Source organism: Homo sapiens, chromosome 20 (assembly GCF_000001405.40).
Source record: "Homo sapiens chromosome 20, GRCh38.p14 Primary Assembly".
NCBI classification, from domain to species: domain Eukaryota; kingdom Metazoa; phylum Chordata; class Mammalia; order Primates; family Hominidae; genus Homo; species Homo sapiens.
The window spans coordinates 22,553,697-22,621,779 of NC_000020.11; the positions used below are offsets into that span (position 1 = coordinate 22,553,697).

Consider the following 68,083-nt stretch of genomic DNA (forward strand, 5'->3'; position numbering starts at 1 on the left):
TCGGAAGATGGCCACTCCAGACTCCAGTCTATCTCTAACATTAAACTCCTGAGAGATTTGGGGCAAATATCTTCATGAAGGTGAGCCTCTATTTTCTCATTTGTTTATTTTGGAAAAATTAAAGAGAATAGTATATCACATCACACAGTTCCCACAATACCAGCCCATGCCAATCCTGATTCATCACTACTCAACACGCTTTGTCCTCCCACTGGTTTATTTGCAAGTTCATTCGAGATATGAAATCATTTCTTCCTTAAATAATCTTTTGAATTTTTCTCCAACAGATACAGTCATTTAAAAGTATAATTTGGGAGGCTGAGGTGGGTGGATCACGAGGTCAGGAGATTGAGACCACCCTGGCCAACATGGTGAAACCCCATCTCTATTAAAAATACAAAAATTAGCTGGGTGTGCTGGTGTGTGCCTGTAATCCCAGCCACTTGGGAGGCTGAGGCAGGAGAATAGCTTGAACCCGGGAGGCAGAGATTGCAGTGAGCAGAGATCATGCCACTGCACTCCAGCCTGGTGACAGAATGAGACTCCATCTCAAAAAAAAAAAATAAAAGTATAGCCACATAGCATTACTACATCTAAAAAGTTAACAGGAATTTCTGAATAGCACCTAAGTGTTCAAAGTTCCCCCTTTTTCTCACACTATTTGAGGGTAAGGCAGAGTTGCTTTATTAAAATCAAGATCCAAAGGTCTACACATGATCCACACATGACCTTTGGCTAACATGTGTTTCTCTCTTTTACATCTGTAAATTTTCTCTCTCTGTGTCTTTCTTCTTGATGCTTATTTGTTGAAGAAACAAGGTAATATGTCCTGTAGAGTTTCCCACCATGTGGATCTCACTGGTGCCATCTACATGGTGCCATTTAATAGGTTCCTCTGTTCCCTGTATGTTCTGTCAGCTGGAAGTTAGACCTGAGGATTGCTGCAGTCCATATTTGATTTTTGTCGAAAAATGTTGTGTATTTTCTAATGCATCACGTATGTACAAGTTTCTCATGGTCTCTTTTTTTTGTGATGTTCAGATGGATGTGTGGGTTCAGAGACCATCTACTCAATCAATCCACAGTAAATTCCCAATACTTTTACTATGTTGTCAAGAAACTTTAAGTTCTTACTATCTTACAAACCATCTAATCCATTTTGACTAGCAGAAAATTCAAGACTCTACATTAAGTAGATCAAGACATACAAAATACCAATGTCTTAAATATAAAAATTATATCATTTCCATGATGAACTATGGTCAATTTTTCAAAAATGGAAGCAATGTTCAGAATGTGGTCTGTCAATGAAATGGAAATAATAAGTATGGAATATCTCAAACAAGCAAACAAACAAAAAAACGGATATTCAGCCAGGCATGGCGGCAAGTGCCTGTAGTCCCAGCTATTCAGGAGGCCCAAGCTGGAGGATGGCTTGAGTCTCAGAATTGGAGGCTGCAGTGAGCTATGATCACATGACTGTACTTCAGCCTGGGTGACAGAGAGAAATGCTATCTCTGGAAAAAAAAAAAGTATGAATGATTGTTGTGGGGGGAGCAGCTTGCACAAACTATCCGTCTAGGAGGATATTAGCAGATCCCTGTAGACGCAAACTATTTCTAACAACACAGGAGGTGCTAGAAGCTGATGCTGGAGGTTACTGACAGTAACTAATGTGGAGATTTTCCTTATCATAAAGGGCCTGCACTAGATGCTGGCAGAGAGAATGGAAAACTAGGTGTATTTTTTTTAGATATTCCATACCTATTATTTCCATTTCATTGACAGACCACATTCTGAACATTGCTTTCATTTTTGAAAAATTGAAGGAAGAACTGAAAGGATTTGGTAAATAATTTTAAAAAGAGAGAGTGGAGATATCACCAATACCTTGACCAACTAACTCTTAAGTAACAAAAGAATGTGAATTGGGAGTTTCATAAAAATATGAAAAATATCCTGCAGATTTAGGCCAACGGACACCCCACCTTGTATTCCTCTACCTTGTGGATAACTATCATGGTCTGTTATATAACCCCAGAAATTTCCCTAAGCCATCAGAATCCACCCCTCATCTCTAAATATTTTTTATAACACTGCTCATAAATAAGAAGTAGAGCCATTGCTTGGAGGTAGTCTATAAAGCAGAGGCATGGGGCAAATGGCATTTTGAAGCAAAACAAAAAGTTTTCAATTTATCAGGAAAGAAAAAAAAAACAAATCAGACCCTGCATAACAAATTGGTTATATAAATACTCTGCGGTTGGGAGAGCTGCCAATACCCCTGCACATACAGATAATTTTGTAGGAGAAAGTAAAAATTTTGATCAACACCAGCAGAGCCTAATAGGCTGGAAGCCTGAGGCCTGACAAAGAGGCAGGAGGCACACCAGAAAACCCCTCTAACCTTGGAGGTGAGAAAGAAGGCAAAGGGAGGGAGGAGGCGAAACCTAGAAATAAAGATCTGGGAGAAACAACCCAATCTTGGAGCGAGCCCCAAAAATGCTTGTTAGAAGACCCACATTGAACAAAAGATCTAAATCTCATCATTTTGGTCTAAGATTTCAATGGAGAATTTCCCCACCCTCACCCAGTCCCTGCCAACCTGTTGTTACCCATCCAGCAGGACAAGGGGCTTACCGCTGCCAGCTGCCTCTCTAAGAGGAATTTCAACCACAAATGCTGGCATTTGACCAGAGACGGCCCACATGGGCATGCAGAATTAGGTCTTCATTGGAATAACTGAGCAGAAGAGCTGGGGCCTGGAAAGAGACTTCCTGGACATCCCAGGGCCCTTGTAGTGGCCAGGCCACTGTCTTGAGACCTCAGGTTCTGTCCAGGAGGGTACTGTGGTCTGGTGTGGAAGGGGTCAATATTTCCTATAAAGAAGGAGTGTTTTAAGGGTGATAAGAACTCAGCCATCTCTTCCCTATTTAAGAGGAAGTCGGTGTGAGTCCTTGGGCCCAGAGTTACATGGAAAAAGATATCGGTTCTTGTAAGAAAGTAGGCTTTGCACCACAGAAGGAGGCATTTGCAATGCAGAGACCGGAAAGGAGAAAAGAGGGTGACGTGTGCTCCATAGAGAGCAGCAGGGGAGCAGATCAGGATCCCCACCCCTTCTCCTGAGAGTACTCGAGCCTCACTTGAGACAAATTCTTAAGATAATCATAAAAATCCATAGCAACTTTGTTGATGTTGGGGTTTGCACTGAGATTCCAAATCAAGAGGCTGGGCAAGCGAAACAGGTTCGGATTTCTTTCACACAGCAGGTGAAAGAATGTAAGAACTCCTGGTCAAAGTCAAGAGCCCGGCACTGCCTGCTCTGGTCACATCTATTCTGCCCCACATTTCTATAACAGGAAATTAGGCCAAAATGCATCTCCAGCATCATTCACTTCCAAAATGCTCTCCATAACAAACTTTTTCACAATGGTCTGTGAAATTGTTTGTTCTGTTTATCCTCCGATGGAGGAGAGAAACTGAGTCCAATAGATGAGTTGGCATTTCCAAGCCTTTCACCCATGTCTGGGGCCATGAGGATGAAAATGCACCCACACCTCAAGTAAATGCTGTATCAGTGTTTCAGCACAAAAAAGAATAAGATGCTTTTGAGAGTGTGTGGCAAGTGATCTGAGTCATGAGGTCTCCAGAACCCTGATTTGAACAGTAAAATGAAGGAAATAGCCAAAGGCCTCTCCTATGCTGCTCCTCCGGTATTGACTGCCTGGACAGCACTACAGCCTTGGGGAGACAGATGCTCACAAGACAATTCTCTGCTGGAAACCGGAAGGCTGTGTGTGTGTGTGTGTGTGTGTGTGCGTGTGCAGCCTCAGACAGGTGACCTCGGAAAGCAGGAGTGAGGCCTTGGGGAAGTTGAGGCTGGCAAGAAGGAAAAGTCAACTCTGGGAAGCATCATTAGGCTGGTCATGGCCACAAGCAGCAGGGGCTCCAGCCAGCCAGCACCCTGTGAGGAGCCAAGTGGAATGCCGGCCAGAAGCATCCCCAGGGGAGCACAGGTGAGGGAAGCACGTACCCCACCCCCAGGGCTTGGGGCTTGCCCTGAGCGTTGACTTTGTGTCACTCTGGCCTGCACACACACAGGCCAGGCACATGGTGCCTCCCAAGAGCAGAAATCAAAATTCTATGTCAATGCCAAGTGCTTCTTGGCCGAGGGTACCGTTCCCCATGGCCACAGCAGGGATGCCAGGTGAGACTAGAGGAACCTAAGCCTGGGGGGTCCCCAAAGTCGGGTCCCCAAAGTCGGGTCCCCAAAGTCATCACCCAACAAATCTTTTCTTTCTTCTTAAAAACACATGTACTCATCATTCTGGAAGATGCCCTGACATTCCAAGTTTGGCCTGCACACTCTGTTCTCACACCGGCCCTGCCATCCCTACTACGCTCCATCCTCTTTGCTCCTTCTTGTCTAGCAGAAGGGAGCAGGAGCCTGCCTGCCAGCTGTGTCTCCTAAGGCAGCCCTGGCTGGGCTTCTCTCCCCTCTGCCTGTAAGGCCCAATGTTCAGATGTCAAGGGTCTGTCTTTTTATAGAAACAAAGAGCCATGCAGAATCACTGTTTTTGGGATTGCTGTCCTTGCAGCTGTGATGAAAGTCGATGACTTTCCAATCATTTCCTCTAACTTCTGAAGGGCTGGAGTAGCAAATGCCCCTTCCCCTCTTTTGCATGTTTGCAGGATGGGAGTTTCAGATGTTGTTTACCTGCCAGACGTGGAGTGGAGGCTTCCCAAAGCAGCATGATGTACCCACTTCGGGGCCACATGGTAACGGGGACTGAGAGAACAGGGCATCTTTTCTAAGACGGACCGAGCCAATCTGAGCAGTCTGGCCCTGCCTGCAAAGTCTGTGTGGCCTTAGGAACGTAATTTAACCTCCATGGGCTCCATTTGTTTCTGTTTGAGACCCTCTTCCTAATTGTGCCCGTGGTGCCTAGTTCATAATCAGTTCTCAGTTCATGGTGGCCCCCCTTCATCCCCCAAATGTCAAAGTCTCCAGCTTCCCATTTCCCTTCCATTCCTGACTCTAAGTCCTTAAATTGGGTGACCATTAATATTACTGCTAGGAGCATTTTCAGAGCACTTTACATTTACAGCGTTTTTTCCTTCCCAAATTGTTCTCGGTCCTTTCTTCGGAATAGGTATTAAAAACACCTCATTGGACAAATTCCTTTCCTTAGAAGATACATCATGAATATGGTTGGAGAAGGCAGGATCATAATTCGGAGAATTCAGGGTTGATTTCCCTTACCTTCCTGCTCTTTTGCTGTAAAGTCCGGAGCCCCAGGAAGTGCCGCCAAACTACCCCTTATTTTCCCTCCAAGAGCAGGGCAGAATAAATTGCTATTTTGTTTGGTTTTGTTTCTCATATACAAGGCCTCCCAGGCCCTGGAACCTAGGCTACTGGCATTTTAATTAATGTTAATGACTGGGATGACCTCCTCCCCATTGAATCTGAGTAAGGGAAATAAACAGGCAAACCCGAACAAAGCCATGTGCGGATGTGGTACCCTCTAGAAAAGCTGACCTCTCCGATGGCTGGCCAGGGTCTCTAACCAGGCCCATACTCCTTCCTCATATACCCCCAATTTTGAATTTTTTTAGTTCAAATAGAAATTGGTTGCAGGGGGAAGCAGGTAGATTTCCTCCTTTAATACATAAATGATTCTGGGTCCTCGGAATCAGAATCCCCACTTTCTTATTACTAGGAGCATTTTTACTCTGAGATCAATACAACCAGAATGTGTCCAACCATAACTTTACAACAACAGAAAAGATACATAGCAAATGCCTTCAAATACCTGGAATCTGGCCTTGAAATCGACCTGGCATTTAAATCGACATGTATATCCCAGTTGGGTCAAAACATAGTCAAGGTTTCCCCCAGAGATACTCTGTTTCATTTTCCTTTTCAAGTAAATTTCTATTTTTCCCCCCAACCTTTACAGCTTAAGCGTTTTATCCAGTTTAAACGTTAGGGATTTAAATTGCTATTTTAGTGGAAGAGGCTTGATTAAAACCTGTGTCCTCATCAAATTATTGGACAGTGGTTCTTGGGCTCTGTTTACATTAGTGTCAACCTTAATTTAAATTCCGCATAACTATATTTGCTTCGCTAAATGCATTCACCAGGAACACACCACAAATTACTTTGCATTATGAGCCGAGTCTCTTTGTCTATTGCAAAGTGTTTTGAAATTAGCACCATAAGTAACTAGCTGTAAGTGTCACTCCATCTCCTTAATGCCTCATTAATCAAACTCCATGGCAGCTGATGTGATGTCCAAGCCCCTAACATATAAGATCAGTATCATTTACTCCTTGCATTTGACCACGGTCTTTAAACTTGATTTGTTATTTGTGCATTTGCCCTCGCTGGAGCTCTGCTCCTCCCTCAGTGGCCTCCCAACACGTGGGGCTTTGTATGGATACCAGTTGCATGTGTACTCTTTGCAGAAATTGGAAATAAAAACCCATTTCCCATGTTGTGGAAATGCATAGCCTCAAAGTCAGGAAATTCTTTTAATGGAAGAAGAGTTCCACTTATTCCCCTGAGTTATCCACAGTGATTCCCCATGATTTTCAGATTAATGCTAAAATGCCATAATGGAAAAATTTCCCTGGGCAAGTTTTTCTCTATGTCAAGAATTAGAGAAAGGAATTACGTTCACCCAGGCAGACTACAATTTCCATCTTGGCCTCAGTTCCCCAAAAAACCAGATACATTTAGTCTAAGCACTTAATCAGGAAAAAAAAATGTATTTTTCCCTTATTATGTGATACGAATTATTCTGTACTAAATACAAAATTTTAGAATTTATGCTTGCAAAGAAATACAGAACAATTTATACTTAATAATTTTATTACATGTACACACAAAATCATAGCAAAATATGATATATTTTATAGGATTTTTTTGTCTTTTCATGATGCCATCGAATATTTGCAAATGCCTAAATGGAACCCTTTCTTCATTCTCCACACAAGTCCAAAAACACAAACACACACGCACACACATACACCTATACACATGCATCCTTTTAACCAAAGGTAATACTCACTGGTGTTAAAACTAACAGCTCTACTGGACAATGGCTTCATGGACATTTTAGAGGCAGTCTTAAGTCTGCTGTGGGCACAGGCATGTCGGATATGATTTCCCTGCAGGGATGCCCTCTCGGTGGCTGTGGGGGATGCTTGCGGCCCCTCGCCTGCCAGCGCTGAGCTCAGCCTCACAGTGAGCCGAGATGAACAGGTGCTCTCTTCTCTGGCGGCGGCGGCACGTGAGGTCGGCTCCTTGCAGAACAGCGTCTCAGTGGGAGACCTTTAGCTTCACGGCCTTTCCTTCTGACCACCCAGCAGGAAAAATATACGAAAGCGTTTTTTTCTGCCAGTTTTGTCGATGAGACAAAATACAAAAACAAAAAAACACACAGCATTAAAACTTTGTATTTCCCACAGGTGGGCTTTGGAAATGTTTACCACAGTCATAGTAAAACACTAGTTTTCTTCGGAATTAAATTTTTTGCCTTTCCACCTTATAAAACCATTCAGGCTAAATAACCACATTACAATAGAATTAAACATTGAAGCCTGGCTCCCGAAATCAACATCAGTGGGAAAACCCACTGATTCGGAACACACACCCAACAGTGCAAATCTATGTTAGATTTTGAATTTAATATCAACTTAATGTGACTGTAGTTTATATTATTATCACATCTACTTTCTTTTATATTTAAAATAGGCTCTGATTTTAGAAGAGCAAATGTAAAAAATATTTTGATTATTTGTTGATGACATTTACTCTGATTATAGGTGTAATCTATGGCAATTCCAAAAGTACCTTGTATGTCCCATCTCCAGTTCATCCTGCTTTTACCCTGAGTCCAGCAACCTCTATTCATTAGGATTCTGAACAAAATAAGCATGAAAGGGGAAATCCAAAATAATATTCAGAAGTGGCAAATCATAACTGAACATAGTTTTAAACTTGACAATTTAAAACTTTTGCCTCTTTTCAGCAGCCAGAAGAAGTCTGGTTATTTTAAGTCAAAATCTCTGCCCCAAAACCTCCTTTCCCTGCACTCCATGAACACCTCTCTCCCTTTTCCCCAAAGGCAACATTTTGGCTTGGCAAGCAATACACATCAATGAACCCTTCCATTTAAATGTCCCACAAAGATTGCATCCGATCACAGCTTGCAAGAAAGAAAGAAAGGAAAGAAAGAAAGAAAGAAAGAAAGAAAGAAAGAAAGAAAGAAAGAGAAATCAGACATAGGCAGTGTCAAATGTCTTATACGTCCGCCCCCTCTGTTCTTCCATTCTCTCCCTCACCATCCTCTTGTAAAATAAAAGAGAGCCGAGCATAACTTGTTACAGTAAAGGCACCCCGAGATTTAGGGGGATAAGTACGGCCTACTTGTTATCTGCAATGCTGCAGCTGTGCTTTTATCTGGCCAAAGGAGACAGGGGACAACAAAAGATCCCAAAGAAGGGACAGTGGACGCATGGGAAAACCACTACCCCAGCATTGTGGTGCCCTTCTGCTGAGCAAATAGTTCAAACTGTTCATTCCCATCTTCTATTCTCTCCCTGGTACATTGTTTGTGCCCTTGCATTTCATTCTGCAAGGAAGGTTGCTCTCTGGGCCTATAAGCAAACAGTCCAGAAAAGGGCTAGCCATCCTCTTCTCTTCCCCGGAGAACTAGCATTTTTATTTCGGCTCCAAGCTGTCAAAGATCTGGAGAGTTTATGTCAGTGTCCTGAATTAATTGCTTTAAGCTGGAGCAAGCTCCACGGGCTACCAAATGTCCAAAAGATGTTTATTAATAACATTTCCTCCAGGATCATGGCTCCAAGCTGTCTCTGGGTGGTGGCTTTTCTATGCTGCCACCCTCTCACCCCTGGCCTCTTAATGCTCAGGAGGGGATTGCCTCTTTCAGTCATCATGACAAAATTTAGAATTGCCCGGGATGAAATAAATATCCACCTATGTCACAGGGTGTGCACGGCGGATATCTTTGTCCTGACTCAGAAAGAGTTATAGAAGCCCTGTGTGCAACCTACAAGTGGTCTGGGGGAGAGCAAAAAGCAGCCAGGACCCCCCTCTGTGAAAGCTCATTTAGCCAATACAATTAGCAAAAGGAGCAGGAGAAATCGGGGCTTTGGCTTCCCCTCCCTACCTCCTCCTCCAAAAGAAAATTCAGTGAGGCTGACAACACAATGCATTTTGAAGTTTTCCTGGTACCAAAAAAAAGCCTCTTTAATAGAATGAAATAATAAACCAATTTATATACTGATATAAGACTAGGATCGTGAATGCCATTGTGTAATTTTCCACTTGACTTTTCATTATCTACCTGAACAAAATCAATCTATATGTATGGGATCAACATACAATTCCAGAGATAAAAGCTGAAAATAAATGCGCTTTGCATATCCTGGAGATAAAAGACACAATCCTTGGTACTGCCTTTTCTTCTCCAGCAGATGCATTTATAAAATAAATTGTTGTGTCAAGGAAAAAGTGAGACGTAGCAGTGTATCTTGAGTGTGGACTCCTTTGCTGGAAATATTGATCCTGCAAATGAACAGTGGTTAATAAGTACCCTGCAGACGATATCAGGTCTTTTGCCCTAGTTTACCCAGAGTGCAGTCTGGGTCAATGTTTCTCCCAACCAAAGCTCCTCACCTCCAAAAAAAAAAAAAAAAGACTTCCCCTATTAGCATGGATTTAAAGCTGAGGACTTCAAGGGCTTTTTAAAGCCACTCTACAGAGACAAAGCACATTGAAAATTCACATTACATTAGAAAACCCCATGCAGCAAACGCCCAGCTTGTGAAGCACACAGTCCTCAAAAGGGAAGGAGAGATGGTTCCATGCACTTTAGGGTTGACATTTATTACTTTAAACAGGTTGGGTTCCATTCCTTGTATGCCTTTCTTTGCTCCAATAATTAGCAATGGTGCTAAAAGTAGTAAAGCTCTCTCCCCATTAGCCATGCCATGGGTCCTCCTTAATTCCCTTTTTTTGGAATGTGTCACTGAATCTGCGTGAATCTGTGTGCCCTGGTGGGCAGATGGTGGGGCATTGTTGAGGGTGCTGTGGCTGTTTGTGTGCCCTGTTGTGTTCAGGGCTCTTCGAGGAAAGTACACCCACTCTGCCCTCCCAGGGTGGGCTCACCTTGGTTGCTGTTCACTTTCCTGTAAGGGAGGGGTTCATTTCCAACGTTGTATAGATAGCAAAGAGAGGCCCACAAGGCATGGGACCATCTTTCACCCCAAACAATCACTCTGAGTTTGTGAATATTTTCCGGTCATAGAAAGAGATTTCCAAAAATTAGCTACTCTTCATTGTTTATTCATTGTTAGATTCAGTAACCTCAGGGGAGCTTAAATATCTACCATGGCAGCGTGATTGTCACAGCTTCAGCTCTTAGGGCAGGACAACTCCACACTTGTATATTTTAGGATCTTTGCATTGACAAATGTTAATGGCTGTTGGTCTATTGGTTCAGCAAGATTTTGCAATTCCTGATGTTCACAGACCTCCTTCCCTTCTCCTGGGCTCTGTATTCACACACAGCACCCATTTGGACTGGGACCATTGCCTCTTGATTAGCAAATCTGGTGCTGTGCTCCACTCCTCAGTTTATATTTGTTGAAAACTCTGAGGAAAGTGTCCAGGAGCAATCTGATGCAGTGTCATGGCCTTTGGGGAAATGCTTGGGAGGGTCAAAGCTCAGCCTGGGGAGAAGCTCATGTGCTTTTAGTCACAGAAGACTCTTAGGACAATCAGTGTGCTTTATTCATTTCATCTTTTTGTTCCAGTAGCTGTAAATAAGCAAGTCTAGAGAAAGTGTAAGATGTGGTCAAGAAGAGTTATGCAGTCATTAGACTTTTGTTTGAAAAGAGAACACCTTCCTGAAGGCATGTTTTGAAAAGGTCCTATATTTTCATGACAGAAATGATGCCTTGAATGGCTACAGCTTTCAGCCTTGGTGAGCCCCAGCCTTATTTGATCCATATTTTAATTACTCTGTGATTCAAATCTGCATCGTAGGGAATCAGTACAGCGACATAAGAGCTTCAACCAGCATAAAGAACATTTTCAGGAGCTTTGTACCCCTTAAGTTCCCTGAGGAAAGACAACACACCAGAACAGGTGTCACTATTTCCACAGAGAAACCTGCTCATGCTGGAAAATGTCTTGCTAAGTGGCCTCAGAACCATCTTCTCAGGCTGGAACAGTGCTCCACCCACATGCAGAATCCTGACACAGTGGAACGCAGCCCATGTTGATGAAATAAATATTTAGTAAACAGGAGAAACTGAGTTTTTCAAAAAGGTATTATTATAATGTTTTTAGTGATCATGTCTTAGTTGAACCATCTTGATGCCATTTCCTAGAGGAAGAAAAATGTACAGTAAGAAGTCCAGTAAATATATGTAGATGCACATGTTTCAATAAATACAATCAGATGGAAAGTTGTCAACTTTTGCTAGCTCTAGCATTTTAAAAACTGTACATCAACAGTTCAAATCTTTAAAAAAAATAGATGAAGGGTATAAAACAACTTAAAGTCCAATGCGTCCCTTCACACCAGGCTTGATCGAGAAATGAGAAACCCATTTTACAGGTGAACTAAAATGAGATAGGTATTTCATTTACCCTTTTACAAAGGCCAAATGGGAATGCTTTCCAAAGTTGTTTTTATATTGGAGGTAAAGAGGGGGAACAGGAATTGGGTGAAACATAGTACTCAATCAGAATCTCCTGCAAGTCTTCTAGAAGCATTCACTGGAACTCAGTGACAATAAAATCCCTCCCCATGGTGTTCCAGATTACCAACACAGATATCCATTCAGAAGAGGATGAGATCTCAGAATGGGGCCAGAAGAGGACTTTGCTCTACCCTAAAGACACCGAGATCTCCACAGTACTTAACGTGTCCTTCAAGTGCTCCCTGATCAAGATAGTTGTTTTTTAAAATGAAAAGAAACATGACTTGATGACAACTTGAACAGTGAATTAAAATTTCATTTTGAAAGTATACTGTCACTGTGAAAAAATTCCTGGATTATAACACTACAGAATGCTATGAGAGACGTTTATCATTTATTCTGTCTTACAGTCTATCTCAAATTGTTATAAAATGTTTTAAATGCAGAAAACTAAGTGAAAAATCTCTAAACCTAAATTATCATTTGACTCATAAAGCATTGCTTTTATCACAGGGGACATGCAAGAAGGTGGCTGGCCACTCCTCTCATACATATCCCTGTTTTTCTTGACTTGAAAATGTCTCAAGTATATTTATTAAATATGTGTTCATTATTTAACAATGAGAACTATGTATCTTTTCTGCGTTTTTCCTACCATGTCACAGAACTCAAAAAGCACATGATACCAGGGAGGGAAACAGGTTCGTTTTAGAGAAATATGAAAACAGTTGTTCTGTTACATAACTGGGGTAATAACAGTATTATGGCAATTCCCTTTAAAATAGCATTTGATACACTTCAACAGAGGGAGTGTCAGGCATTCTGTTTTGTACAACTTCCGGCTGCATCAGCACCAGTTGTGTCAAACATGTTGATATAACATGGTGTTTATAAAAGTCGAGTTAGCTGTTCAAATGTACTTTATTTTTCTTTTCCAGAAATTCTACAAGACAGAGATGTGGATTCACAGTCAAACACAGAAAGGATACTTAGTTCTCAATGAAGCCGGGGGGAGGGGGTAGTTTATGAGAGCTTCCTTCTAAAAGGAGCTGTCTGTTCCCTGAAGAAATGACAATTCCTTGTCCCAAGCATCACTCAAAGTTCAAAAGAAGCATCTGCAGCCCAGCACAAGAAAGTGTTTTGCTACCAACATCCTGATGCCACTTGCACCTTAAAAGTGGTTAATACCTGCTGTGGATTGACTCAGATAAACCAGGAACAGCATCCCAGAATCTCTGCACACTGACCTGTGAATTGATGAAGCCAAAGACCACTGGTGAAGTCCATTTCTCTCCCTTTGCTTTCCTCCAAGACAAAGAAGAGTAGGAAACACACTGGGAGTTTTTTGTTGTTGTTTTATTTTGTTTTGTCTTTTCTTTGAAAAAAAAAAAAAAGATAAGCATCCATTTCCAAGTAATTTGAAGCGAGATAATTCTAGTTAGTGAAGAATTTCAATAACGGCTTTCCTAGAAACTCAAGACTGATTCAAACAGCAAATACTGAGATGCGGTTCCATCCCAATTTATGGGGTTTTCTTTTCCTTTTTGAGGAAATAAATAATTTTAAAGAGCCACAAAAGAAGGGAGGCAAATTATTAGATATTTTGCTTGACATCAAAGTGATTTTACATTTATAAAGGCATACTGGCTTTCAAAATTTTTAATGTTCCAGTCCTAGCTAAAAAGTCATGTCATGTCCCCCAAAACGAGCCTGAATTGATGCGAGGTTTTATGCAGACTTTAGGTCTGGTGAAGGGAATTTTGTGGAGCTATGTGTCACGGTTTGGGGTGAAATTAAACCCTACGCTTGATTCCAGTGTCCATTTTGAGCTCGTTAGGATTGCATGTGTTTTTCCTGTTTGCACCCGCTTTCTTCAGCCTTCTATGCACATACAGATGGTTACATTCTCATACTGGGTACCTGCAGAAGGTCACATGCTTTGCATCAATGGCAATTAGTTCCCTTTTTAAAATGGAAAATGTCATTAAGTTCTTGAATAATTCAAGAGTAGAGGTCACAATACAGTGTCCCTTTTGGGGGTCTTTATGGTGCAAATGGCAAAACAAGGCGATCCTATCAGTAAGAGTAGATCTAAGGTTTACAATGTAGCTCTATTTAGTGTGACAGGAAAATTAAATTACAGGAGGCACTCACTCATTGTCACCCGTTAACAGGCTTGGGAAAATTGTGAATCCCTGGGGGCAAATCACTGACGACGTGCGAGGGGAATAAAAATATTTCATTTTAATTGGCTGTTGTTTCCTTTGCTTGATTTTGAAAACAACAAACATAAACATGTCCCCCACAGTTCTCCTTGGAAATAGGGTCCCGAGTCTCCCAAACACGACCCCAACTTACAGTCTCTGCCCAGAGGCCGGCGGGTTAACCGCCCTGGGAAGCCTAGGTCTGTTTTCTCAGCGATGGTTGAGCTGGTCTTTATCCAGGGATTCCTGGGAAGGAAAATATAGGGACAGGTTTCAAATAAAAATGGGCTTCCACTACTCCGCCCCCCGCCCCCATCGGAGTCAGCTGGAATGCAGTTATTATGTTTCTGGAACAAGGGCAGCCCTTCGATTCTATCAGGACTGAGGAGGAGGAAGGGAAACAGAGTGACGCGGAGGCCACCCATTCTTTCTCCTCCCCAGAGGAAAAGGAGTTCGAGCTCCTTTTGAGATACCGGGTCGGAGAAGGTGCAGCTCGGGCTGGAGCAGGGTGGACGAGTGTTCGAAGAGGAGAAAGTGCAGGCTGGGGGAGCGAAACGAAAATCCTGAGGTCACTAAATGAGATAAAAGTGTCTCCAGGGCCGTGCCAGCACATCCTAGCCACCACTGGTGTCACCAGCATCCCGCCCCCCATTCTAGCCCCCTCTGTTGTCCCCCATTAAGACTGGTGGGCGTGGCTGCCTGGGTCCCGCTCCCACCGCAGCGGGGTCGCGCTCCCAGTCTTGACCCAAGGCCGTCTGCCTGTTCGCCCGGCCCTCCTCTGCGCGGTGCCCAGCGGGCTCATCCGGACGGGGCCGACCTTGGCACCTGCAGGAGAAACCCTGGACTCGCCAGTGTTACCGGAGACGGGAGAGCGATGGGGAGGGCGGGAGAGGAATACAGCTGACAGAGCCCATGGCGACTGGGGTGGGATAGGTCGGGTCCGGTGTGAACTGGCTGCCTAGGGTCGGTTCCCTGCGCTTTCTAGAATTTGTGGGGGAAAAGCAAGAATGACCGTCCCTCTGCCTCGTGCTCTTTTCGATCTCTCCCCCGACCCCCAGTGACATTTAGCAGGCATTTTCCTTTCGTGGCCTTCTCCACTAAGACCCTTGGAAGTCCTATGTCAGCGAAGTGAGCGTTGGGAGGGGACGAGAAGAACCCCCCGGAGGGCCAACCCGGGTTCCGCGTTTGGCGCATCTCGGCAGCCGGAGCTCGCCAAACCGGGACAGCCCCACGGACCCGCGGGGACTGGGGGCTCGGCCGGCTGCTCTGACGACCTCGGCGCGCCCGATCGGCCCCGGCTGCCTGGCCCCGGGTACCCGGGCACACGCCGCCTTCCCGGAGCCCGAGCACCCGCTCCGGCTCTCGCAGCCTGAGCCCAAGGAAGGCTGCTCTGCAGGTCCCCGGGCCACTCGCGGGGAGCCCGAGCCAGCCCGCCAGCCAGCGGCTAGGGCCTCACCCAGGAATGAGGAAAGGGAGTGCTGCTTTATTTCGGAAGCAGGTCCGACTCTGTGAACACCTAGATAGAGGGAGGCATTTAATTTTTATATGCACATATATATATATTGCAACGTGATTTGTCCTAGGTAGAGTTATTTGTGCCTCAACTTTGATACATTTCATGGTAGAATTAAAGGACAAGGTTCGTGCCTGGGGTGGGGGCGGAAGAGAATAGTGAAGGGGCAGTTTAGATGTTTTTTCTTTTCTAAATGATTCAATTTAAGCAAACACTTGGGGGCTCCAGGCCGCTGTAATTCCAAAGACAATTTTCTCTTGTTTTAATTTGATTTGCATTTTTTCAACGTTGATAATACTCAATTTCATGGCTGAATACACATGTAAACACGGTTAGGTCGTGTTTTTCGCCACTTGCACCAAACAGAATGTCGCTTGTCTCGGTGCCATGGGAGGTTACACGCCGCGTCCTCAAAATATCTGCAAGTTTCTCCTAAATTATTTTTCAAAACTTGGCCTGGAAATTTGTCTGAGCTTCAGAGGTGACGAACTAAAATATATCTAAACTGAATATATCTACTGAACTAGCCAAGGTGTGGGAAGACCTGCACAGACATTGCAAAAAGGAAGGCAGTAAAGGAAACAAATTCCTATTTGATATAGAATCAATCCTATTTTTACCCGGCATTATTTTTCTATATTGTATTAATAGTTTTAAACAATCCAAAAATAACAAAGAAATTATCTTCTCCCAGAAATGTTTTTAATGTGGATTTCATTGCTAGAAAGACAAGCATTGAGAAATATATAGCTATACCTTTATAAGGAGAGGTTTAATTACCACTATTGAGCTATTTTATCAAACATAAAAATTAGAAGAAAATGCAAGGTGAAATTGAGAAATAAGCGTTAGTCATATCAAAACTGATATTCAACAAAATAGCACTGCCAATGACAATGAAAGTAGGATGGTGTGACCTGCCTGTGAGCAGCTACCACAAAACTGTAATGCAAGCATATCACACATTGTTTTGCCCTCAGGACACAAACTAGACAGACATTGTGCAAAGAAATGTTTGGCACCTAATAAATTTATTAAAACTCCAAATACATTTTATACTCCATTTACGAAACTGTGCTGGAAAAAGTGAGGACACACTTTTTTGGTTTGTCCAAGAATACCTTATGTAATAAAATGGCTGTCTAATTTCCAGAGCTACCCTTCATTTAGAAATATATATTTATCTGCTTGCTATTGACTAATGTGGAATATTCAATACTGTGAGCAATATTTCTATCTCAAATCTTAAGAATTTACAAACTACAATGTTTGTTTTATTTTAAAAATCCTTAAAAATGAAAAGAATCCGTGAAAATTCTAAATCCTAAAAAATAAAATAGATCTGTGAGACTTCTTAAAATGCTTTATGCTCCAGGCTGGCTGATAATAGGTAACTGTATTTTAAATTGAGGTGATCTAATTTGAAAAATATCTTTTATCACGTGAAAGGCATTTAGGCAAACAAGAAAAAATTCCATTTGAAAGACAACAGACTTTGAAAGAGAAAGTCGCTTAATTTTTTTAAAAAACACACTCGTGGCAGGCCGACTGTCCAATGTCTGCAAGAAAACTGTTCTTCACCATTTGGCTTTTAAAAAAAGAATTATTAAATTTTAAATTATAATTGTTAGGATTTGTACTAAGGTTTTCTATTGTTTTGGAAGACTGGCCATTATGCCTACTTTATTTTACACAAATAGATGGCAGAGTACGCGCGCTCCTCACAATTGCTTCACAGCAAACCCATTCTTAGAGATGGAGCTAATGAAGGGGGCTAATTGTAACACACAGTCTATTCAGAGAATGCAAATGTTGGACAATAGAGTACATCTTTCCCTTTTTCTATTAGTAATTGAGGAGTAAATGGAGATCTTGTTAAGGATCTTAGAAGTTTGATCGTCACTGAGTGAGTTTGCCATTTTAATTTGCTTTCATCCCCAAAACAGATCTGTATTGAGACATGGCTACCTCAGCCAGAAGCAGAGCTGCTGCACCTCAGACAGAATCTGTCCTCCACCCTCAACTTCATTGAACTGGGTCTGAGCTGCAGCAGGAAACAGGGAGAAGGGCTGGGGTGGGGGAAGGGAGGCAAGGGAGGAATGGTCGGGAAAGTCTCTGGAAAGCATTCTAGACAGGTGGGGACTTCCAGATGTGGTATGGTTGGGGGCTTGGGAACTTGGGAGGGTGTGCACCTTGGGAGAGTCATGAGTCCTAGGAAGAAGTCACAGAACCCACCCCAACCCCTGCAAAACGTCCAGCAGCTGGGAGTGGGGAGGCGCTTAGCTAAGGGTGTCATACAGGGATAGTGATCTGCCTGTTCTTTCATGATGACCAAGAGCCCAGAGGCCTGAGCCTGAGGTAGGGAAGGGGTGTGTGTGTGTGTGTGTGTGTGTGTGTGTGTGTGTGTCATGTGGTGTGTGAGAGAGAGGAGGCAGGGAAGGAGGAGAGAGATTGTGGAATGCAAGGGAGAAATCATGCAGTTACTTTTAGTTGTTTACTGAGCAAGGGCAAAATCTAAACCGCGCTTGCCACAATCAATGAAAGGATCGCCTCAGCTTCCAGAGTTGAGCTCCCTAAATGAGTCTGGCATTCTGATAACTGCAGGTGAGCACCTGAGATCAACTCCTTCCCACTGCTCGATGCTGGGAAGAGATAGGGATGCATTTGTTCCTGAGCTCTGGGAAGGGAGAGGCAAGAGGGGGATTTAATTGTCTGCCTGGGTGAATCGAAATGTCCTTTAAAGCACAGAAATCAAGAGAGATTGGCCTTTAATTGGTAAACTTTGCTGATTGGGGGAGGTGGTAATTAAAATGGAAAGAGGACAAAATACAGATTGGCTACTGCTTCCCCCACTGTCTCGCCCCCATAAACAGCCCCCAAAATTGGTATTCTCCTCCCCTCTGGCCATCTTTACAAGGCTCAGCACACAATCTGATTGTGGGTAATTGTGTCATTCTTGTGTCCCAACCTTAGTCTAACACTCAGTTGTCCAGTTTGGAGTGAGAATACAATTTTATCTAGAACTCTGTTCACTTCCAAGAGTTGGCCATACACATGCCAACACGTGAGGAGCTGGCCTTAGAATCCAATTGTCTGCCTGTCTCTGAAATGCCGAAATGGAAGATGCTAAGTCTGCAGGGAATCTCACACCACTAAAAATGGACAGGCCAGGGAACTTAGCTTCCCGGATATTGAAAAGTAAAGGAGACCTCCAAGCCAAGCCTGAGCCCTGATTTGAGGAGGTCTAGTGCTCATTTCCACTCTGTGTCCCCGGAGCCTGGCACAAGCTTGGCAACTGTTCACATGCACACTCAGATGCACTCTGCTGGAGTGGTGCTCTTGTATGCGATGGGCCTACTGGGTCCTGGGCAGCATCCTCCCTCCCTGAGGGCTGCAGGTTGATGTGCCTAGGCCAGCATCCTATTCAGGGGCAAACCCCAGAGGCAGGTGTTTATGGAGATCTGCATTGGCATATATGTGAGGGGTGGGAGGGGGAGGCTTGCCGCGGGGGCTGGGGCCAGGGCGTGCTGGGGACCAGCTGTGGGCGGTGTATGCATTCCAGCTATGCTGTCACCTGGGTTGTCAGGCCACCAGGTGCAGGTCAGGGGGAGGTCAGAGGCAAGAGCCTCTTAGGACATTCCTAGCCCTTGCTCCCAGAATCCCTCGGTAGGGAATAAGGCAGACAGGCTGTAGCTCAGAAATGATTTGGCTATGTGGGTTGTTTTAAACTTATATGTCAGCCCTTAGTCTCTGCCCCTGACATTTTCTCTCTTGTCTGGCATTTTCTCCTTCTAATCACAATGTAAGAGCCTGCTTGCTGCCTCCTACTTTCCAGCACTGGCTAGCTGGCCCTGGAAGCATCAGTGGGGAGAAAAGCGTGGTCCAGGACTGAATGAACTTCTGCCCAACTTCGAGGGACCATGGCCACATAAGAATTCTGACTGTTACCCCAGAAGACAGCATGAGAATCCAGCCTGATCCCAGACATCACCCATCCTCGTCTCTTCTAGGACAGTCCACGGGGTTTGTGCCATCCTTCCAGGGGGTACCAAAGCCTGGCTCTTCTGAGATCTTCCAGTTTCTTTCCAGCCTCCCCCTAACACTTCAGATGTCCCTACTCATTTTCCAGATTCTGGAGTTCTGGTGAAGGCCGGCCTCCTAATTCATTGAAATAGGAATTGTCTGTGCCCCAGAGTCCTGGGAAGCCAGAATAAGTTGAGGGAATATGAGTTGAAAGACTCCAGCTCAAAGCTGCGCTGTGAAATTGGAGCAAGTTACCTAACTTCTCTCAGCCCCAAGACCATTACCTGTAAATTATGATTTCCACCAGCAGGAAGTGGGGAAGCTTAAAAGAGATCCTGTTCAGGAAGATACCTTGCATGGTTCCTGGCACCTAGGAGAACCCCACTCAATTGTGATTGGATTGACTAGAGTTTCCATTCAAAATAAGAGAGGGCAGGACGTGGATGGGAGCATGAAGGCCACTGAAAACACTAAAATGGTAAAACAAAGTTTCTGCCTATAAATTGACTAACTTTTCTGAAGGAAAAGTCTCTCTTTTCTAGAGAGGATTTTCTCAACTAGCAGGGGATAGATTTGTTGAAGTTACAACTTCTTTCTGTGTGTGAACTGCCCCAATTAATGTAGCTCAGAATCACAGAACAAATGAAAAATATATAGTGAAATTGATCTCCTTTATTTGAAACTTAAAATGGGTTTGTGGAGGTAAAGCAGGCAAAAAGCTTGATCAGAGCTTTATATTTTATACTGAAGGGTGCACATGTTGATATCTTGACTTTTTTGCTAAAGATGCTTCTGATTTCCATATGAAGCTCTCTATAACCCAGCTCCTGCCCTGGAACCTCACCCTATTCCTTCACTGAAAACGTCATCTAATCATCATCTGTCCTTTTCGATTATCCAGCTATCTACCTCAGGCCTTAGTGCCTTCCAAGCCCTCTCCTCCAAATACTTCCAAAGATTGTTTTATGTTTTCAAATAAAGCACTTTTAACATTCATGAATTCAAGTTAGGAATTATATATATGCTTTCCTTTCAGTAAGCAACAATTTCCCAACAAAATTCAATATATAATTACTTCTGCTTTATAAAAATAGAAGGAATAATAAATTGAGATTATATTTTTCATTAAATACCAAGTCAAAATTCACATGCATGCAATCCTATTTTTATTTGCTCAGATCATTACCAACCCTAGTTCAAAAACATCCCTGCTTATTTTTGGACCTGTGTCTTATTATTTTCAAATCATTGAAACAATGGGAAAGCTGATTTACTGATTAAAAAATAAACTAGGACCCAACCATTTAAAGAAGCAGAGATTGAACCACATAAGCAAGTAGAACTAAAAAACAGTAAACAATTCTCGTCACAAAGTTATAATGCTGCATTACACGCCAGTATTTTTCCCTTACACATATGTTTGTGAGGCTGAAATATTCTCTCTCAATAAATTTAATGATGTTTAAGTCAAGAAAGTATAGTATTGCCAGCATCATCTCCTGACACTGCTGGGAATATTGCTGCCTCTGATTAACAAGAGAGGGTTAAACCCCAGGCACTTGCCCTGGTGGGAAGTGAGACCTCTAGCTTTGCATGAATGAATGTAACTTAATTTGTTGCTTCTTTTAGCACTCCCAGCTATCAGTTGTGTTATCTAACAGTGAAATATCACCCCTTCTTTAGAGAGAGATTGAGGACAAGTAAGTCAATGCTTTTTAATGTGAACCTGCGGGGGGCGGGGGGAGTGGTGACAATGACATCTGACCAGTCCATGTGAATGTTGGCAGTGAGCTCAGAGCTCTGACAAACAGCAACTAACGTAAAAAATAAGCACACTGGTGTGAAGGTATGCTTGTAAAAACTCCCTGTCCTCTCTACCTTTTCATGAGTGGTACTTTAGCACAAGGTGGCAGCTTCTTCTGCAGAGGATACAAATGATCTGGACTAGGCCCCAAGGGTGCAGGGACTGAGGGGGAGGGGAGAATAGGCATCACCTCCAGTCTAGCAAGAGGGACTGCCACGGAATTACAGCTTGTAAAATAAGCCTCCATCAGTCTCCCAGGAGACAGCCGGCCTCAACTTGGGTGTTCCCTGCTTGTTAGCCTCAGTCATAATTGGTCTCTCCTCCCATCCCACGTTGTTGGTTTTCTGTGTGTGGCTTTTGGTGTGAGCGTGTTAGGTCATCAACAAATACAATAGCGGGAGGGGGCAACTGGGGACACACATGATTGTTTTAGAGAAGAAAGGAGAAAAGGGATAAGAGAGTGGGCAGGAAGGCTGTGAACAGAATGGGGAAGATGGCCCAGGATTTAGGCTTCCGAGGCACCCCCTGGAGTGCTCCAGGGTAGGGAACTCCCTGGGAGTTTTGTTAAAGGGAGAAGAGGCCTGCTGGGAGCTGGGGACCCTGCTGAGCTCCGCTGAGGACATTCATCCATTCAACGCTATTTTTGTTTGCTTGTCTCTGGGGGTGCCTGTAACATCCTGCCCACATCCGGTGCCTCTCATCAAAAAAGAATTTTTCAAAAAATCCCAATCAGGGTGATTTGCTCTAGAAAGGCCACGTGTGTGGAGCTGAAGACCTAAAGAACAGCCCAGGACCCTGGCGGGGGTAGGGTGTGGGTCACAGGCCTTCATCCTTTTTCCATCCATTGTTAAAATAGATTCTCACTATCTTGTCTCTCCATCCCCCATCTCCTTTTACCTCTTCTCAGAGGAAAGCTGGGGATAGCGGCTACAGTAAATTTCTGATCTAAAGTTAACTATAAAGCCTAGAGTGGAGATGTCTTCGCATTTAAGGAAGGTTGAAGATACAGTGCATTGTTTTTGCTCAGAAGGGGAAAGATAAAGATAAGATCCCTAGACCCTTGAGTCTTTATTTACTGTAAAAAGAACATTTGACTGGGAAGGAAAGAGCAAGAAGTGTAATTAAGTCAAGTCGCAAATTTTGGGGATTGATTATTTTTTTCTGTTTGTATGTTTCAAAGTTTTACATTTTACTCGACAACCCCTGGCTGGCCTGGTTGCCATGGTGCTGCCTCCAGGGCTGGTGTCCATGCTGTCCCCCACCCAGTAGGATTTCAGGTCTGAAATCTTGTTCTTTTGCTACAGCAGGGACAGCAAACTGGAGCTAATGGCACTAGGGTGTGCGTGGGGGTGGAGGTGGTCTATTCTGTATGGCAGGACTTGATGCCTACGACTTTGCGGACATAAGCCAGAACGGGCTGCTTGCAACTCCAGGTTCATGGTGTTTGGGAGGAAAATGTTTCCTTTCCTGCGCTCTCTTGCGGGGTGAAGGTGCATAGTCAGAAAAGGCCTTGCTGCTCTTTTGAAACATAACTGGTGTCTGCACATTCCAGATCTCATCTCGGCCACCCCTCCCTCCAAGCCAGGGCCACCTCCAGACCCCCGGATGTGTAGAAGCATGCACTGCCCCGAAGAAAACGCGTTGCCCCCAGGTAACTTCAGGTACCTCCTAGGGCTAACGCCTCCTTCTATGCCATATTGAGCCTTATCTCTTGCTTCTTCCCGCCCCCCTCCCACATTAAAAGGCCCCCAAAGCATTGAGGAGCGGCTTCTCTTTATGAAGCTGGGGAGAAGGCGGGCGATAAAGATTGGGCGTTTAAATTGGCCATTTGGAAGATTACATCTCTTCAGCGAGGGTCTTTCTTTCAAAACTCGCACTGAATTAAGGGTCATGGCTACTCCGTACCCGGCTCTCAAAGGCACGGCACCTTTGAATTAGGTTGCGGAGTGGCCTGGGCGAGGGGACCCGGGGCCATCAAAGGCCCGAGGGAAGGCCGTGGGGCGACACCCGTCTAATGACAAGTAATTGAAGGATTCGACGCCGCGCATTACCAGCGGAACGGGAGGCATTAATTATTTAAAAACGATTAGCCTTGCCGTGTGTCCTGCAGGCGTCCCATCATGTTCAGCGAAGATAACCAGCCACCCGAGGCGAGCCGGGGCTCGGAGGGCGGCGGGCGCGCTCCCCAGCAGGCTTCGGGTGCGGTGGACACGGGCGCACAGCCCAAGGCACCAGGGAAGGAGAGGAGGGGCCACCAAGGGTCCCCACACAGGAAGGTGACTACATAACACTGACCCTGCTGAACAACGAAACAGATTTCTGCCCACTTGGGTTCGAAGTCTGGTGACTGCGGCGCAGATGGGAAAAGCTTTCCGGTCGGGGGTGGTGGGCAATTTCCATGTGCCAGTTCCCTGTCGCATCAGACCAAAGACCCAAAGTAACCCAGCCAGGCACGGGCCTCTCACAGTGCCTGCTACCCAGGCGTTTAAAGAAAAGACCCCAGAGAGAATGTGGATCTGGCGTGGGGGCAGGGATTGGGGGGGGGCGCTGGTAGACACCTGGGGAAATACAACTTTATGAGGTTTCAAGGGGCAGCAGCAGAACTACTATTTTTCCGAGGTCCACGCCTTTCCGCAGGCGGCGGAAAGACGCGGCTGGTTCTGTTGGGTCCTACAAACTCGCGTCCTCCGGAATTCCCGAGGGCAAGCCCGGCACGCGCGAGCGTGCTCCTGCCCGTGGAAGGGGGGAAATCGGCGACTGGGTTGCAGGGAGAATGCGATGATAAATGGCCCTGCGTCTGCTTTCTGACTTTCTCTCCTGGACCCAGCTCGTAACCCCAGAGGCTCCCCAACCTGCCTGCCGCCAAGCACGGCTGTGCGCAAAAGGCCACCAGCCGCTTCCTGCAGCCAGAGCTAAGGTTCACTCGCCTCTTAGAAAGGCGCGGCCCCTCCCCTGCTGCTGCTTGATGACGATCCCCATCGTCTCCTCGGCCTGCCTGTGTCCGAGAAAGAGTTGAGACTGGACTCGAACCCCTGCGCGCCAAGGGGAGGGCGTCACCATGCTCCGGCCTCAGCCTCTTCAAACTCCCATGCACCACGCACATCATTTTCTGCTGACCCCCACACTAGATTCTGGGGCCAAGGGGGTTCCCCACACCCCACCCTCCACTGTTCTCTGGAAACATGCTGCTCTCAGATCGAATCCCCAGACCCGAGCCGCTCGAGGGGCCTGTGTGGCTTCCTCGGGGCCCTACCAAACTCCTCTAACTGAGCTCAGAGCCTAAGCGGTCTGAGTTTGCAACTCTACGACCCCTCATCCTTCCAAGTCATGCACTTTCCGAACCCCCTGCAAAAAAACCCAACGCCTTGAGTCTCAGTTGGCTGAGCTTACCACCAGCCAAGCCCGCCCGGGCGTCCGAGCCCTGGAAGGGAGAAGGACTGGCTGGGGGAGGGGCGGTGAGCGGACAGGAGTGGGGTGCGGACGCTGAGGAGGGGAGCCGGGCGCGGTCCCCGGGTGGGCGCGCTCCCTACCTGCGGCGGCCGGCGGGCCGGCTGGCGGGCGGGCTGCGGAGCGTCCAGCTCGCGGAGGGAGGAGGCCGACTGCTCCGAGCCGAGGCATCCCCGCATTTATTTGAGCTCAAACCAAGCGACTGTTGACTTTAGCACACAAAGCAAAGATTTCACTGCCCGCTAGTTTAAAAATGAATATTTTACCAAGATATCGATCAGCGTTATAAAATTCAGTTAAGTACAATGGGATCCTGGCAAAAAAAAAAAAAAAAGAATAATAAAGGAGGGGGGAGGCAATATAATATCTGTGCAAATTTGCTGAAGTGTGACGTGGCATGGAAAGTTTACCCTCCTGGAATTCGGATCTAGAATGTTTTTTTCGGTTGTTTACAGACTTTGTTTATTCACAGATCATGGTTGCTTAAACCGGCGCGCGGAAAGCGTGGGGAAAAAAGGAAAAAAAGGAGGGGGGAGAGTCTCTGCACCCCACAATGAGTAGAGTTGGGGAAAGCGCGCAGTGGCGATTTGTGAGCTCGTTATCTCGGAACCCGGGCTAGGGGAGGGATTTAAGCGGGAGGGGGGCGTGAAAGACACAAGAAGCACAGAAAAGCCTCCGAAAGCGCCTGCTCCCCGACATCCTTTTTATGTATTCGGACAGAACTATATCTTATCGGCCGGGATCAGTGAAGGGGGGCGCGCTAAGTAGTTTAAAACGACCCTCGCACAATGGGCGTGCCATACGAAACATAGCAGGTTAGGGCAGCGCTTTCAGCCTCCATTGTCCCCCACTCGGCCCCCGGCCCTGCCTCTCGGCTCCTTCGCCACGGGAGCCTTTTATGTGATAATGAAACACATTTCAGGCCGGGCTCACGACGTGTGTGTCCTTGCTAGGAGGAGAGACGGCCTGATTGCTGGCTGTGGCCTCCGGATCCCCCCCTCCCCAATTTCTCTTCCTTGTGTTCTTCGGGACAATGTGGCATGTTAAGAAAGGGATTTGGTGGCGGGAGGGGGGCAGTGGCGGGTGGGAGGCGGAGGCGATGCCAAACCCCCCTCAAGCGCGTGGGAAGGCCAGGCTTGTTGGGGAAGGCGGCGGGGTGGGGGATGGGGTGGCAGAGACCCCAGCAAGGTAGCACTCAAAGACAGTCTCCAGGTCTGGGGCGTAGCTGGAACACTCCAGGTTAGGATGGTCAAGAAGCCCAAAGATCTAATCTTGAAAAAAGGAGCCTGAGCTTAGAAACCTGAGGCAAAAAGTCCTAGCCTCCAGGCTTTCGGAGTGTTTTTACCCACCGCAAGCCACTGCGCGCGGGAGTGGCTCCCAAGTCTGCCTGACCCGCGACGACACTGATCCTGCCCTCGCCCAGCCAGCAGATGTCCTGGGCAAAACCAACACCAGACTCCCCTTTGCGCTGTCGGCCTTGGTTTTCACTGCCGTTGGCCGTCCTTTTAGGCCAGCGAGGTCGTCTGGGGGGAGAGGCAGCATGGTGTATAAGAATTCACTCTGGGATTTTTCGTTATACTTTTAGAGTCCTTGAAGGCTCACAAAATACCTGCATAACCCCTGGACCCTGCAAACCTGGATTGCCAACCTCACCTAACTTACAAGAAGATTTGCAAGAGCCTTGAGTTTTGGAGGGAGATGGGGAGCAAATTTGCCGACAGTGGCATCTTCACTACTGTCATGGTCCATTGGCCAGACACCCCTTACCTCCTCCTCACTCCCAAATATACCCTATTTTTAAAAAACAGACTTGGATTGTTACCCTGACTTACCCTTTCAAACCAATTCCAGGAGAAGATCTTCTAAATGTTTCCCTACACCAAGTGTCTCGCCATTTCTGGGTTAGTAAGGTCTTTCTGGGTTAGAAAGGTCTGCCATGGTTGTGCACAATACCTGCTCCAGGGAGAAGGGTGGGAAAGGGTGGCACCCTGTGTACAGAGGAGGCTGGAAGATCCAGGCAGAGTCCCAATTCCACCACTGTTCACAGTGGTGAACAGGCAAAGTGCTGCACCACAAATTTGCAAGTTTGATCCAGGCTCATTGACCTGAAGGGAGGCCCAAGATCAGAAGTACAGCAAAAACATGTGAAATTGAGGCTTCCCCCAAGAGAAGCAAGCTGTGGGGCCCAAGAGACCACAACAACAGGGCACATTCAAACAGCCAAGGTGGAAAATTGTGATATGTGGAGAGTGATCTTCTACTGGCTTTAAAAATAAACCTGCTGGAATGGTCTTCCTGGGATCTGTGTATTTCATTGTGTGTAAAGTTAACCCCCAAATTCAAAAAGTAACCATAAACCATACAAGTTCCATTTAATAATGTGCTTGCTTTAGTGTTTAGGGGGATGTGTACTGGTATCTGCAAATTTGAAGTGGATTTAGAGAAATAAGATGGATTGACCAGTGGAGGTGAAGATAGATGGACAAGTATGTGATAAAGCAAGTATAATGAAATGTTAATTGCAGAATCTCGGGAGCAGGTCCCTGTGTGCCTACTGTAAAATTCATTCAATTTTGGTATGTCTGAAAATTTTATTAATAAAATGTTGGGAAAACAGCAACACTCCCTGGGCCAAAATAAAATACAACCTGCAACCAGACAGGGTATCCCTCCCTCCTTCTTGAAATAATTTCCAAGCCTGTATATTTTGTAAGCCAAGTAAAGAAAAGAAAAATCTGGAAGAAAAGATTCAAGGGATAAAACCGGGTATAACACTTTAATATAGATTTGTGGAACTCTGGCCCTTGCAGCCAGAATACACATTTATAAGCCATAAATAAAGCACGCAGAAACCATAAATTAATCGGACCCGAGACCTGGATTTCACCGTGTCAAGATTGGGAATGCTTTTTTTTTCTTTTTCTTGGTCATTTACAACAGACCCTTACATTATTTTTTTTCCTGTTTTTAAACAATAGTACAACCCTCTGGTTCTGTTAAAACTACATGGTTTTACACCGAGTCACTCACAAAATTTTTTTTTTTTTTTAAGTAAGACTTCCCTGCAACAACAGCAATGGAGGAGAACAACAACAACAAAAAAATCAGAATCTGCAGGTGCTTGAAGAAGCAGGAGTCTACACAGTAGTGGAAACCGGAGGCTTTTTTTTAACTTTATATTCTTTCCCGTTTTCCTCCTTATATAGAACGTGGGGTATCTGTGTGGCCCTCTGTTTGGGACGGAACGGCTGCAGCGGGTGAAGAAGACTGCTGTCTTGGGGGTGTTGGGGTGGGGGTGTTATGGATTTCTTCTCCCTTGCGTCTCTGCAACACCGTCTCCCCAAAGTCTCGACCCCCACTTGCTCTCTCACTTGTCCTCGATCCGGGGTGCCAGAGTTAGCCGGGCCTGAAGCCGTCGTCTTCTTAAGAGGAGTTCATAATGGGCCGGGAGTACACCCCCTGGTAGTAGGAGGTATCTGCGGCCAGGGGCGAGGCGTCCAGGCCCGTTTTGTTCGTGACCGGGCCCATGGCCAAGCTGCCAGGCATGGGGGAACCGTAGCCGGGGTAGTGCATCACCTGTTCGTAGGCCTTGAGGTCCATTTTGTGGGGTTGGTGGTGGTGGTGGCTGTGGTGGTGCTGCTGCTCCGAGGACATGAGGTTGTTGATGGAGAACGGGTGGTTGAAGGCGTAGTGGTGTTCCGGCTTCAGGTGGGCCTCAGGCGGCAGGCCCGGGTGGTGGGGCGGGCCCAGCAGGTGGGCCGCGGCCTGCTGCTGCTGCCCGGGAGAGGGCGCCGGCTCTGGGGGGCTCAGCGCCGCAGCCGGCGTCCCCTTCAGCTCTCCCAGGCCCCCTCGCTTGTGCTCCTGGCACGGGGAGGCGCTCGAGTGAGGCGACTCGGTGCCCGCCGGAGTCTCGGAGGCCGGCCCGGCGGCCTCCCCGAGTTGAGCCTGTGAGGCCTGGGCTCCGGCGGCCGCCTTCTTGCCGCTGCCGGCGGCGCCTGCGGCCTCCTTCAGCGCCAGCTGCTTCTCGCACTTGAAGCGCTTCTGGCGGCGCAGGTAGCAGCCGTTCTCGAACATGTTGCCCGAGTCAGGGTGCAGGGTCCAGAAGGAGCCCTTGCCGGGCTTGTCGGGCGAGCGGGGCACCTTCAGGAAACAGTCGTTGAAGGAGAGCGAGTGGCGGATGGAGTTCTGCCAGCGCTGCTGGTTCTGCCGGTAGAAGGGGAAGAGGTCCATGATCCACTGGTAGATCTCGCTCAGCGTCAGCATCTTGTTGGGGCTCTGCTGGATGGCCATGGTGATGAGCGAGATGTACGAGTAGGGCGGCTTTGCGTGCGTGTAGCTGCGCCTGTAGGTCTTGGGGTCGCGGGCGCGGCTCAGGCCCGCCTGCCCGTACATGGGGCTCATGGAGTTCATGTTGGCGTAGGGGGCCAGGCCGCCCATGGCCCCGGCCGCCTGCCCCCCGAGCGGGCTCAGGCTGGGACTCAAGTGCGGCCCCATGCCCGCCACGCCGGCCGCCCCGGCCGAGCCGCCCATGCCCGCCATGGCGCCCGCGCCGGGGGACATCCCCGCCAGGGACGGGCTCATGCCAGCGCCCACGTACGACGACATGTTCATGGAGCCCGCGCTCATGTTGCCCGAGCCGCTGCCCATGGCGGCCGCCGACATGCTCATGTACGTGTTCATGCCGTTCATCCCCAGGCCGGCGTTCATGTTGCTCACGGAGGAGTAGCCCTGCGGACAGAGCCCCGGGAGGGAGGCGACAGCGTTAGCACCGCGGCTGGAGGGTGCCCAGACCTCCCACCCACCGCCCAGGCCTCCGCGTCCGGGGAGGCCTCCGGGGAGCCCTTTCGTCCCCGATGGCCCAGTCTCCGGACTCCGAGTCTGTTTCATTCAGGGAGAGTCATGATCGATCGCCCTTGGGAAGGTGGCGAGCGGATTGCTGCTTGGGCATGTGGCCCGTTCCTAGCCCTTCTCCACCTCGCCCAGATTCTAGAACAGGGGTCCCATGGAGTACTCCCAAGCCAGCACCCCAAATACATTCCCCTACCCCAGAGTCTCCCCAAACTCTCCCACCAGCATACTGAGCTGGCGCCGAGGCCCGAAGTCCCCGGACGCCACCTCCGGTCGCAGCAAGCAACCTGCGGGACAACGCGCGGGGCGCCTCGGGCTGCCTCCAGCGAAGACTGTCCCGGGCCCCCTCTGTCCGGTCTCCCTCCAGGGACCCCCTCCCTTGTCCCAGGGAAACTGCAAGGCAGTGCCTGTGCGGAGTGCGGGGGCGGCTGGAGGCACTGAACGGGGCAATAGGGAAAGAACCGAGACCTGAACCACACGCGGCTGAGCTTTGCAGGCAAAAACTTTCTTTCTCTTTGTCCACTAGTCTTTGACTCTGCCTCCACTTCAGCCCCCAACTCCTACCCATCTTCTCCTCCTCAGCTCCCCACCCCCTCGCCGGCCGACCTCCCACCCCTCCCCAGCCGCGCGCTGCCAAACATAACTCTGTTAGGATAGTGCGTGGCTCGGCCACGAAGAGGATTTGGAGGCGCCGCAAGTCAATATTTGATCACAAAGTTAATATTATCTCAAGGCTAACAGTGTGTCGTATAAAAAAGAGACCCATTTGATTCCAAGGAGGGCGGAAAAGGCGGCTGCCCAGAAAGGCTGGGGTTGTGGGGCGGGGTGGGGGGGTGCCAGCGAGGGAAGCGGTCCTGAGGTTGGGGAAGGAGCGAGCGCCGCCGCTCCACTTCCCCCTGGAAAAGACGAGCGCTTACCTCGGGCTCTGCATAGTAGCTGCTCCAGTCGGACGGCTCGTGCCCTTCCATCTTCACCGCTCCCAGCATACTGGAAGCCGAGTGCATGGCAGTTTAAAATTTAACAGCCACAACAAACGACCAGCAATCACCCCCCACCCCCACCCTCTTTTAAAAAAAAGTCAGCCAAAGCACCGTCCCCTCCTCCCTCCCTCTCTCGCGCTCCCTCTCCCTGGGCTCCACTCCCTCTCTCTCCCTGGGCAGGCCGGAGGCGGTAGTTGGAAGTGGGCGGGAGGTGGGGGGGGGCGAGGAGCGGAGGAGGCCCAGGCCAGCGCCCCGCGGTAGGGAGCACCCGCCGCCGCCGCGCTCACGGGCTGCCGGGTGGCGGCTGAGGTTGGCAGTGCCGAGCTGCCCCGAGGCGGCGGGAAGCGCGCGGCGCGGGGGCTAGTGGGGGGGTGGGGAGGAGGAGGAGGAAGGAGGAGGAGGAGGCGGTGGTGGTGGTGGAGGAGGAGGAGGAGGAGGAGGAGGAGGAGGAGGAGGAGGAGGTGTGGACCGCGGAGCGGACAAGTGCCGCAGTGACGTGGGAGGCTGGTGATATAGCGCGGCGCGCTGGCGCGGGCCTCCAATCCCCAGACCCGGGGCAGCCCATTTGAATAATCAGCTCACACCTAGGTGAGAGGTAGCCGCAGCCGGCGCTCCGCACCTGCCCCTCAGCGCCTGCCGTCCGCCCCACCGCCGCGGCGCCCCGCACTCCTGGGCGGGCCAGGGGAGCGGGCTGGGCGGGCGATCGGGCACGCGGGATCCCTGGTCGAGCCCCCTTTCCTCCCGGGTCCACAGCGAGTCCCCTGAGGAAGGAGGGACCTGGGAGGAAACCACCCTCTGGGGCGGCTCCGGCCTCCAGCCCCCGCCCCGTCTCATCGCGCCGGGCGCCCGGTGCGCCTGTCGGAGGGCGCGTCCAGCCTCAGTGCCCGGCAGATCCCTATGAAAGCCGGATTTATTTATGCCGGGTTTCTTCGCTCTCAGTGCTCATTCTCTGTCAAAACAGCAAGTCCATGACAGCCAATTTGCAAAGCGCTGTCCTATTTAGAAAAACTACGTACACACCTTTAACTCGCCCGCTGCTGCTCCTGCGAGGCCCCTCCCTGTTACAGTTCAGACCCGGAACGGCCTCGGGAGAAGCGCGGGGCGCACGGTCTGGCCGCCTCGGCTCTCCGACTCCTCAGACACCGGCCGCCAGGGACCCGCAGTGGGGCGGCCGGCGCCTGGCGCAAGCAGCCCCTCTAGCAGCGGCCGACGGTTGGGAGGCTGAGATTTGTCTCTGATATTCAGGCCGGCGTGTTTCAAGGTTACTTTTCAGTCACAACCGAGGTGCCCACAGCATTTCGTAACTAAAACAAACAGGGCAGGAGGTGGGGAGGGAGGGGTGAGGAGAGAAGAATCCAGGAATCAATGATGGGGCATATGGAGTTGACTTCAAGAGCGTCTCTGTCCTCTCTGTCTTCCAGAGGGACTGCTTAATAGAAATTAGAAACTCCAGCAATCGTATACTTTTATTTCCCCAGCAGCTCTTGGGTTCAAAAATTGTCTTCTGTTCTGGGTTAGCCTGTGAGCCCAGATTTGGAGTGGGGGGATATTGCAGGTGTTTGGATGTGGAGGCTCTTTCTTGGTTCTGAAAACCTGGCTGGACCTTGGGGATCCAGCCCTGTACCCACCCCCTCAGACACAGAGAATGCATAGGAACTAGTGGGCATCCAGCCCACCTGTCCAAAATTGGGGGCGATGGTGGCAGAAGACAGGCGAGATGGCAGACACGGAGCTTCGCATTGAAGCTTGAGTAAGGGTGAGGCTGGAAGGCAAGCGAGGAGGTAGCAGTAGGCACAGGGGAACCACTTCCCTAACCCCAGGACTCTCAGGTCTGCACGGTTTGGGACACAGAAGGAAGCCGCCGGCAGCATCTTTTGCTGCTGAAATGCAGATGGTTTGGACACTTCATAAAGAGGGCATTAATAAGCCCGCCGAGTGAGCGCCAGGGCGGGATTCTCCCACAAATTCAAGGTCTGTATCTCCGCGGAAGCCGTGCCTATCGGTCCCCCGAGTGCTGAAGGCTCCCACGAGGGGCAGGCCAGCCCGGTGCGCCAGGGAAGGAGCTTGATGGTGTGTACGGCTACGTAGTGAACGTGGAGGTGTGCGCAGCGGAGTCAGAGGGGCTAGATCCCCAGCATTTCCCACGGGGTCCCACCTAGCGCGTGGATGGGAGCAACTTCATCACTCCACCGAGGGCAGGGAAAGAGGAGTAAGCATTGGAGCTCAAAGAATGAGCAATTTTTCAAAGCTTTCTCCGCAGGCCTGGGCAGACACACACGCACACACACACACACCGCACCCCCAAAACTCAAAAGAATGTTATGGTTGACCTAGTCTGTGCGTGTGCTGTATGAGAGTATTTGTGAGCTTATGTGGGTGCCCACTTCCCTTTCTATTTTGCTCCTGGGTGGAAATTTGGTCCCAGAAATTATTCCAGGAACAGAAGGAGCGAGCTGGAGGGCCGCAGGAGAAGGGGGCGCTACACTTCCAAGGAGCGGACTTTGGAAGCCCCCACCTCCACCACAGCACTATTGGTGGCCGGGGTCAGGGACACCAGAGAGCGCTCGGCGGGGGCTTCCACAGTGACAGGGCGCCCCCTGTCGGCCGCCAGGCCCGCGGGACCGACCCGAGTCCTCATTTACCCCCGCGATCCCAACCCCGCAGCTCCGGCACCGGAGCACCTTCTCCCCCGCTCTCCCAGTCTCTCCGAAAACGCCTTCGGGGGGACTCGGCCTTTTTGGAGCCCCAACCCCTAGGTTCTGCGCGAACCCAAAACGGCCTCCTGCACCCTGGCGAGGTTCTGGGAGCTCCGGTAGGGTAGGGCTGGATGACGCCTCCTAGAGTCTCGGAGCAGCCGCTCCCGCACCCTCCCGGCACGCCTGCCCATGGGAATGCGAGCGGGGTCTACGGTTAGCTTTAGGTAGCTGGGAGCGGGACACCAACGGGCTGCGAAGGAAGCAGGGACGTTCAGACAGCCTGGGGTTCGCGTTCCCTTCCAGCTCAGCGGTCTTTGGAGCTCCTCCTTCCCGGAGTTCTGATTTCTAAAGGGCTATCCAGAGTTCTGGCTCAGGCTTGAATGCTGAAGATTGCTCCCGGAGTTTCTCTCCAGGAAAAAGTTCGCGGGGACCTCGGGCTGCAGATGTTTCTCCCAATCCCTCTTTAGTCTACCCTCATGTAGGGCCGAGACCTACAGAGCCCTTCCCTTTCCATTTTGTTAGGTCACCGCCGGCTTCTATAATAAAGCTGCTTTATAACTGAGGACTGTGCTTGGGGTTAGCATGCTATTTTTATTTTGGATGTTGCCTCAATGGCAAAGTCATAAGACTCGAGTTCAAATCCAGGCCTCCTCTGCTCTCCCTGGGAAGAAAACACCCAGGCCATCCAGGTCTCCTAGGCCTTCATCTTGCTGGAACAATCTGCGTTCCCCTAGCAAAAGTCCTCCCTAGAGCTCTCTTTGTCACATGAAACCAACCAGTGCAGAAGGGGCATCATTGAACAGAACTCAATTTTCCTAAGTGAGAACCCATGAAATACCTAAGGAGAAAAACAATAAAAGTCCCATTAATACTCCAATTCCTAAAACCTTTCAGAGAATAAATACCCAGGCAAGGCCTTGCTCAAAGTTCCCCAGCGTGTTTAGGGCAACATAAGGCAGATATGTAGGCAAGATGAAGGCAGAGGGGATGGAAAAGTGACAGCACAGTCTTGGGAAAGTATGCATTTTTACTTTCTTATAAACTTTTTAATTGGTAAAAAAGCAGATGTCCAAACACCCCTTATTCATTCTCTGGATGAATCTCAAGTCTCAATGAAGAAAAGGCATATCGTGTGTCAAAGATTATAATCAACATTTCACTTTCTTTGGGTGGGTTATTATTTCTGAAATGTACTGAAAAATCAGCCAGGCGCAATGGCTCATGCCTGTAATCCCAGCACTTTGGGAGGCCGGGGCGGGCGGATCACCTTAGGTCAGGAGTTCAAGACCAGCCTGACAAACATGGTGAAAACCCATCTTTATTAAAAATACGAAATTAACAGGATGTGGTGGCCCATGCCTATAATCCCAGCTACTTCGGGGGCTGAGGCAGGAGAATCGCTTGAACCCGGGAGGCAGAGGTTGCAGTAAGCTGAGATCGCACCATTGCACTCCAGCCTGGGCAACAAGAGCAAAACTCAATCTCAAAAAAAAAAAAAAAAAAAAAATTAGACCATCAAAATTTGTCTACTTGGCACTGAGCACACCTTCAAACACTTATGTTGGCTTTCAAAGTTCTTGGATGGTCAAAAGACCAGTTGTTTACGGAGAGGGCAATTGAAAAGGTCATTAGCTAAGAACACCTTATCAGAGGGTATTTATGTAAAAGAATAAAAAAATTCAGCATGTTGCAGCCTTCAGCAAAGGCTCAGGAAAATGCTGATAAAGGGGGAGGCAAGGTGCAACATTTTAAGTTTAATACTGTGTGCACCTGCATGCAATTTATCTCTCCACCGCAAGATCCACAGGAAAAGATGAAACATACATTTTTAAAATGAGAAAATAAAATGAATTAAATAAATACGATGTTAGTAACCTTGATTATGTTTGGGTGGTAGAATTATATCTTCAATCTATGTTTTTAGAAGTATGGGTGGTATCATTTTATATCACTACTTTATTATTACATTCTCTTTTACTATTTTATGGTGAAATATGTAATAAGGATATTGGATCTGATGTTAAGGAAACTTTGGCAAAATAACTTGTGCAAATATTCATTCAGTTCTCATCCTTGAAAGGAGATCAGAGAAGCCACCATACAAACTGACGACAGGTTTGAGTTCTGAAAAACAAGGCATTATTATTTTGTCTTACTGGTATCAGGGGATGAACTGTGATTTTCCCTGAGTTGAGAGAGGAAGAGAAGAAATATTCATGTCAACCACAGGTATTGACTTACCAGGGTGGTTTCTGCATATTGTTTAGGGGAAGGAGACAGACTCTGTCCTCTGGGTGGGGTGCCTTTAAGATGGATCTGGCACACAGATCTCTTGCTTTATGCATGTAGAATTTGATCGTTGTGCCGAAGGTTGGGTTTCAGTTATGGATTGTCCATCTTTTATGGGACTTCTCAGTGGATGGATTGAGCAGTTGCGGATTCCACTCCCATCTGTGGAGGTCTGTGAAGAAAGCCAGTGCTCTGCCCATTCTGGGCCAGGGTTTGACAAATATTTCTGGTATATATTTGACAACCTGTTCACCATTCTTGTGTTTTTAGCACATTTCTGGTATGTGGGACTATTATAGCAGGTAATTAAAATAATTGGAAGAGATAAAAATAAAAAATGACAAGTTTTAGTAGCAATAACAACATGCCAACCTGAGTGAGAATAAACTTCTCTTTGAGGGATGCTTAAATTAGATGCATCTGCATTTGTGGCCCTGGGAGCTATTTCATACATTTGGATGTTATTCTTGGGAGAAATCTCAGTTATTCCTGCCAAACAGGCAAGCAGTAAGCTTCATGAAGGACAAGAGTCATGGGGCGTCAGTCATAGACTACCTGGAGAATCCAAACCCAGGCATTCTTTCTTAGGATACCATTAGGCCTATGAGCTGCTGATTACTTAGTTGGATAAACAAATGCACTTTCAACAAGTATGAAACAATGCAGCATACGAGAGACATGGAGATCAGAAAGAAGCCACTAAGTCCTGGGTTTCCTGGCTGATGCTTAGGAAGCAGTTGTTTGCTTCTCGTTTCCATCTCAAATGGTACACAGTCTCTGAATCAACAAAAAGAGCTATATATAACTTGCTCTAATATTAAGCAATGACAAGGATGGGGAGTTTATATGTTTTGGATTCATTCAGCAAATATTTAATGAGCACTTACTATATTCCAGATGGTGGACAAATAGGCAAAGCCATGGGCTTCTAGAAACTAAGTCTGTTTTCCTCTTTTACTTCCACCTTTTCTCCCTTTTTCTGCCTCAGGTCCCAGCCTCTTTACTTTTAAGCCTTCTTCCAATCATGACCTTGGAATTTCCAAGTGCTAAAATCCTATTCCAAAGGGAAAATTATACATTTCACCATTCTAAAATAGTCTAGCTGCGGGCAGAGATGGACTAAAACCCAAGGCGAAGAGCCTGGTTTGACCCAGAATCAATAGAAAAAACAAGGGCTCAGCTGTCATATAGACAAGCAGCCCTGCAGTAGCCCAATTCTCTCCTGTCGCCATTGGCAATTCCTGTACAATATCAGTTTCCTATCAAAGGGATAACTAGGGGTTTCTAGCTTCCAGGAGAAAGAAGGATGAAGGTGGCCAGAGGTACAGCTTCACGCGGTGGATGCTGCTTGGGAGCCTCGTCCTGTGTCAAACATAGCTCCTAATGCTTTGTAATGCACGCATTTGCATTATTTAGCTCTTTGTTAATTTTACTCCCAAGAGTAATTCCAGAGGAAGGATTGTGGAGTTCTCTGCAAAAAGGAGAGCTTCAGGGAGGGGTACCATATGACAGCAACAGTGACCCACTAGGACTGGGCAAATGAACTAGGACTGGGATGGCCCCTCACACCCTTATGTGCATAGGAATCCCTTGGTGATCTTGTTAAAATGCAGATTCTGATTCCGCAGGGAGGGGCTTGAGTTTTGCATTCCTAACAAGCTTCCAAGGGATGCTGATGCTGTCAGTCTGGTCCACTGACCACAGGTGGAATAGCACAGCTTTAAAGATCTGTTTCTCTCATGGATCCTGTAGTCTGTCCCTAGCTGGGTGGTGATATATGACTTGATAAAATGAGAAGTACAGCTTCCTTTTCAGCTTCTGCAGGTTCCCTAGTGCATCTACGTCCTTCCCCTCTCAGCTGCTCTGAGCCACACCAACTCTTCTCACAGCCACAGTTCATGGTCCCCAGTCCACAGAAGTCAGAACTTGTCTGTGCAGCCCAAGCAATGTAGTGGTCCTCCCGCAAAGCAGAGCTGCCCACCCCCCATGCCCCCTGTGGTGCATTGTTAGCTCACCCCACACTCCCCCTCCTATGCTGTGTTTTCCGGAGACAGGGACCTCCCTGGTTGACAGGGTAGGAAAGGGGACCTGTGGCAATTATCAGCTCACAATGTGGAAACATCATTTTAAAAGTATATATATATATATAAAAGCCAGACTGAGTAGTGTCAGCTGCAACCTCACTGCATCAGCAAACACTCACCAAGACTCTTTTAAATTTTCTCCTTAAGGAAGAGGCCCCAGAGAACACAGACTGATCGTGTCCAGTTGCCCACCTCTGGGGCTGGGCTGGCCCTGAAGGCTATGCAGGGCTTCCCACTCAAAAGAAAAAAGGGATAGGACCGACCTCTCCCAAGCATCCCCTGAACCTCTTCCTTGATCCCAATATGCATTTAAGAAACAAAATAGAAAGATCAAAAAGAAGGGAAAGTGAGGAAGAAATTCCTGCTTATTGAGTTTCAAATGAGATTTTCATGGTCCTCCTGGAAACGACCTGAGTCTCTTGTGATGGCAACTGGAAATGGGAAATTTCCTCCACAAAATTTGGACTGACATTGAGTTGGCATTGCCTACCCATGCATGAGAAAATAACATTATTAGGAAAAATTAAAACTGAACCCATAGATTTCACAATTACCCCCTTTGTTAAGAAATACAACTGTTCTCCTTAGTGCACCACTCAATTTTTTCCCAACATATATAACAGAAAATGCTCAGAAATTAAAATTTGTGTCTCAAAGATGAGAAGAATTTTTCAAATTAGGCCATTCCCTTAATGCTTATTTAATTTGCAATATACATTCATAATTAGTGATAAGATAATTTTTCCCTTTGGGGGAATTTAAATGAAGCATTCATTCTGGAAAGGTTCCTTTCCTTCACATATGAACTGCTAAAAGAGACAGAAAATATTTCTTTCTGTGGGCAAATTTAAAAAATTCCTACCATATTTATAAAGGCACATAAATAATTAATGTAGAAACACTAAAAAATTTAGACCAAGAATTAATCAATGTGTCCTTTTAAGGCAATGTGGATTGGGGATAATAAAACTGGTGAAAAATTATACTAAGCTGCTTTGAGATTCCTGGATGGAACCAGATATAACACACAAACTTATTTTTCAGTTGTCCCTTTCACACCTGGCTACTAAATCACCCCATAGGTTGCCTCTGTTAGTCTAGAAGGTTGGAATATGTGATGCTGCCTGGGAATGAATTATACTATGTTATATGAAAAATTATGATGTAAGTGACACATAATATTCTCCGGAGGAGTCTACATGAATAAGTCTATACCTTTCAAAAGTTTAGGAGTTTAGATGTGCCGTTTAAGTGTGAAATCTGGCAAATTCATTCTCCTAATTCTTCAAAATAAACTGCTAAGTAGATGCTAATGTTGAGAAACATGGGTCAGAGTTCCTTGGGGTGGGAGCTCTGATCTGACACTCACTATCCCCATTCTCATAGTTAAGTAGAAAGTGAAAAGAGACTGTTTTATCTCTACTCACCTGTTTTCTTTCATTCTTTTCTCCCTCTTAACATATTAAATTTAGAAATACAGAATTCTTTCTTCATGTACATTACCCAAGAGTTTCCTTTACCTACCCTCCTCCAAATGACTGAGCTCTCAAAGACTAGAGAGAAGTCAGGGTAGAGGCTAATATTTTCTTCAGACTTGATGATTCATGCAAGCCTTTTACATAAGAGAGCTCACTTTGTTTTTGGGAAAACTGGGGTGAGGGACATTGATGGCTCACCCAACCCTTCTGATCACAATCTAGGCCCTCTGACCCAAATCTTGACCTGTTTTCATTTTATAATTTTCTTTTTTTCCCAAAAGGCATTCCTTTAGTTAGATGGAGAAGTTATCAGAAACCTGGGAGAAAAGAAAATACTCAGAGGTAAAGTTTCCAGGTTATTGGAATAGTGTGCATTTGTACGTGTGTGTATGCATATATGTGTATGTATTTAATGTGTGTGTGTGTGCGCAGTTTATCTACAATATACCCAAGATCTTATTGCTAGTGAAATATAGTTAAATAAACAATAACCCAACTTTATTACCTAGTATCGTCTAGCTATTATAAGCAGTGATATCTCTATGAAATAATATAAAAAGTATGATGATTTTATAATGAAGAGCTAAATAGTTGCAGGATATGAGTAATTTGATTTAAGTTTTATAAAAATAAACCCTGATTCTGTCACTGCATGGAAAAGGATTGAAGTTTACACATCAAAATATTAATAATGATGAGCTAAATAGTTGCAGGATATGAGTAATTTGATTTAAGTTTTATAAAAATAAACCCTGATTCTGTCACTGCATGGAAAAGGATTGAAGTTTACACATCAAACTATTAATAATGATACACCTAGAGCGTGGGACTTAGGAGGATTGGGAGAGGATTTCCACATTTTACTTTATATCTTCCTTACATTGGACAATAATCTCTTTTGCTTTTGTCATAAAATAATTCTAAACAAACACTGATAAGTGCGGTCTTGGCCACCAGCTAGCTGACATGCTGCACATAATATTTCTGGTTCTTATTAATCAAAACAGACGCTTTTCTGCATCGTCTTTTAGAGAAAATGACCAGGCCCCCTCCCCTGCAGGAAAATAGTTCCTATTTATAAGAGGAAAAATTAAATTCGGAACACCCACAGGCCAGGAGAAGTTAGGTAGGAAAAAGAAACCACTAAGACTTAATAAATCTGACTTAATTTTAAAAAAAAGTGGTTGTCACGGGGCAGACCTAAAGAACCAGCTAGTACTTAAATTGCTGTGGCTCTTAATTGCTTATGGTCCTCAGGAAGTGAAAGGATTGAAATGCAGGCTCTATGTGGCTTCACTTAATTAATATTTATGACTTCAGAAGAAAATTAAATAAGGCAAATGGTGTACTTTTAAACAGCCTGTGGTCATGGTTAGCAGGACTCACAACAAATTCAGAAGCAAGAAATGCAAGCACACTTTGGGCATGCGTGGTTTCAGTTTTCATTTTTTATGCCTGGTGATGCCTCTAATACCAACATCTTGGAACATTATGGTGATTGTTTTCACTTATCATGCTTTGCATGTTTCTTTGTCTTTGTGATTGGTTGTCTGAAGGAAGATTTCTTTTTCTGGGGGTGGAGAGATAGGGAGATGCACAAAGATGTTAGCTCTGGAAGCATCTATAATTTCTCAGTGGATGTTTTTAAGATGTATATCTGCCATTTACTGACTTTTTTGCCTGGTTTGATGATTTGAGTTTTTCCATTTTGAGAGCAGAGAGTTGATGAGATAGCATCAGTTCCTGTAATGAGGAATCTGGGCTATAAGTCTGTGTGATAATCAATGTTTATTGAATGGATGGATGGGTAGATGTGTGAGTGGATGGATGGGTGGATGGGAGAATAGAGCACAGATTCTATGTTACTTGCATTTAAAAACCCAGTTTACCTGTGAGCACTGGTTTTGAAGAGATAGAATTAGATAATAACAAATCCTAGATGGAAGCTTTTCAAACTTCCATTTGTGACCCATTAATGTGTGTGACAGCAATTTACTTCATTACAAGTACTGGAAAATAAAATAATGGAATAGAAGTTCTCAGTGCATCTCACATAGTAAACAGAGTCTTGGAAAACCTCTGTTTCTGTTATAAATGTGTGTGTCTGCATCAGGATGGAAAATGCATTCCTTACTGTGGGTTCTCATCTAGAAAGCCTAAGCGACCGTATACACTGGGAGCTGAGGGTCCATTAGCTCTCCTTGCAAGGAAGCTTCAGTTTTCTCATCTGGAAAAGGGGGATAATAGCAGAAGCCACCTCTTCAGACTAGGTAAGGATGACATGAGTGGAGGCTCATGGTGATGGCTTAGCCCAGGGTCTGGCATATTGAGAACATTTAATCAATGTTTTTTTTTTTTTTTTTCTCTCCTGTATCCTCTGCAGCTTCTCAGCATTACAGCTGAGAAAGTTCTCAACATTTTACACAGAGAGATGCATTATACTATGTTTTATAATTTGTCCTCTCAACTCTTACTTAAAACAACCTTCTTAAAAAAATAAACACATTTGCTCAAAATGACACCACACATTTGAAAAGATTATTTCTCATCTCTATACATGATATAGTAGCTGTGCTGAGCTCTGGGCCAAAGACTGCTCCAGAATTGGAAAACATGTTCTACCCACTTGTGACTCTCCCTAGCCAAGAGCCAGACCTTGTCTTCAATTCCATGGCTTTCCCTTCGTTTGAAGGTTAAAGTCAGCATTTCACTTTTACTGCTGTTAATAACTCCCAACTTTTCCATATTTCCATTTTTTTCTAAACTCTTTACTACATGCTAACACTGCCTTCATTTTTTCTCTGCCCTCTTCCTGAGGTCACTTGGTCCTAGAAGCCTCAGGTTCCAAATGTTTTTGCAACCTCCCCTTTACCCTCCCCGGTAACATGCTGTTCACCATTCCACTTTCTGATTTCCTTTTCTGTTCCTTTAGTAGTCTCTGCACTTCCCCTCCTCTCCCATCTGTAAAGCCATCTTTCTTCCAAGTGATGTTCTCCAGGTGACCTGAATCTGGCAGAAGCCTCCTCCATCCATCTTTTTAGAAGGACCCTCAGTTGCCAGAGCCAGTCTGACACCTTCTTCCATACCAGCTGCTTCAGACCAGCCTGGGGGCCTGCTCTGGGGGTGGAACCATTGTCAAGTTTCACCCATCAGCTAAAAACATGCCACTTGGATTCATTGCAGGTAACCAAGAAAGTCATACTCTTTAAGCTCACCAACATAGTTACATAGTTCATAAAAAATATTGCTCCATTTTCCAAGGGACTTTCTTAGTTGACGAGTGGGAGCAGAGGTCCCCATAATCAGCAGCTGGTTTGCTCATTGCTGGGAAACACAGAAGACAGGTCGGTCACTGGACAGGGGGTGCAGAACCCAGCGCTGGAGTGCACAGAGGTAGGTTTTGAGAAGGAGTATGCACTTCTTAACTTTCCAATAGCATTACTCAGTATTTTCTTTTCCTTAAATAGTACTTTAGCTCACTTATCAGATTTCAACTTACTTTTACACACTAAAGTATGACTTGAGGTCTTCCCAGGTTCACACGTATAGAATGACCTTTTCTTTTCAGCTGCAGTGCAGTGTGTATATTCCATAGTTCTTTAGTCAGTCTATTACTATTGGTGTCTCAGGTGAGTTCCCCAGAAGCAGAGCCTGAGGAGAGGACTCCTGTGCATGAGAATTACCAAGTCACTGTGCTTCCCAGAGAGTTCTGTAAGGGAGTGGGGAAGGCAGGGAAGCCCAGTGTGGGCCATTTCAGGCTATGCCCAGCAGAGAGGAGCTTCAGACTGGTCCTGAAGGGGACTCAGGTGTGTGAGTGAGGCTCAGCGCTGCACCCATCATTGGTTTAAGGGCCCTCCTGGGGGCAGGGGTCTCACACATCCCAGGCACGTGAAGCTGTCTATGAGAGTATACCAGGTGGCTCTGGGCACCCAAGAGCAGTCTATGATGAAGAGCTTGCAGGTGCAGAAGCTTGCTGAAAGCCCCACAGCAGATGGCCCTCTCCTTTTTAATTGCAGCCACAGTTGTGACAGGGGTGTGACCTAATGTTGGCCTTAGCTCTTATTTAAAGGCACGTTTGTTTGTTTCCCAGAGAAGCTCAGCCAATATTCATTTGACAAACACCAAATCCCTAGTATGCCCCATAAGCTCACATCGCAGCTCATGGGGCAGCATGAATGTCCTCCAGGAGTTCACACAGCTGGGAGTAAACCAGAAATAGGTATGAACACAACAAAATTCATTATTGCAGCAGCAAGACTGTGCACCACTGAGATAATAGCAATTCACTCTTCCTTGGCTGGAAGGGAGGGTTGCCTCTTGCCTGAGGGGCTGATATTTAAGCCAAACACTGGAGGAAAAGAAAGTTTGCCAGGCCGAAAGTGACACAGGGCTCCTGGAGTTGGGGTTGGGGGGCAATGCCAGCACAAAGACAGGGGAGCAACTGGGCAGCGGGTGTTAGGGCAGGAGCTTCCTGGGAAGGGCAGCGAGAACAGCTCAGAGACAAGAAAGAATTGTTCTGAGGAGCTTTCAGGCTAGGGGGTTTGGACTTTTCTCTTGGGAATGGGGAGTCATAGAGTGTTCTGAGCAGGAGAGAAAAGCCCAGGATGGGTTTGCAACAGCTCCTCTCTCAGTAAGGTGGAGGGAAGTGAGATTGAAACCAGAATCACTATTCAGTAGACACTGAGGTGTCACTGGGCTTGTTGGTCTGCTGCTGGGAGTACAGACCACAAGCTGCCTTCAGCTGTCAGCCCTTTCAGGGGTCAACTCAACTGCAGAGAGCACTTCCCTTGAGGTCATGGTCTTTTCTAGGGTGGCCCAAATCCAGTCCTGTTGGATGAGAGTCTACAAGGGTCTGGCCATCTCGGCCAAACTCAGATAACTCTGAGAACTATACCAGCTCTGGGGCTCACCATACGGTTGGCCAAGGCTGCTTTGGGGACCAGATTCTCCCTCTGCTCACTCCTGCCTTCTGTCCGTCTCCCCAACCCCTGCCAATTGACCCCACTGACTGTAAACACACCACATGCTAAACTCCAATTGAGAGGCTGCCTTTTTGGAGCCCAGCTGAGACAACAACTCAGGAGGCTGTAGCACTACCCCAATAGAGAGGATGGGTGTGGGAACATCCCCTCCAGTTTCCACACTCAGTGGAGACAGCTCAGTTCTGGCAGGAGAGATCTACCTCTCTGGTAGATCAGGCCTCTGATGGTTTCTCCAGAAAACTCCAAACCCACACAGACAGGAAAGTGTCAGGTAAAATGAAAACAAAACCTGGGCTCAAAAGTTCTGTGTCTTAGTTTTGGCTCTCCCAGAAATCCACTCTGATGCAAAGATTTGAGTGCAAGCAGGTTATTTGGCCAGGAAATGCTGGTAGGGGAGTGATGAGGTGAGAGAGGAAAGGGAAGGCAGCCAGGCAGGGGCCTGCCATCAGGCAGGTTACTACTGTGGGCACTGGTGCTTAACTCTGCTGGGACCTCTGGGAGCCAGAGTAGAACATGTGCCTCAGAGTTGTCCCTCGCAAGGGTAGGGGAGCTGAGGTATTTATGCACCAACTCCTGTCAGTCACTGACTGACAATGGCTGCTCAGGTGTCTTAATTCTCCAGGTACTTCCAGTCCTTTGTGGGTAGGATAGAGTTCTGCTGCTAGAAATTACCCTGAAGCACAAAGGTGCACATGGTGGCAGGTGGAAGGTAGGCATGTGGGATATACTTGGGGCTTGGATATTGTCTAAGTTTTAGTGTCTCCATTTCCTAATGGCAAGAGCTTAGAGGCCTCATCCATGCAGAGCTTCAGCTCTTTAGTCATCAAACAAAGATAATGATACATGTGTTTTAATTGTTGTGAGGTTTAAATGTGAATAATATCTTTAAGAATGGCTGAAGGGAGAGACCAGTAGACATATAATATTAATCACATTTCCTGAACTCCCAAACTGCATTCTCAAGTATGGCGAGGCCATGAGTCCCCTTCAACTCATTTAAGATAGAATCAACTTGGCCAGGTGTGGTGGCTCACGCCTGTAACCCCAGCACTTTGGGAGGCCGAGGTGGGTGGATCACGAGGTCAATAGATCGAGACCATCCTGGCTAACACTGAGAAACCCCGTCTCTACTAAAAATACAAAAAATTAGCCGGTCGCGGGGGCAGGCGCCTGTAGTCCCAGCTACTTGGGAGGCTGAGGCAGGAGAATTGCATGAACCCGGGAGGTGGAGCTTGCAGTGAGCCGAGATCACACCACTGCACTCCAGTCATGGGTGGTGAGTCACCTGCATTCACCAAAAGTGATATTCTACCAACGATCTCTGGGCCTATTCAATGAGGTATTGGAAAGATATCTCAGCATTCAGAAATGTTTCTGCCCCATTTTTTAGGGATAACATTTAGGAACAGTGAGGTCAGTGTCACCTGGAGGGTCAGCAGCTGAATGCAGAATGGAGAACGCTTCTTCCTCCCTCAGGATGCTCACTGAGCCCAAGACTTCTTTTTTTTTTGAGGAGGAGTTTTTCTCTGTCACCTAGGCTTGAGTGCAGTGGCACAATCTTGGCTCACTGCAATCTCCATCTCTCAGGTTCAAATGATTCTCCTGCCTCAGCCTCTTGTGTAGCTGGGATTATAGGTGTGCCGCAATGCCTGGTTATTTATTTATTTATTTATTTATTTATTTATTTATTTATTATTTTTTGAGACAGAGTTTCCCTCTTGTTGCCCAGGCTGGAGTACAATAGCATGAGCTTGGCTCACCACAACCTCCAACTCCTGGGTTCAAGGGATTCTTCTGCCTCAGCCTCCTGAGTAGCTGGGATTACAGACATGTGCCACCATGCCCGGTTAATTTTTTTTTTTGTATTTTTAGTAGAGACAGGGTTTCTCCAAGTTGGTCAGGCTGATCTCGAACTCCCAACCTCAGGTGATCTGCCCACCTTGGCCTCCCAAAGTGATGGGATTACAGGCATGAGCCATCGCACCTGGCCCCTAATTTTTGTATTTTTAGTAGAGATGGAGTTTCACTCACCACATTGGCCAGGATAGTCTCGAACTTTTGACCTCAGGTGATCTGCCCGCTTTGTCATCCCAAAGTGCTGGGATTATAGGCATGAGCCATCGTGCCCGGCCAAGGCTTTTTAAAATTTAATTTAATTTTATTATTATTATCATTACTAGAAGGAGGCATATGGAAATGCCCAATTTGAACAGAAATTTTCTAGAACTATGCATTTCCAATGCTCAGTGGTGAAAGAGTCAGCTAGAGCATTGAGTAATGGTGAACTGTGTTCCCTATTAAATAGAAGGTAAGTGATTTCCCTGCTTTGAGTTTCCTGGTGTGGTGATTCACTTGCAGTGAATAGGGACTCCTGATAAGATACTACCATCACGGAAAATCTTCAAGGAAAGGCTAGATATCTAGCTCTTCCCTGAACACCAGAGGCAAGAAAAGGGACTATACCTGGGGGGCTCAAATAGACTACAGAGGAAAGCACTTATAATTTGACCAGAAGCACTTTTGTGCAAAATACCAGGACTGTGATAATTCCCACCATGTGTGAGAAGAGTCCTCCAGTTTTCAGGGCCATTGCTGCAAAGTACTGGTGGAATTTCTCCTGTCCTTGTAAGAACTCTCATGCCTGAGTCTCAGATTTACTTTTAACCGAAAGCCTTTGATTTGATCCCCATGAGGCTAATGGGACCTTAAATCCATCACAAGACTCTTTGGAATTTATCTGGAGATTCCACCTTCTCTGTATTTCTAATCAGTCTCAATGGCTTTTTCTATAATAGAGTTTTATGTTCTAGTCATTAATCATTTTAATTTTTAAAATAGATAACATTTGAAATACTACTTCCCCTTTCCTAAGCTTCTTTCGGACAGCACTGAGTAAGTAAAGCCTTAACTATGCCCTCTGGTTGAAAAAAAAAAAAAACCCACACATAAACCTGTTATGTTTCAGACTTTATGATCTGAGCATAAAAAGAGCTGAGCCTTTGATTCATATTCTATTCCATCACGAGTACAGCGGTACTGAAGGGATTTGCATGTTTAAAGGAGTGTTCAGAACAACCCATATAATGAATTCTCAAGGGTCTTCGCAGAGGAATTGCTATTCATCTCCACCATTGATGTCTGTGGCGGGGTCTGTGTTCTCTGGGGACGTTGAGTGGATGCCAGTGCTCAGCAGCAGCCAGTCATAAGGCATCTGGGTAGAGGCCTCCATCTTGCTTGGACTTGGGAGGGTAGAGAGGGTAGGTTGAATGGCTTGCAGGCTGCACCAGCTGGTGGACAGGTGGTGTGTGCAGGTGTTGAGAGATAGGTAATGAGGTTGGTTCCTTCCCTTAAACAATTTATTACGGAGCACCCCCTTTCCTAGGAGTCCAAAACCCAGAGGGATCCAATTTCCTGCTTTTAAGCTGGAAATTGCATGGATCACCACATTTTCTTGTGAGAAAAAATGTGAAGGCAACTGGCCTGGGAAGGAAATCTCTGGCCACCAGATTGGTAGGAAATTCTACATTACAATGTTCTAAGGTCTGTCTTTATTAAAACTGCAGCATATCCCAAGTACCTGGAAGGGTTATGGTTGAGTTTACTTAAAATTTGACAAGAAAAGGTGAAGGCACACCAGTCCTGCACGTTGAAAGCTCTGTTTCTCAAAGGGTTGTGTGAGAAGGAGCTGGGACTGGGCTGGGAAAAAACTCAGCTTTGCTTTAGCTTGGTCTTACTCATCAACACCACCTTTTCCTTGCAACTGTGTCAACACAGTGGGCAGGACCTTCTCTGTTAGTCACTACCTTTGATGTCTGGGGAGCTCTGCTTCCCTATCCCCAAGGGTCTCTTATCAGCCCCCTACCAGGCATTCTTTTTCCTCAGGATTCTGTTAGTAATTGCTCCTCCCTGAGACTTCTCATCCAGCCTAACAGGTGGTCTAAACCAATGGTATTCACTGGTTGAAGAGAGAAATTGATGGATAGTAGTGGGAAAAAACATGACCTTTAGACTCAAGACCTTGATTTGAGTCTGATTCTGTCACTTATGAGCTGAGTAGCATTGGGCAGGTACTTAACCTCCCTAGGCCTCAGTTTCCTCATCTTCCTCAAACAAGATCATGCTTTCTCCTTCCTCCAGGCATCATGGAGATTAGATCTGCAATGCACGTGATGGTGACTCAGAGTGGGCCTGCTGTAGATATTAATTAGTACCCAGAACACTCAATATGGTTTCTCTGTATGTTGGCAATTGCAGGGTGTAGAGTAGCTAGATGGATCTTCACTTGATTTGGAAGTGGTCTGACTTACATCACATGCTGTGTGGTGCCTGAGAAGCTCCCTTAGGGAGGATCATGAAACAGATGTCATCCATGGCAGCTGCAGGCCTTGCCTTTAAACTCCCAAGCACTCACCTGTGCAGCCAGGTGCCTACTCCAGGAGGAGAAAAGGGTGCCAAGGGTGTATTTCTTTTGAGGGTGGTTATTGTTTCCTCCAGTAAAACTGGATCCTTAACTAGTTGTTATGTCATCAACAGCATCATTATATGAAGGAAAATCCTAACATTTTAAGTTGATATCTTAGAGGGCAATCATATTCTCCCACAGAAAATTCCGAGTTACAGAGAAGACCAATTGTTCTAACTCAAGGCAAGCACTTTTTTTTTTTTTTTTTTTTTTTTAGTGGTTATTTCTAAAGAAAGAGAAACAAGCTTACTCTAGGCATTCTCCTTCTCAACAGCTTGGGAAAGACATTGGACATAGACTCAAATGACCCAGCTTTGCCCCAGCTCTGTCTCTTGGGAGCTGGGTGACTCTGAGTCAATTGGTTAATTTTACTGAGCCTCAGAAGCTTAACCTTTTAAAATAGAGTGAACACATCCAGTTGTCCAGAGACTGTGAAGGTGGCATGAGATCAGTGGAGGGTAGGAGCTTTGCCAGGCTTTGGTTGTCCCACAGCTTGGGGGACATGGACATAGGGAAGTGCATGCTGAACAGGTCTCAGAATTCATCTCAAAAACCATAAACCTTACTGGGCATGGAAAGGGTTTGGTTCTTCCCAGGGGTTTGGTTCTTGCAGAGATACACATTTGTTGATGATGAATAGGAGAGCAAATTTTTATTATTGAAAATATTGAACCGGTGCCTTTGTCACCTCATCAGTCATATTCTCTTTCAACCCATCCACTGTGAAAGTGAAAGGGAATCCGTGAGGGACAGGTTGAGGAGTTTTTCCTAGATCCGTGCATTAGTGCCCAGGAGCCACCCGAAGGTCTTATTACACATTCTGAATCAGAAGGTCTGGAGTGAGGAGGGGAGAGCTGAGAGTCAGCATTTTTTACAAGCCCCCAGGTGATGCTAATCTCCTATTCCAAGGGCCACTCTTTGAGAGTCTAAGGCTAAGAACAAAATGCCTTTGACCTACTTTGAGGTTTAGTTTTCTCCTTCTTGAGCCCACAGCAGAGAAATAATCCTAAAACCAGGTTTTGGGGAAAGAGAAAAAAAAATTTAAACTCCCAAATCCTCCCTTACATCTCCAGAATGAGGATTGACAGACTCAGACCCTAGAGGTTTTCCATGAGCCATGACAAGGGGAGGTTACAGGAGGCCATGTGAAAGCACTGCAGGCAACAAGAAGCAGATAGGAATATCTTCCTGATTTTTGAGAGAAGGGCCAGAGGAAGAAGGAGAGGAGTAGTTGGGGCCCAGGCTAGCTTTCCTTAGGGCCGATCTCAGGAAGAGGGAGGGTGGGGAAACACCTAGGAGGTATTTTGTGAGACTCAAGAGACACTTGAACACATGCTCCTGTTTCCCTCCCCAGCACGACCCCCCAACACGGCAGCTCTACAACGGCAAGGACGGGCATGGGTTTGGGATGCGGGGTTTTGACACTGTGTGTTGTCTTCTTCACCTCCTCCATGGTGAGGAAGAGAGCCGGGCATTGCTATGGGCGTTGTGGGGGTGAGTGCAGTCCCTGAGGGATGAGGCCATCGTGCCTGCTGTGGGTTGGATCCTCAGTCCCCCTAAGGTGAAAGGGAGCCATGTGTGTGGACTCTCCCCCCAACAGTCCTGATCCAGGCCCATGCTCAACAGACTCTTCAGCAAAAGGAACTCACATAGTTGTCCCCAAAGAACCAGGCAGAACCGGCACTCTGCAGCGGCACCAGAGGATATTGTCTCGACCAGGGGAGGGGAGATGCTCTTTACCTGGGAGCCACAAATACAGGAGCTCTGCATAGGGACCAGGCCTCCCCTAACACCTGAAGGGACATTAAGCATTTCCTGGAGGCACCTTGAAGAGGCACAGGAAGGATAAACAGCTATAGTGGAAGGTGGCTTTAGAATAGATAGCCTAAGAGGCTGACTGATGTGGCTTACACGGAGGAGGCTGTTTCTCTCCACAAGCCAGCTTGCGCAGCTTCCCCCAGTCATTACAGGGAAAAAAGTGGGAGGAACTTCAAAGCTGAGTCCAATTATAGGAAATAAAGAAGTCATTTTTTTCTTGGCACACGGGAACAGTGGTGTGGAATGTCAGTCCTGCTATAGTACCATTTAATCAATACACAAAACTAAATCTTACCACACTAAAATAAAACTGTTTAATTCATATGCTTTATACTATGCATTTTACCTAATAACCATGACAGTAAATGAGATATTTTATCATCTTTTAAGATTGAACATTGTGTTACACATATTTCCATATATTGTCTAGATTTCTTATTCTTTATTTTGTTATATTCAACCTTGTTAACATTTAGTGTGAAAAATGGCAAACGTGTTTATGTGTGAATGTGTATATACATTTTGTATGTAATATATATGCTGTTATGTGCTTAGTTGTGTCCACCTAAAATTTATATGTTAAAGTCCTAACCCCCAGTACCCAAGAAGGTGACTGTATTTGGAGATAGATAGGATCTTCAAAGAGGTAACTAAGTTTAAATGAGGTCATTTAATGGATGGGGCCTATTTAATATTAGGATGCAGACACACACAGAGAGAAGAACGTGTAAGATGTCCATCTGCAAGACAAGGAGAGAGGCTTCAGGAGAAAGCAACCCTGCTCACACTTTGATCACAGACTTGTGGCCTCCAGAATGGTAAGAAAATACATTTCTGTTGTTTAAGCCTCCCAGGCTATGGTACTTTGTTATGGCAGCCCTAGCAATTGAATACAGAGAGTAATATACCTATTAGACATACATGTCAATGTTCCCTTTACAGGAAATGATGAACTCAGCAGTAATTTAATAAGAGATGACTTAGAATTGTAAATTCTTGCCCACTCATATGATGAATATTTATTGGGGACCCTCTGTGGATGAGCTGTGGCACACATGATCTGCTCCCTCACATGTACACCTATAAATTCACCCAACACATGGTGATTTGGGTTGCTAGATGAGAGTCAAGCAAATTGCTTTTGAGAGAGGAGGCTCAGTGAAGTGGCATTTAAGCTGGGTTTGGATGGGAGAGACAGAAGAACATCCCATTTGGGAGGAATGCATGAGAAATAATATGGAGCAAAGATGTAGACATGTTCTGGAAATAGTGACTGGATAGTAGGGTGGGAATATGGACAGATCATAAGGGGAGGGTGAGAGATGGCCAGGGAGGTCAGGGACTGGCCATATTGTGCTGGACCTTGAAAGCCAGGCCCAAAATCCTGTTTCTTTTTTAACAGGGAATGACGAGTAACAGAATTTTTCAAAGCTGGGAAGTCACATGATTAAAGTGGTAGATTAACCTGCTAGAAACATCTAGAATGTAGAGCGAGGGTGCACTAGAAATAGGAAAACAGATGGACTTTGCAGTAATCCAGATGCAAGGCAACTGAGAAGAGGGCAGGAACGGGAGGCATCCAGGAGCCGGAGAAAAGAGGATGCTCGGGACCTGGCAGCTTCCTTTTCATCTCTAGGTAAATTAAATACTTTCCCACAGTTTGGTGCCCTTCATGGTGCTGCTACCTGCCAGGCTTGAGAGAGTGAGAAGCTGGAGGTCTCTGCCTTTTCTGTGGCTGCCCAGGACAAACCTCATTGGTTCTGCTGAATGAGCATCATTAGCGTATTTATACTAGAACTCAGTTCCAGATAGCAGCATTTGAGAATCAAGATAAGAGAGTGTTATTTTCAGTGGGAAATCAGTGGGCCAGTGGAAGAGCTAGAATAGTGAGTGACAATTGTCTTGCTGGTTACTCTCAGCATTGGCACAGGGGTGTGGTGTTGGGCTAACTTAATTTGCACTCAAATACTTTGTCCTCCCACTGGCTGAAGTTCCACTGCACAGAGATTATGCTTTGGGTCATGTGGCTCTCGTGAGGTGAATGTCCTTTATGAAGAACGAGAACTAAGACTCTCTAGGACCGGCTGGGATAAGGCCTTGGACGTGGTGTCTATCTGGTTCTAGCCCCTTGAGATGGAGCCATCTATTCCACATTAGCCTGTTCAAACAGGGCCTCCAGCATGCTGTCTTGGATTTACTCTAAAATTCTAATCTCTTGATGAAGATTTTGGTGGCTACAAATTGCTGCTCTTCCTCTGGGCACTGGAATGGATGGGTGTCCTGGTTTGGATTTTCTAGCTCAGCCCTAAAGAGGAAGAAGATTTCTGCTAAAGAAGAATGCTTTGCCTGGAGTTTCTGGTGCTGGCAATTGGCTTGGGCCCACTCTTGAACTAATAGGTTCAACTTTATCCCCTGGCCACAGGTATAAACTCAAGAGTGAACTCTTTATGCCATGTAAGCCACACAGGCTGCAGGTATTAGAAAAAGAGCTGCAGTACTCTTCTGAAAAGTCATCTCTGCTCTCCCTTCCTGAAGGTGGTGGAAGAAACTTGTAATCATGAGAGCTGCTGGGATCCATTTGCAACCCTGCATGATGCTGACCACACAGAAAGAAGACGAGAAAAACAGAATCCAGAGGCCTTGACATTCTTACTGGGCCCCAGTATCAAAAACTCAAAATCTTCCCTACCTCTGGACTTCCAGTTATGTGATCCCTGAAAGGCATCCACGTGTGGCCTTTCCCAGTAAGGCTTTAGTTAGGTTAGCTAAAATGTTAGCAAAGTCTAATCTTATTGGCAGAAAAAAAATTGCCTTTTACTATGTTTGTACCTTTCAAAGACCTCATAGCCCAGCAGACTTCATAAATGCTGGTGAATTTCTTTCAAACCATTGTCAAATAAAACCTCCCATCTCCAATTAGCATAATGTCTCCATTCTGAAAGTCCAGGAGGCTTCTTTATTTTTTTGTTCTAAAGATATCTATACCAGGATTGCAACAATTATGAGGACTACTAACAAGAAAAACTCCTGAAACTTTTGAGAATGGGATTTGCATTTGCAAAATGATTTGCAACCAGACCTGCCAGGTAGCACTTCACGGAAATCAAAAAATGGGTTTTGAATATCGAGATTATATTTTTTGGCATCCAAATTCGTAGTAAAATCACCTTTCTAGCTGTCTGCAGTAGATGTGACTAAACTCTCAGAATAGCTTCCACAAGTGCTGAATACTTTTGATAAAAGTCGATGTAGCTGGAACACAGTCACATTTGATTGACTTACCTTAATTCTCTAAATCAGCTTATTGCCCAAACAGCTCCTCAATTCGGGTGTCCCCATGCTGCGGCCACCTTCTCTAGTTGCCAGAGCCCGCTTCTCCACCCTAAATAACTGCGACTGCGGCAGAGGCATTTGGGTTGGTTTAAGACGGCAGTATATCCCTCTGTTTCTTCATTCAGGATTTCTTTCCTTCAAAGGAGACTTTGTGTTTCCCAAGTTTCCTTCTTCTGCTTGTATGAATCTAAAATGAATCTGAACTAAAAGTACTTGTTGAGTGGTTATGCTCCCAACTGTAATTTGGAGTCAAGGTATGAATATTTTATACTCAAAGAGTCACTGAAGATTTGTAGGAGGCTTTTAAAAATAAAATGAATACACTCATTTTGTTGGCTCAGGTAGACTATAGCTGGGGGAAAACAAAAATACAGGATGAGCCCTCAATCATGAGTCTTTAAAAAATGAATCAGGATTTGTGTTTTGGGATAATCAGGAGTCCCTGTGGTGAGTACACAGTGTCCTTTGGAGGAAAGAAATACCAGCCTGAAGGAGAACCGGGAAACAAAAACAAAAGCCACCCAAATGCTCCAATCTCGTTTTAAACCAACCCAAATTCCAGAGGTGCAGTTTCAGAAGGGAGCTCTTCATACCCTGGCAGAAATTAGGTGTCAAGCTAGAGAGCCAGTATTCAGATGCCTGTGGCTTCCTTTCACTGCAAAAATAGATTTAAAAAATAATCCAGTCTTTGGCATATTTTCTCCGAGACGGAGAGACCTGAGTAGCCCCTTTGCTTTCGCTGTATGTTTGTGTTGCACTGAGCTGAGGGCTTTGTGAGCTCATAGGCTACTTCAAAAGCTGTTGAAAACAGTCAAAACAGAAACTGAATACATGTGAATTAAGCATTTCCTTTTTTATATAAATCTGTGAGTCTTTTTTTTTAAAATAACATCTATTGGTTTATATGGAGGGACCCCGTTAAGCAATTTTCACTGGATGCAGTTTCAGCTTGAAAGAACAAAAAGTAGAAGAAAAGTGTCTAGGCTCTTTTAACCTTCAAGCATGGCCACACTTAGGAGGATGATCACCTGAGAATCATAAGTTCTTTCCTGAAGACTCTGTAGAAGGACATTTGGATTACAAATCATTTTTGACGTTCATCAAGTACTCAAATATATGTTTTAATTGTGCCTGATGCACATTGCTTCTTTTATAATGCACTAATCTTACTCTAAGCAAAGTATGTAGCAATTTTGAGATAAGGAAGAAAGTTTCTGAGCTTTCATGAGGTGGCTGTCAAGATCATGACCACCTGTGGGGTGCTGGGTACATTACCCTTGAGAAGATGCTCTGAAATGACATTGTTTCTTCTTTTCATTTATCGCAAAGGGTTTCATTCTTTATTTATTTATTTTTTTTAGTTGGAGTATCACTCTGTTGCCCAGGCTGAAGTGCAGTGGTATGATCATAGCTCACTGCAGCCTCAAACTCCTGGCCTCAATTGATCCTCCCACCTCAGCCTCCTGAGTTGCTGGGAATACAAGCTCATGCCACCATGCCGGGGTAATTTTTTTTTTTCTGGTGGCGGAGGGACAGGGTCTTGCTATGTTGCCCAGGCTGGTCTCAAACTGCTGGTCTTTAGTTACCCTTCACCCTTACCATCACAAAGTATTGAGATTGCAGATGTGGGCCACAGCACCTGACCAAGGGCTTCATTCTTAATGTCTACCTTCTGTCCTGGATTCTGGATCCTTTGAATAGATTCCACCTGTGAGAAGCTTGAAAACATCAGATGTATGCAAATTAAAACCCTAGGTACTAATTTTACCTATTAAATTGGCAAAAATTCTAAAATTTGTTAACATGCAGTATTGGCCAAAGTTTCACTAAAAAATATGCCCTTGTAGCGGTATGGGAATAAAATCAGTACAGCTTTTATGGACAGATTGGTAGCCCATGCTTTGTCCCCACAATTCTGCTTCTAGTTCTTCATCCTGCAACTGTAGAAGTGAACAAAGATTTACATGTCACATTTATTGTCATAGTGAAAACATGGAAACATCATGCTAATCAGCAGGAGACTAGTTACATAAAGCATACTCATACAAAGGAATTTTAGCAGCCATGAAAAAGGATGACTAATTACAATGCGCAGGCACTGAGGGGTCTCCAAGACACAGTGTCACGAGAAAAGCAAAGGGCAGATATAGTTTATTCCTCTTTGTAGACAAAGGCACACATATGCTTAGATACATGCAGAAAATTTCCTGGAGGATAGAGAATAAATGATAACAACTGGTAATCTTTCAGGTGTGGAACTGACAACCTGAGGGGAGAGGAGGAAGAATTTGCTTTTTATTTTATAAACTTTTGTATGACTTTGTTTAAAAAAAATCATATTTGTATATTATATTATTATAATCAGGGTTGTTTATTTATTTATTCATTTAAAATGGAGTCTTGTTCTATCACCCAGGCTAGAGCGTGGTGGCACAATCTCAGCTCACTGCAAACTCCCCCTCCCGGGTTTAAGTGTTTCTCTTGCCTCAGCCTCCCAAGTAGCTGGGATTGTGGGCGGGCTCCACCATGCCTGTCTAATTTTTGTATTTTTAGTAGACATGGGGTTTCACCATGTTGGCCGGGCTGGTCTGGAACTCCTGACCTCAAGTAGGCCACCCCCCTCAGCCTCCCAAAGTGCTGGGATTACAGGTGTGAGCCACTGCACCCAGCCTAATTTTTCTTTGTAATAAGCAAAAAAATCCATCTGTGGCCGTGACTCTACATTTCCTGAATTAATCCACACTACTGGATTAGTGTGGTAAACAAGAGTTTACCACCTGGCCACCTCAGTCTCTCTGACAATCTCTTAAGCACGAGTGAGAAGTCTTAATTCTTAGCATTCCTGTGCTCAGGTCTTTCCTGTCATATCAAAAACATTACGTTATGTTCTATGAAACCCCCTGGGCTCCAGACCTCTTCCCTCCCCGTAATGCTTTCCTGGTTCTCTGAACGCTTTAGCAGTTGTATCAACCTTCGTGAATGCCATCGTATTCGTTTTCTATTGCTGTATAACAAATTGCCATAAGCTCAGAGGCTTGAAACACACACATTTTTTTTTTTTTTTATATCATGGTTTCTGTGGTCAGGAATCCTGGCACAGCTTAGTAGGCCCTCTACCTCAGGACCCACAACATGCCGAGTTCCAGGTGTTGTCTGGGGCTGGGATCTCATTGTAAGGCTCAGCCAGGGGAGGATCCACTTCCAAGCTCATGAGGCTGTTAGCAGAATTCAGTTCCTTGCCTTCTGTTGAATTGAGGGCCTCAGTCTCTAGCTGGGTTCTAGCTGGGCAAGGCCATCTCAGTTCCCTTCCACATGGGCCTACCAACATGGCCCCCAACATATCCCTTGCTAATTTACCAACACCAGCAAAGCAGAGAGTTGACCAGCAAGACCGATGTTCCAATTGTATATAATCTTGTGTGATTCATCTACCAGTTAGAAGCAAGTCACGAGTCTCACCCACACTCAAGGGGAGAGGATTATGTAAGGGCATAAATACCAGGAGGTGGGATAATTGGGGGGTCACCTTAGAATCAGCCATAGTCATGAAAGTTGTATGACATTCGGGTAGCCTAAAAGGAATGCCATCAGGAAAGTCTAATAATCGTGAATGATTTTCCCTAAGGGTCTCCTCATCTCGTCACTTATTTAGAACTTCCCTGGGGTCTTTCCAGACCACTCTTCACCCACCCTGTGCTTATTCCTCTATCTCCTTTTCTTCTGGGCTTCATGTGATAATGCCAACCTGTGTTGAAAGATTAATTCAAGCCTTTCCTCCTTGTGTCCTTTGCCTGTATCCTGAGGGTTATGGGAAGTGGCTTGGGAGCAAGGAGAGGTGGGATTACATGGCAACCAGTGGGCTCCTTCTGGATCTGGTTCCTGGCCCAAGTGTTACCTTCCTGCCACCCAGGCTCAGCTTGCCTACTGCAACCCTGCACTGCTACTCACTCTGTGTTATGTTTCTTTTCTTTTCTTATAAGAGTAATCACCCTCTTAAGTTCCCTGGTGAACTTCTCTGGGTAGGTGGGTCTGGAACCCAATGGATGTTCCACAGAACGTTACTGAATGCTTTTACTATGACAGGGAAGACCATCTCCCTCTGAAGTTTATTTTCTTGTTTTTATCTGCTTTCCCTCTAGAGGGTTAAGATGAAGCGGTCTTTTTTTTTCCTGGTCCACTGCAATATTTCCAGGACCTGAATGGCTCCTAGCACATGGTAAACATCTAATAAGTATGTGTGAAGTAAATAATTGGATTAGTCATTGAGTACTCAATGTGTCCTGTGAATCCAGTAGGTGGAGGAAGCACCATTGCTGCCATGGTTCTAAGGGTCATTTCTCACAACTATTTCTTAGGTAGCTGTATAGCTATGAACCTAAACCCCTTGCAATCCTAGTGTTACTGACTTTTGTCTTGCTAATATCTAAGCATTCCTTATCCTCCCTCTCTTCTCACTAACCATTGAGGATTACAATGGCTAGACTAAGACATACTCCAGGAAATCAGCCCACAGGGTGTGATGGGACCCTGGAAGTGGCTTCCCATCTTCTGTCTCTGCATTGGTCAGTGGCTAGAAATGTCTGGCTGTAACTAAGAAATAGCTACAAAATTTGGAGCCTGACAACTGCCCCTGTTTACTTGCATATTTGTTGCCACAGAGGGCATAATTATAGACAGAGATTGAGAATGGCAGTAATGATGTGTCAGCCTCATAAGGTGCTCAGGGTGTGTCAGGCTGTGAACACTGTGCTTCGTCTGTGGCAGTGTCTCCCTTAATCCTCACACCAGCCCTTCCTGGATGGGAGGTGGGGGTGGTTCCCACTGAGGCATCACTAATTCTAAAAACAACTACCTGGTCAAATGTAAATGCAAATTCTAAGCCAGCTTATTAGGCGAATGTCAGTGAAAATAATTTTAATAGCATTCTTGCATTAGGAAGAAGCCTTAATGAAAACACAATTTTAACATAATTAGATTGAAATAGTTCAGCACTGCATACATAATCTGAAATGATCTTACTTAAGTTCACCTAGCACATTGACAAGTCACCGTTGTAAGCTTTTAAGAAATGGATTTCTAATATTTGATTTTTCTTAGTGTTTATTCAAAATTTAATTTTACCATTAAAATTTGCATTATATGGCTCATTAAGGCAACACCTTTCTCATTACTGTAACAAGAAGACACGTTCAAACAAAGGCACTTCAGAGTGCTTGGGCCTTTCTGAAGGTCCACACCTCACAGGCCTTCTTTGAGCTGGCCAGTGTTTCTTGCTCTTAGTCACAGATATCTTCTCTCACATTGATAAGAATGGACATTTTCTGTCAAATTTTAAGTCGTTAAAAAATAGCCTACATTTTCATTGACCTCCTTCTTTTTAGAGTCTATTTCTGAAAACCAATGCTTTCTTTCAGTAGCGTGTCCCTGCTATCTCCTCTTCACTGTTTGTGGGTAGGGAGTGAGGGTAGGAGTGGGGATGACAGTCTGCTAGAAGCCCTTCAAAAGAAGGGGAGGACAACACTGCCCAGCGCCATCACCACACAGATTGTCCCATAGTGCTGGGAGACAGGGATGGCAAGTTCACAGCAGGAATATTTTTTCCACTGTACTGGTATGTGCCAAATGTTTATGTAGAGGGGGTAATTAGGTGCTGTTTTTGGTGAACGAAGCACCCCATGGGCTTGGTGGGGTCTTGGAGACAGCACGTGCTGTGTGCTAGAACAACCTGCAGTGAGAGATGACACAGGCTTGCATCTGGTTGTCCCACTTCTGGATTGTGTCACTTTGGGCTACTTTCTTCACTTTGTTAAACTCCAATTTCCTTATATATGAATTGAGGGTAAAGGGAAGTGATAAGTTCCCAAGGTCTTTGGAGGCTTACTATTTAATGAACACATTCTTACATAGTACCCTCTTTGACAGGAGGTAAGAAGTCAAGTTGTAGTATTTCCAGCCTCACCCTCAGGATATCCCACCAATTTCTAAGGTAGACCAGTGTCTCCCTAGGACTCGTACAAAGCTGGGAATCTGACAGCAAGGAAGAGGCATGGGGACATTGCCCGATGTGTAGAAAACCACCATGTCTGCCACAACATGCAACACCAGAAGAGAGAAGAAGAACCCATGTGGAGAGAAACCTCATCCAAGGAACTGAAGAAAATCCCCATAGTGAGCCCTCCTGGCTGCTTCTTCCTCGCTTGTGCTTAAGACAACTCCTGTTTTTCGTTCCACCCACCCACTGCCCAATCTTCCTTTTTTCCCAATGTTCATTTTTACTAAATGTCATCTCCACTCATGCAGGGGCTTAGACCCCAAACCCAAGTTTTATTCTTACTTTCTTACTTTCCCACATAGTCAGTGTCCAATCCACGAGCAAGAGTTGTTGACACAAACCTCAAACACCTCTCATCCCCTCCACTGATGCCCTAATGGTCCAAACCATCTATTATCTCTTTGTAGTTCTTGGGACCACTGGAGCTGCTAAGTAAACATTCTTCTTCTTCTATGCTTTGCCCCTAACCCACGGCAGACAGGAATCTTTAAAAATGTAAATCTGATCATATCACTTCCATCCTTAAAGCTCTCCAATAGTGTCCCATTGAACAAAATGAAATCTCTGCAGAAATAAACCTCTGGAGAAATATAGATTGACTACAATCCTCAGCCCCTAAATTATACTGCAGAGGGGAGGATGCTTAGGATTCAGATAAAATGGGAAGGAAGTCAGTGACAGTGTAGTCACCGTAAGCCAGAGGTAGAAAGTCCAGTCAGAACCACTCACTCATAAGCATGCTGAAAAGTGGAAAAGCAACTATGCAAATAAACTTCAGCAAAAAAGAAGAGACATAGTGTGCTCTGTCCATTAGGATGATTCCAGCTGCAACTATCAGAACATCTTGCAAGAAACGTCTGAGACAAACAGGGATTTTTTCCCTCATATAACAAGTCTGGAGGTGGGGAGCTGATTGATCTCAGTGCTCTGGGTCAGCAGCTGTGCGGTTCTCTCAGAACTGGCCTCCTGATCACTAAATGACTTCAGTAGCTTAGTGCATCGCATCCCCACCGCACAGTCACTGGAAGGGGTAGGGGCAATGCGGGGCTGTTCTCCTCTGCTCACTTCCTATTCTCTCACTGCAGAGAATCAGTCCTTCCCAGAATCTTCCCAGCAGAGCTCAGAATTTGCCTTAAGTCACTTTGGCCAGGACTGTGTCACAAATCACTACAGCCCACTGGTCTGGCACATCTTATCTGAGATCAAGGATCTCCCCTCAAGGCCTGAATAAGGTTGGGGTTCTGTAAGTAAAAAAGGGGGGAATATTGCCCAAATAAGTGGGCAACCACAATGGCTGCACCATGTGCAGAAAAGGGAGAGGAAGAAGCCAGACTGGAAAAGGCATAATGCAGGAAGCAGAAGAAAGTTCCCCACCAGCGAAGGCTTCATTTCGTGTTATCGAGGCGCTAATGAAGGACATGAACTAAGGAAGAAGACGGAGTCACTCAATAACTTAATGCAATGTGTGATTCTAGACTGGCTCCTGGACAGAAAAAGGACGTTGGTGAGGCAAGTGGTAAGATTGGAGTAGATCCAAAGGCTGGTTCACAGGGCTGTGTTACTCTTAATTTTCTGGTTTTGATACTTGCACTGTGATTATATAAGATATTAACTTTTGAGGAAGCTGGGTGCAAGACATATGAAAGAAAATTCTTCGTACTATTTTTGTAACCTTTTCATAAGTCTGAAATTATTTCAAAGTGAAAATTAAAAAATAAAAAAACTCAAAAACAAGAAATTGAAAAAATTGTATGAAATAAGTTTTTTTTAAGCTAAGAGCATAAATTGAGAAACTACTTCTATCCATAACTTGTACATATAGCAGGAATTACCAAGAATATACCTAACAGGGCTAAAAGCTGTGTAAGTGACCCAGAAAAAGCCTGAGATAATGACAATTAACTATAATTAGACAATTAATGGAAACATCATAGATATAGAAGACAAATAACTTATGTTTAAACACTTTGTTTGCTTATGTCCTCATTTTTCACAGCCAGAGTCAGATATTGTCAAAAGTTGAAATGTATCCTCAGTAATAATGACTACAATCTTATAAAGGTTTTTTTTCTTTCCTTTTCTTTCTTTCTTTGTTTCCTTCTCTTTCTTTTTTCAGATGGGGTCTTGCTATGTTGCCCAGGCTAGAGTGCAGAGCTATTCTCCAACATGATCATAGCACACTGCAGTCTCAAACTCCTGGCCTCAAACGATCCTTCTGCCTCAACCTCCTGAGCAGTTGAAACTACAGGTGCACTGCACCACGCGAAACTTTCATAAAGGTTTTTTTTTTTTTCTTTTTGAGACAGAATCTCGCTCTGTCACACAGGCTAGGGTACAGTGGCGTGATCTCCACTCAGTGCGACCTTTGCCTCCTGGGATCAAGTGATCATCACCTCAGGCTCCCAGGTAGCTGGGACTACAAGCCAGCACCAACATGCCTGGCTAATTTTTTGTATTTTTTGTAGAGACAAGGCTTGCCATGTTGCCCAGGCTTGTCTCAACTTCCTGAGCTCGAGCAATCCATCCACCTTGGCTTCCCAAAGTGCTGCGATTAGAAGTGTGAAGTCACTGCACCTAGTCTTATAAAGGTTTTTATACTCATTTTATTTTAACTTTAAAGAATTGTTTAGAAATGATTACTTCCTGCAGCGGGAAAATATTATCTGATTTCTAGCGATTTATCATGTTTTACTTCAACATCTTTTTCTTTTGTTAAAGTAAAAATACTTTAGTTAATTTAATTGAAACGGTATAAATACGGTGATGCTATGTTCTGAGGTCATCTGTGTATCTCTATCTAGTTGTCGTTCTGTTTGTCTGCCTATTTATCTATCTTTCTGTCTGTCTATATGCAAAGATGGATGTTTTAGATAGTATTTACCAACCTCTAACACTGGTTGTTTCAGTTTACATAATTTTGGGCGATTTCTGTTGCTTTCTTTATACTGCTTTGAATTTTAAAAATTCAGAAATTTTCAAGGGAGCATGTGTTTTATTATTTTAAAAACGTAAAAGAACAGATGGATTTAAAAAACAACACAACTTACATAGATTGAGATGGGATCAATAACATTGCTGTGTGATGCATGTTTCAGTGTGAATAGAACCAGCATTCAAAATAGTGATTGTTCCTCCTGTTCCTGCCTGGAATGCCTTCTTATTGCTTCTCTTCTCATCCTGTCTCACTCTCCTCTTTGTTTAGCCTCCCTTCTTTCAAGACCTAGTTTAGGCAAAGATCACTCTCTCTCTCTTCTGTGACATTTCATCCTATTAACTGTCTGTGTCGTTGAGGCAGAATCTGTCTATGACTCATCCAGGGCAGGGGCCAGCTTGTCTCTATGCAATCTTCATACCCATCACAATGCTTCATGCATGTTATAAGATTCAAAAATGATAAACCCTGGGTTATCAAAAGGCAGGGGAACATCACTGAGTGGGAAAGGTGATGCAGAGACGAGTTGGAATAGAAACACCAATAAATATAAACACTTGGAGTTTACGGAATGCTTGTGGCAGAAGGTGCCTTACATGCCAAGAGACAATTACTCCAAGTCTGCAATACATAACCACTAGCTGTTATTAATATCTTAAGGGAAATTTTCAGCCCGAAAATTAATATCACTGACTGGTTCTTAGTTGTTGTATGGTTTCTTTTCCTTCAGGTTAGAGTTCTTAATTCTTCTGTTCCCTTGTTTCTCCAGTTGTAAACTTAAGATGATGACGTCTTCTGTAGATATCACTTGTCAAGTGTGCACAAATAACCTGTACCAGGAAGCTAAAGTCTGCTCCCAGGCCACTTGGCTGATACCTGACCAGGATGCTGACCTCCTCTATGGAGTTCTGTTTCCTTATCTCTGCACTGGGCAGCCCTGAGTTGGCCTTCCTCTGAAGGGCTGCCTCTTGGCACAGCTCCTAGCCAGTGATAAAGGACTTGACAAACATGGTGTGCTGAATCATATCTGCTGTGGGAGGGTGAGCCAGAGGTGAGGCATTGATATGGAGAAGGATGGCGACATATTTCTGATACCTACTGTGGGCGCCTATGAGCAAAAGTCTTTCCTGGATGTAGTTATGCAGCACCACACACTAACAATATTCATCATCATCATCATAGCTACCACTGAATTGGGGGCTTTCTCTGTCCCAGGTAGGGGAATGCTTGGCAGATTTGACACCTCAAGTTGGTCGTTTTTTAACCATGCACCTTATGACACAATTATTTTCAGTACCAATCATGAAATAAATCAAGTAATAATAGTGGTTAGAAAAGAAACATGAACATGGAACACTTTTAATGAACTTTGCATATTTAATCATGCCAACAAATAATAATAACAAAGAGCAAAAAAGCAAACAAGAAATAGATTAATTCTTTTAAATAGAATTAATGTATATTTTGGAAAAAATACAGAAGAATGGATTCTGCAAGTTTCAGAGAATGATTTATGCATAAATGACAAGATTGAAGTAATTTAAATTCTGGTTTTTCAGCTTTATAATCAGTTTGTAATCATTTCTCCTGGCTCCAAACCACTGTTCAAATGCAAAAGTCAGAGACTCCAATTGCACACAAAGTAGCTCAAAAATTCTGAACCCTAATGATCTTACTCTAGACATCAGTGCACATAGCTAAGTCCATGTATGTTATGTCCATGGCTGACTGTATAATTGACCGACTCATGTAAATAAAATCTTTACTAAAGGATGGGTAATAAAAATGTGCTAATTTGACATTTACCTAAGTATTATGCTATTAAAACTCAACAGTAATCACAGTAATTGTTTAGAATTTGTTTTAGATCAGCAATTCTTTCCCCCAGGTAGGCATATTTTACCACAAATAACGTCTGGAATTTTCAATGCAGGATGATACTTCAAGTTATTGTTGCTTTTAACTTTTGTAGAGACCGTGAATCCCCTGATTGCTGACTCCCTGGTCCCAGCACTGTGCTGATGAATTCCTGATGTCCACGGAGCTACTACAAGATCTGAGATTTATAGCTCTGAAACTTCAGAAGATAATCGAGATGATACCTTTGGATAAAGAACCTGAATGTATCAACTAGACTGTTTGAAAAGACACATTTTAATAAATAACCTGAATATATAAGCCAGATTGTTTCAAGGGCTGTAGAAGAAACATTTTAAATCCTTTCTCTGAAAAAACTATTAAAAACACAGAAAACGGGATACTAATAGAAACAATCCAGAAAGGCTTAGCAGGACAACTCAGCAAAACAACACATCAATGACCACTTTTAACAGTCTGTGGAAGTCTTTTGCCAGTAAGGGAAGCCATGGAGTTGTCCTTGATGCTTTTGTTTTTAGTCCTGTAACCTAGTCATTAAAACCTCCCATGGAACTTTTGCTTGGTGGCATCTTGGATTGGGAGAAGACAACGGTCTTCTTGTCTGTCACCTACACATGTCAACGGTTGAGAGCTATAAATCAGTACATCCAAAAAAATTGCTCTTTCCTTGATGTAATCCCAAACGTATCCAACATACAAATGAAATTAGCTTCCTATAATTTAGTTGTCTTGTTCACATACCTCAAGATAAGCTTCTTCCAAGACGCCATTCCCAAAGAATAAAAATTAGAAGATCAAGAAGGAGCAGATTCAGTTTTGCCTAAGTCTCATTACATCATCACAATCGTCTGTTGATCAAGTGTTCCACTATTCTTTCCAGTTTTCATTTTTAAGGCACTTCAAGAGATAATGCCAGCTGGTTAATTCTGGTGCTCATATAATACATCACAAATGCATGAGACAGATTGGATAAGTATAGCTACATATCAATTAGTGGAAAATCATTGATGTTTGGGTGCATTTTTATTCAATTCAACTATTCTGATACAAAACAATTTTTTAAGAATTCAGCCAAAAATGATAAGTTCCTCAGTCATATAAAATAATTGGCTAACTTCAGTTCACTGTTTAATGGTTTTCCTGGATTCTGTAGAGAGCTACAGTCAGCAAAGGTGACACATGCCTGAGACCTGGAGCCATTACTCACTCAGCAAATAATCCTATCACTGGGCTCACGGGAGAATTATCTTTCACATCTGCACCTTCAACAGGCTTGTCCCACCTCCCAAGCAAAAAAGGGAAAAGAAACCCGAGTGAAGCATCTAAGGCATTAGTTCTTTGACATATGTAATTTTTTACCTGTTAGTTTTTTGCAACAAGTGCCAAATTCTGGCTTGAGTTAAACATAGCATCTAGGTAGTAGGAGCACAAGAGAGATAAGAAAAAGGTAAGGGCACAGTGAAGAGCTAGAGTTTATCTTGAATTAAGGACAAAATCAATTTTTAAAGCACCAAGTTGGTAAATTAACGTGTGTGTGTATGTGTGTGTGTCTGTCGGTCTATCTGAATTTCAATACAAGCACAAAGTATTAGGTTTTTCTTTATTTCCACTAAAGACAAAACAAGGAATTGACAAATCATTTCTCAAAGGATTAAGGTTAAACACAAAGAGGTCATCCTGACAGTGTTGATGGGGCAGACACTGGGGATCGTTACCTAGGAGAGTTGGGGAATTTCTCTTCCTGGGGTGGGTTGGGGGAGGGGAATGGGGAAGGAGGGACTCACCTCTAGATGATTTCGGGGCAGTCTTGGCCTTGGGGATGTGACAACGTGTTCAATCTTCCAAGATCCATTCCATCTTAGGATTCCAGGATAATAAAGGCCGAACAAACCGCTGGTGTCAAGATAGGTCACATTTTGTCTGAACTTTCTCAACAAGAGTGTTTGCATTTCCAGAAGACCTCTAGCTGATATTGTGATCAGCGCAGGGTTGAAGCAATATAAAGTTCTATTCAAATGATGTTACATTTAGTATTCATCTAGTGTCATTCTTCAGAGAAGCACATTTTGCCCTTCAAAAAGAACTCATTCATCTTGACAATGTTCTTGGTCAGCAGGTATTATTATGATAATACCTTCAGTTTATTTAGCAACCCTCACCCCTTTTCAGGCGAGGTCAAAGCCAGTCAGGCAGTCAGTCAACAACATTGATTGAAGTCTCTTAGTGTGTAGAGCTGTGTATTAAATCACCGTCAAACACCAGCCAGCCCAGACCTCACCGCATACGGAGCACACCTTTGAGGCTGGCAGGCCACGGGCTGAATCTCGCCCCGAGAGGCCCTGCACCCCAGCCTCCTAGAGCCTCAGTCATCAGCTCGTATTTACTCACATTTAGCTCGGGTTGCAGCAAACCTCTCTACATACAAACTTTTGGAGACTTCTCCTCTGCAGACTCTGTCTGTGCCTGACAAGCCACAAGCATCCTCGCCAGGGTTCAGGCAGCTTAAGCTGCCCACGTAGTTAAAAGCAGGAAGCACACCATTGCCCAGAAATGGAAAGAGCAGACTGACAAACAAAATTAGCTGAACTTTTTTAACTGAAGAAAAAGGGAAGGTGGTTTTCTGAGAGGTGGTGAGCACAGGTTCTTTCCCCAAATCTGTTTGCGTCCGGGTTGGAGTATACCTTGGACTCTGGCCCAGCTGCTCAATTCCCTGCATCTTACACAGGAAGACAGGCAAGGGCCCAGTTGGGGAGGGGACATATGCTCAAATGACACAGGAAATACAAGCTGATTGCCCAAAAACTAGGAGATAGAGCTAGGCAAAAAGGAAAAATAATTAAATGTCACTGGTAATGACACACCCCCAGGTGCCATCACTTCTCGTTGAGATGAATGTCCACTCAAGCCATTGTCCTGTGTGTTTCTTTGTGTAACTGAAACTACATTATTCAAAATAGGACTATTTTACATACATGTCATCACATGAAGCAAATTGTCCCCTTTTAGAGTGCCCTTTGAACTTCTGTATTTTCCCACATACACCATGCATAGCACGCCTGTTAGATTTCCAAAACTGCTCCCTGAGAAACACTGGTGTTTACTTAGGAGACTCTCAAGTAACAAGCTGAAAAAAAAAATCCAGTTTTACAAAAAATTATGAAATGCCAAAATGTAAATTTATTGTATTTTAAAAATAACAAATTATGTGTTACTTTTATAAACAATTTTCTATCCAGTTTTTTACATAAAGAATATTGTACTTTTGTGTTCTAAGTTTAATCTGTTAGTAATTTCCATGATCTGTAAGTACAAAGACTCCTCAAAAGTAGCCTAAATGTCAATGTTTTAGGTGGTATGGGAATGTCAAAAATCCTCCTGGAGCCAAGTGTGGTGGTGTGCACCTGTAGTCCCAGCTACTTAGGAAGCTGAAGTGGGAAGATCACTTGAGACTAGGAGTTTGAGGCTGCAGTAAGCTATGATTGAGCCTGTGAGTAGCCACCATACTCCAGCCTGGGTAACAG

At 45.3% G+C, this 68,083-nt stretch overlaps 1 protein-coding gene and 2 long non-coding RNA genes across 6 annotated transcripts, besides 15 other annotated features; all 3 read right to left on the bottom strand.

The window, feature by feature from the left end:
- Positions 1-6,856: 6,856 nt before the first annotated feature.
- LINC00261 (long intergenic non-protein coding RNA 261) lies at positions 6,857-24,946 on the bottom strand. Its single transcript, NR_001558.3, has 4 exons — positions 24,814-24,946; positions 14,098-14,189; positions 12,987-13,109; positions 6,857-11,420 (listed from the first exon to the last, which is right to left on the bottom strand). It is a non-coding gene; the product is annotated as a long intergenic non-protein coding RNA 261 (long non-coding RNA).
- Positions 9,539-10,066: an enhancer, noted in NCBI's record as "OCT4-NANOG-H3K4me1 hESC enhancer chr20:22543873-22544400 (GRCh37/hg19 assembly coordinates)". NCBI's record gives its function as "activates a minimal SCP1, AML or CMV promoter by ChIP-STARR-seq in primed H9 embryonic stem cells {active_cell/tissue: H9 hESC(primed)}" and the evidence as "EXISTENCE:reporter gene assay evidence [ECO:0000049][PMID:30033119]".
- Positions 10,067-10,592: an enhancer, noted in NCBI's record as "OCT4-NANOG-H3K4me1 hESC enhancer chr20:22544401-22544926 (GRCh37/hg19 assembly coordinates)". NCBI's record gives its function as "activates a minimal SCP1, AML or CMV promoter by ChIP-STARR-seq in naive and primed H9 embryonic stem cells {active_cell/tissue: H9 hESC(naive and primed)}" and the evidence as "EXISTENCE:reporter gene assay evidence [ECO:0000049][PMID:30033119]".
- Positions 14,156-14,974: an enhancer, noted in NCBI's record as "H3K4me1 hESC enhancer chr20:22548490-22549308 (GRCh37/hg19 assembly coordinates)". NCBI's record gives its function as "activates a minimal SCP1, AML or CMV promoter by ChIP-STARR-seq in naive H9 embryonic stem cells {active_cell/tissue: H9 hESC(naive)}" and the evidence as "EXISTENCE:reporter gene assay evidence [ECO:0000049][PMID:30033119]".
- Positions 14,975-15,792: an enhancer, noted in NCBI's record as "H3K4me1 hESC enhancer chr20:22549309-22550126 (GRCh37/hg19 assembly coordinates)". NCBI's record gives its function as "activates a minimal SCP1, AML or CMV promoter by ChIP-STARR-seq in naive H9 embryonic stem cells {active_cell/tissue: H9 hESC(naive)}" and the evidence as "EXISTENCE:reporter gene assay evidence [ECO:0000049][PMID:30033119]".
- Positions 17,703-18,302: an enhancer, noted in NCBI's record as "OCT4-NANOG hESC enhancer chr20:22552037-22552636 (GRCh37/hg19 assembly coordinates)". NCBI's record gives its function as "activates a minimal SCP1, AML or CMV promoter by ChIP-STARR-seq in naive H9 embryonic stem cells {active_cell/tissue: H9 hESC(naive)}" and the evidence as "EXISTENCE:reporter gene assay evidence [ECO:0000049][PMID:30033119]".
- Positions 23,793-24,748: an enhancer, noted in NCBI's record as "H3K4me1 hESC enhancer chr20:22558127-22559082 (GRCh37/hg19 assembly coordinates)". NCBI's record gives its function as "activates a minimal SCP1, AML or CMV promoter by ChIP-STARR-seq in primed H9 embryonic stem cells {active_cell/tissue: H9 hESC(primed)}" and the evidence as "EXISTENCE:reporter gene assay evidence [ECO:0000049][PMID:30033119]".
- Positions 24,749-25,704: an enhancer, noted in NCBI's record as "OCT4-NANOG-H3K4me1 hESC enhancer chr20:22559083-22560038 (GRCh37/hg19 assembly coordinates)". NCBI's record gives its function as "activates a minimal SCP1, AML or CMV promoter by ChIP-STARR-seq in naive H9 embryonic stem cells {active_cell/tissue: H9 hESC(naive)}" and the evidence as "EXISTENCE:reporter gene assay evidence [ECO:0000049][PMID:30033119]".
- Positions 25,705-26,660: an enhancer, noted in NCBI's record as "OCT4-NANOG-H3K4me1 hESC enhancer chr20:22560039-22560994 (GRCh37/hg19 assembly coordinates)". NCBI's record gives its function as "activates a minimal SCP1, AML or CMV promoter by ChIP-STARR-seq in naive H9 embryonic stem cells {active_cell/tissue: H9 hESC(naive)}" and the evidence as "EXISTENCE:reporter gene assay evidence [ECO:0000049][PMID:30033119]".
- FOXA2 (forkhead box A2) lies at positions 27,302-31,794 on the bottom strand. 4 transcript variants are annotated; one of them, NM_153675.3, is made up of 3 exons: positions 31,579-31,794; positions 30,496-30,565; positions 27,302-29,458 (listed from the first exon to the last, which is right to left on the bottom strand). In NM_153675.3, the coding sequence occupies exons 2-3, from the start codon at positions 30,562-30,564 to the stop codon at positions 28,154-28,156; spliced, it is 1,374 nt and encodes a 457-aa protein (NP_710141.1). In that variant the 5' UTR covers position 30,565; positions 31,579-31,794; the 3' UTR covers positions 27,302-28,153. The 4 variants fall into 4 exon arrangements, with proteins under 4 accessions (NP_710141.1, XP_047296089.1, NP_068556.2 ...); XM_047440133.1 differs by lacking the exon at positions 31,579-31,794 and adding an exon at positions 31,141-31,319; NM_021784.5 differs by lacking the exon at positions 31,579-31,794 and having other exon boundaries at positions 30,496-30,876.
- Positions 28,337-28,908: an enhancer, noted in NCBI's record as "H3K4me1 hESC enhancer chr20:22562671-22563242 (GRCh37/hg19 assembly coordinates)". NCBI's record gives its function as "activates a minimal SCP1, AML or CMV promoter by ChIP-STARR-seq in naive H9 embryonic stem cells {active_cell/tissue: H9 hESC(naive)}" and the evidence as "EXISTENCE:reporter gene assay evidence [ECO:0000049][PMID:30033119]".
- Positions 28,909-29,481: an enhancer, noted in NCBI's record as "H3K27ac-H3K4me1 hESC enhancer chr20:22563243-22563815 (GRCh37/hg19 assembly coordinates)". NCBI's record gives its function as "activates a minimal SCP1, AML or CMV promoter by ChIP-STARR-seq in naive H9 embryonic stem cells {active_cell/tissue: H9 hESC(naive)}" and the evidence as "EXISTENCE:reporter gene assay evidence [ECO:0000049][PMID:30033119]".
- Positions 30,906-31,661: an enhancer, noted in NCBI's record as "H3K4me1 hESC enhancer chr20:22565240-22565995 (GRCh37/hg19 assembly coordinates)". NCBI's record gives its function as "activates a minimal SCP1, AML or CMV promoter by ChIP-STARR-seq in primed H9 embryonic stem cells {active_cell/tissue: H9 hESC(primed)}" and the evidence as "EXISTENCE:reporter gene assay evidence [ECO:0000049][PMID:30033119]".
- Positions 32,417-33,172: an enhancer, noted in NCBI's record as "H3K4me1 hESC enhancer chr20:22566751-22567506 (GRCh37/hg19 assembly coordinates)". NCBI's record gives its function as "activates a minimal SCP1, AML or CMV promoter by ChIP-STARR-seq in naive H9 embryonic stem cells {active_cell/tissue: H9 hESC(naive)}" and the evidence as "EXISTENCE:reporter gene assay evidence [ECO:0000049][PMID:30033119]".
- Positions 33,173-33,927: an enhancer, noted in NCBI's record as "H3K4me1 hESC enhancer chr20:22567507-22568261 (GRCh37/hg19 assembly coordinates)". NCBI's record gives its function as "activates a minimal SCP1, AML or CMV promoter by ChIP-STARR-seq in primed H9 embryonic stem cells {active_cell/tissue: H9 hESC(primed)}" and the evidence as "EXISTENCE:reporter gene assay evidence [ECO:0000049][PMID:30033119]".
- Positions 33,826-53,821, bottom strand: LNCNEF (lncRNA neighboring enhancer of FOXA2). The gene is made up of 3 exons (NR_109883.1): positions 53,650-53,821; positions 35,496-35,715; positions 33,826-34,092 (listed from the first exon to the last, which is right to left on the bottom strand). It is a non-coding gene; the product is annotated as a lncRNA neighboring enhancer of FOXA2 (long non-coding RNA).
- Positions 36,781-37,376: an enhancer, noted in NCBI's record as "OCT4-H3K4me1 hESC enhancer chr20:22571115-22571710 (GRCh37/hg19 assembly coordinates)". NCBI's record gives its function as "activates a minimal SCP1, AML or CMV promoter by ChIP-STARR-seq in primed H9 embryonic stem cells {active_cell/tissue: H9 hESC(primed)}" and the evidence as "EXISTENCE:reporter gene assay evidence [ECO:0000049][PMID:30033119]".
- Positions 57,852-58,522: an enhancer, noted in NCBI's record as "OCT4-NANOG hESC enhancer chr20:22592186-22592856 (GRCh37/hg19 assembly coordinates)". NCBI's record gives its function as "activates a minimal SCP1, AML or CMV promoter by ChIP-STARR-seq in naive H9 embryonic stem cells {active_cell/tissue: H9 hESC(naive)}" and the evidence as "EXISTENCE:reporter gene assay evidence [ECO:0000049][PMID:30033119]".

What these genes read in the sequence shown, in the direction of transcription:
- FOXA2 (NM_021784.5), bottom strand. Translation starts at nt 30,582, where the DNA reads ATGCACTCGGCTTCCAGTATGCTGGGAGCGGTGAAGATGGAAGGGCAC. An exon ending in GCTACTATGCAGAGCCCGAG is followed by an intron (nt 29,459 to 30,495) that starts GTAAGCGCTCGT and finishes CTCTGTCCGCAG; the next exon opens with GGCTACTCCTCCGTGAGCAA.